This window comes from Neltuma alba, unplaced genomic scaffold, assembly GCF_004799145.2.
Source record: "Neltuma alba isolate B1F8T4 unplaced genomic scaffold, ASM479914v2 tig00010560_pilon, whole genome shotgun sequence".
NCBI classification, from domain to species: domain Eukaryota; kingdom Viridiplantae; phylum Streptophyta; class Magnoliopsida; order Fabales; family Fabaceae; genus Neltuma; species Neltuma alba.
This window is the reverse complement of record NW_021635427.1, coordinates 419,864-491,952: the sequence shown is the minus strand read 5'-3', so window position 1 is coordinate 491,952 and position 72,089 is coordinate 419,864. Positions and strand designations below refer to the sequence as shown.

General features: G+C 31.1%; 3 protein-coding genes and 1 pseudogene across 4 annotated transcripts; 3 read left to right on the top strand and 1 right to left on the bottom strand.

Annotated features, from left to right (window-relative positions):
- Positions 1-8,771: 8,771 nt before the first annotated feature.
- On the top strand, positions 8,772-12,792 carry LOC114757045 (TORTIFOLIA1-like protein 4). The gene is made up of 5 exons (XM_028946041.1): positions 8,772-9,639; positions 9,916-10,024; positions 10,563-11,143; positions 11,463-11,965; positions 12,495-12,792. Exons 1-4 carry the CDS (start codon positions 8,797-8,799, stop codon positions 11,955-11,957), a joined length of 2,028 nt encoding a protein of 675 aa, XP_028801874.1. The 5' UTR covers positions 8,772-8,796; the 3' UTR covers positions 11,958-11,965; positions 12,495-12,792.
- Positions 12,793-31,901: 19,109 nt separating this feature from the next.
- On the top strand, positions 31,902-34,272 carry LOC114757070 (glycosyltransferase family 92 protein RCOM_0530710-like; annotated as a pseudogene).
- LOC114757099 (transcription factor MYB1R1) lies at positions 31,946-57,477 on the top strand. Of its 2 annotated transcripts, XM_028946086.1 has the most exons (4): positions 31,946-31,963; positions 55,878-56,245; positions 56,356-56,564; positions 56,657-57,477. In XM_028946086.1, the coding sequence occupies exons 2-4, from the start codon at positions 55,975-55,977 to the stop codon at positions 57,020-57,022; spliced, it is 846 nt and encodes a 281-aa protein (XP_028801919.1). In that variant the 5' UTR covers positions 31,946-31,963; positions 55,878-55,974; the 3' UTR covers positions 57,023-57,477. The 2 variants fall into 2 exon arrangements, with proteins under 2 accessions (XP_028801919.1, XP_028801918.1); XM_028946085.1 differs by lacking the exon at positions 31,946-31,963 and having other exon boundaries at positions 55,848-56,245.
- On the bottom strand, positions 35,326-39,002 carry LOC114757069 (protein COFACTOR ASSEMBLY OF COMPLEX C SUBUNIT B CCB4, chloroplastic-like; the record flags this gene model as incomplete). Its single annotated transcript, XM_028946064.1, has 7 exons — positions 35,326-35,532; positions 35,965-36,048; positions 36,778-36,848; positions 36,979-37,163; positions 37,560-37,633; positions 37,742-37,841; positions 38,668-39,002. Coding segments are annotated over 7 exons (939 nt in total), but the record flags the coding sequence as incomplete, so codon positions are not given.
- Positions 57,478-72,089: the final 14,612 nt, after the last annotated feature.

Sequence of the window (72,089 nt, the reverse complement as noted above, 5' to 3'; positions counted from 1 at the left end):
TATACAATTTTTTATGCAAAATTTAATTTATTGAAATATACTCGTAAACAATAAAAATTTGCTATGGTGAGTGATATATATAAAAGAATATATAAACGATATTAAATTTTTAATACATAAATAATATACGATTTGATATATTAAAAAACGTAAATATTCTACGCATTTTCATGGGACAGCATGAGTGGGAAAAAAAGTAGTGAAAGTTTTAACTAAAAAATTTCAAAAAGTTAAAACTAAAAGTTAATCTCCCTGACTTTTTAAATGAACTTTCAGATTTGCGCAATAAACATCCAAACAAAGCTTTGGCAAATGTTGTCATAACAAAAGAACCTTTGGAGCGTTAGAATATATAAACACACACACACACACACACACACACACACACACACACACACACACACACATATTTAGACAGACAGACAGACACACAGATGTAACAGCTTAAGTTAAAATTTGAGTTAAATACTCCAGTTACTTTTTTTTCCCGCTTCAATTATAAAAATTTCTTCTTTATTTTGAAAACATATATAAATATTTCTTCAAATTAAAATATATATTACACAAACCCCTACTTATATCTAATATTTTATTTCCATCTACCTAAACTGTTAATTCACCATTAAATTTGACTTTTAAACCTTGTTTTGACCAAAATGCCCATTTTTAACATAATTTTTCAAACATTTATATTTTTCAAAAAATATTTTTTATAAAAACAAAAATCATTCTAATATATATTTTAAATATTTATAATATGTTATCAAATTTATTATTTTGATTTAAATTATAAAATCTTATAACTTTAATTTTCCATTACATTCTTTGAAAATTATTTATATTCATTACTTGTAAATTGCTAAAAATATTTCAAATACATAGTTTTTTTTTATCATAAAATACAGATGATAAAAGTTTAAAAGATTATATAAATATTTAAATTTATAATTCAAAATTTTTGAACACATCCATTTAACGGTAAAAATAATAATAATAATTTAGGTTACTTCTGGTCCTTTTTTTTGTTTTTCTTTGAATTAAATTCTTGTAACTGTAAAAACAATAATTATTTAGGTATTTATTAGAATGAGGGGTAGAATTATAAATAAATTTTATTTCAATTATTTCAATATAAATTTCAGGTAAAAATAATTTTAGAATATTTTTGACGGTATTAAATAATTAGACTAAATGTATGTTTTTGAAATAGAAGGAAGGTTTTTGTAATTGATGTAAATTAGAAGGATAATCAAAATATTTTACTCTTAAAATAATAAATCTAATTTTTACTTTTTAATGTTTTAAGAGAGATTAGTCTTTATTATGCACGGGATATATTCGTTATGCCACACAAAATACTATCCCGGTCCTTAATTAATACAAGAGTTCTTTAACTAATATAAATATCTTAAGAAAATTAGTTAAATTAATTATTTGTGATGAATATGAGTTGATTTTTTTTTAAAATACCCTTTTTAATCTTCACTATCTTTAAATGAAAACATGTGTAATTAATAGGGATACTTTAAAAAATAAATCACAAATTTTTTTAAAAAAATAGATTGTAGTGTTATATTTAGGATCAAATTTAATTTTTTACTAGTTTTTATATTAAATAATAGTATGTGTATAACCACACAATTATTGTTACATTATAACTAATATAAGTGTCTTCATATATTGGTTAAAACTCTCTATATCGTTATGAGAGTACTCACAAAATCGTCAAAATATATTTGAAGATATGAAGAATATTATTGAGCAAATGTCTTTAAAGAATAAATGTTAGCGTGGAGATAAATGACTACTTCAATTTAAGAAATATTACCTCCAATTCTAATTATAAGATCCAGTTGACTAATTTAGAGAGATTAAAGAACTTAGTTAAGTTAGTTATTTATAATGAATAGGTGTTGTTTTTCCTAAAATATCCTTGCTAATCAAGTTTGTTATCTAGAATTACCATTGTTAGAAGGATTACTTTGGAGAAAAATTTATAAATATGAGAGATAAAGTGGATTGAGATCTTATATTTAGAACCAAAATAAAAATCAAATAAGGTCTTATATTAAGGACAAGATGTAGTAACAACTTTGCATATAATTAAAGTTGTTATTTCTTAAAGTTAATCAGTTGTTCATCTTAAGGCGCTTGGCTTTCAAATGGTAATTCTTTAGTCGTCAATGCAACGGGCAAGAGCTACGATGGCTGGCGCCAAAAGCCCGAAACTTTGACAGTCAATGGGAGGGATTTTTTTTTTCTTTGGGGTTTTACCATAAGATCAGTAAGATCATTCGGAAAAAAAAATTCTTGATTCTAAAAGAATACTGCAGGGAAAATAAAAATTTCATAGTTATAATATGAAATTCATATATTTCATAGAAATTTTTGTGTCATTATTCCATTAAAATATATGTAATTGGAGTATCATTTGTTTTGGGGGGGGACCTCCGCCTCCTTCTCCTCTATAGTATTGTTTTCTATTTTTTCTGTATAAGGTAGGGGTGTGCATGAAATCCAAATGCCTGCTGAACTTGCCGAGCCCGAAGAAAAATTACCCAGCCCAGCCAAAAAAAAAGAGCCAGAAAAAGAATAGGCATCTTTGGGTTGGACATTTCATGGGCAGGGCAGGGCTGGGCATCGGGCAGGACATGCTGCCCTGCCCATTTGGCCCTGCCCCGATTATATATGTATATTATATATATTATAATTTATGAAATAATATTAATATATTATATTTTTTTACCCAAAAAAAGTTATCTCCCTCCTCTTTACAATTTAATTTATTATTGTTACATGCCCGTTAATTTTCCATTTTAGAGGATTTAATTCTTCTAAAAAAGCAATAGTATCTTGCTTTCAACTTGTTCTTTTTGAGCTTTATTGGGTATATCTTATTGTGTGTTGCTGTTGTAATGTTGGCTATTTATAAGTTAGTATTCCTCTCTATGCCATTAACAACTTTTTTTGTTGGAGAATGGAGTTCATACATTACATATTTGTATAAATCAATAATTTTGAATATTTATACAAGATGGAAAACAAGATTGGGGTAGCAGCAGGGAAAGAAAATTGGGGTTTAATTATCTAAAATTCTGAATTACATGTTTTATTTTTATTTACTTTATATTTAGTTATTTTGTATTAATTTTTTATGAACAAGTCATATGATGGAAAGAAGTCTTTTAGTTGTATGAACTACTAACTGTATTGTATCGCATAATAAGTGTTTGCATATTAAAAGTGGTTATATTAAATTATTATAAGATTATAAGATTTTTTATTTTTCTTTTTACAATTATTTTCACCCTATTTTTATATGGTCTATATTATTCATGTTAGCCCATTGCTTCAGTTTTAATATCTTTTTATAATCCTTTAGGTAACATTTAATTTTTGCCACTTAAATGGATAATCAAGTTTCTATTACATCGACATCCCCGACTCTCAATGGAACATCTCAATGTGCTTCAATCCCTCTTAAATTTTTTTTAGATGTTTTATTCTTTTCTCAACATTCTGTAGATTGATGCAAACCGTTTGAATTTCAAGGCTTTAATTATAATCTTAAAAGTCTTTTTGTTCTAAATGGATTATGAATATTATTTATTTAGATATTTGCTAAGACTTGTTTTGAATTATTTCTGGATAATTCCAATGTGTGAAAATATAAAATTATGAAATGTAATTTTTAGGCATGGATGAAAGTTCTTTTACATGTGATATAGGCAGGTCATCACCATTTGGGCAGCAAAGCCCGCCTTGCCCAGCCCAAAATGGTTAGGGTTTCTATGAGTAGGGCCGGGCAGCGAGCTACAAAATACAGCCCGCTTATATTTCGGGCTGGGCATTAGACAGGGGTGCTATCCTACCTAGCGCTGCCCATGTGCACCCCTAGTATAAGGTTTGACCATTTCGTTTCACGATATATTTATTAACCTTTTATCTCTTTCACAAGCTCCACAATTAGTTTGGATGATTCGACTTATCACTATATTCCCTCATTATTAAGGTATAATTTTATTTAACAATTTGTTGGACTTATCTAGCTAGTTATCTCTTCCATTTAGGGGTTGATTATTTAGGAATAATTTATTCCTAATATTAATTGGTATTTAGAATTCATATTGAATCATCACTCAAGTATAAAATTTATATTTGTATTCAATTACATTGGAACAAATGGATTTTGAAACACCAATCATACTAATAATAAAATTTGTCAGAGAGTAAATTGTATGTATAAAATCCTATATGTCTTAATTTATTAAGTATGTAAAGCTAAATATATGAGTTTTAATTTGGAAAAGTTACACTTAGTCCTAAGTAAGAGATTTTATTACTGCAAGATTCATTGAAATTGAAATATTTAAATTAATCTTAAGTTTCAAGCAACCCATGGGTGAGATATTACAATTGTGAATTGAACATCTTACCTTCATTAATATATAAATTGTCACTCTCAGTACCCTCCCTTATCAATTCCAATTTCTTTACTTGTTAGTTGTCTATATAGATTGTCATTTTGTGCCATAGAATTGTCAAGTGAAAAAGCATGCCTTGACATTTATTGTGGCTCAATTAACAAATTACAGTGTTCTAAATGACTGCATATTATGACCTAATTAACAAGTCACAGTGCAATAAAGTAATAATATGTATAAGTACGATTGACAATAAAGGAGTTAACATTGATAAGGGAAGCTATTGAGGATAAGATGATTAGTTTACAATTACAATTTCTTATCCACAGATCTCTTAAGACTTGAGATTAATTTTAATAATTCAAGAGACCGTATAGTAATACAATCTCTTAATTAAAATCCAAGTGTAATTTTTCCTTTTATTTTTTTTTTGAAAAAACACTTTTTGTTCCCTGTTATTTTCACCTCTCATCACATGAAGCAAAACAAAAGCAAATCTTGATCTCTCACGGATTTCGCAAAACCAAAAAAAGAAATGAAGGGGTCAATATCTAATCATGTGAAGCTATTGTGTAAGACATTATATATAAATAATATAAAAGACATGAATTATTATAGAGTGTCTATTGTGCTTGTTGCCCAAGTCAATCCCTTCTTTGTTGGGAATTATTAGACAAGTAACCTCATGCATGTGATCTCCTCTTTATTCCTTTTTATATTATTTTGATTTGATGGATCCATGTGAACCTAGTTGATAATAATGAGGTTCAAATGATGAGAATTTTTGGACTCGTTCTTGAATTTTTTCCCCTAAACATTATTTGTAATTTTAAGAATAAATATGTTGATTTAGAAGTTAAAAAAAATGCCCCTTAATGACTGCAATGACTAGTTTATTCTAATTTTAATGCAAAAAATATTACTCATTCCATTCTACATATAAGAATTTTTTTCCGGACTGAATTTAATCCTAAATATAATATATTAATTCATTTTATTTTTACTATTTATTATTTTTCTTAAATTAATTTACCTCATTATAAATTGATATAATATAATGTTATACATGACTATCTTAGAAAAATCAGGTCACATTTATTGTAACTAAGTAATTTAGTTTTATTTCTTAATTTATTCAACATAATTAAGTAATTTTTGTATTAAAAATAATAATTGTATGATATTAAAAAAAAAATCACATAAAGCGATTTGTCCCTAGCTTATTTGCAGCTGTTGGATTGAGGATTCAAATTAAACCCATATTTAGTAAAAGGAAATTGGAGGGTAGAAGTGGGAAAAAATTTAAATAAGTTATATTTAAAAAATTTAAGAAGTGGAGCCGTAAGATTTTGATAAAGAGAAAATATAAAATAAAAAAGTAAGAAAAATTAATTAAAATTTTCTAACCCCATTACTTCAATTCTTTTCAATTAAACTCATTAAAATTTTTCTCTCCTCTTTTGTTTTTTTCCAGTCGATTTCCCCCGTGACAAAGGAATCCTGCAAGTGGGTAATACTAATAGCTAAAGCCTTAAAGCTAATAATTTTGAACAGGTTTTGAAAAAAGTACATGGATTTGTGCAAATTTTGGACATGTTGCTTCATGTGACCTTTTTATTCCTTTTGTATTACTATTTCTAATGTTTAATATAAGAGTTAGTCTGACTTTTAATTTAAATTTAAATATAGGATTTTAATTTACTTTATTTTTAATATTTATTTATTTTGCTTTCAAATAATCCTTATAGTAGCTGCATATATTAAGGATTTACTATCAATTTGTAATTTAAAAACACATGATTAATACTCCTCCGGTCCTAAATATAAGATCCATATACAGTGTATATAAGGGTCTTATATTTAGAACCGGAGGAGTAATAGTATTTTAGGAAAGAGAACATTTATTTACTTCAAATAACTAACTCAACTAACTTTCTTAATCTCTTCAAATTAGTCAACTAGGTCTTATACTACCTCTTATCCTTAATATAAGATCTTGTTTGACTTTTATTTTGGTCATAAATATAAAACCCCAATCCACTTTGTCTCTTATATTTATATATATATTTTTCAAAATAATTTTTCTAACAATGGTAGTTCTAGCCAATGCACTTGATTAGTAAGGATATTTTAGGAAAGACAATACCTATTTAGGACAAATAACTAACTCAACTTACTTTTTTAATCTCCTTAAATTAGTTAATTAGTTATTATAATTGAACTGGAGGTAGTATTAAAAACAGGAGTTAGTATTTTGATTTGATGCCAACCTACTTCATCAATCAAACTCCATCGGTTGGGATGCTTGGACAGAGTCTCATATATACTTCAAATTTTCCCAGTATTGCTTCTAATTTTTAAAAAAAGTTGATTTAAGACTTAAAGGACACAGTGCAAACTACAACGACTTCCCCCATGCAAAAATGTTAACATGATATTAAAAAAAAAAATTACATAAAACTATTTGTCACAGGTCCCAAGTTTATTTAGTGTTATTTTTACTTCTGTTAGCTTTCTTTTATTCTCACCTATATTTAATTCCTGTTTTTGCCTTTTATTATTGTAACTCTTTAACCCTGTATGTTTTCTCATTTTTAACACGAGCATAATTTCCCCCTTTTCTAAAAAAAAAAAAAAAAGGGTTAATGCTGGGCTGATTAATTCAAAATAGCTAATTTAGGCTGTTTTTTTTTTTCAGGTGGGTTATAGATGATAAGATTTTGAAAATATGATTGACGGCATTTTTGTGAATATTGGTAGACTTTTCAAATCAGTTCGCCATACATAAAGTCTAAAATAAAGGGACAACAAAGCATAAGTTGGATTATTAGAGATAAAAAATGTTAAGATCGATGTGTAATGATACTAAGATACTGTTTGGTACGAGGGTGGAAAGGAGAGAAGAGAAAGGAAAATTTTAATAAATTTTATTTAAAAAATTAAAAAAGCAGGTTTTAAAATTTTAATAAAGAGAAAAAGTAACATAAAAGAATAATAAAAATTAATTAAAATTTTTTAACCCCATCTTTTTAATTTTTTAAATTAAGTTTATTAAAATTTTTCTTCCCATTTCTTTCTCTCATATTAAACGGAACATGATGAATAGTTGGCATGAAAACTACTGGAAACAAGTGTGACCGTAAAGAGATGGCTCCTCATAGTTTGAAATTATAAGGAGAATTAAATCTACGACTTTCTTTTTATTAAAAAAACTTTCACAGTATTAAATTACAAGGCGATTAATATAGTAGTGATAATTTCAATTAATAATTTTGAACAAATGATGATGGTAGTAAATAGAATTATACAAATGGCAAATAATCCCCTTTCTTCTCTCCTTATTTCAAATTCTTCAAAGAATAATTTGGGAGTCTTTATTTATTTTATTACATTGGGAGAGTTTCTTAAACATTTAACTAAATGGAGACGGGCTTTTGAGTTTTTTTTTTTTTTGAATTTAGGATATTTCCCAATCACTTTAGGCAACTGAGACTAAAAAGAGTGTTTGGGTAAAACAAAATTTTTTTAAAAAAATAGTTTTATATTAATCGAGATAAAATTCTTCTCGTATATTAACTTCGTATATTATAAAATCACTTTTAAAATTATAATTTAGTTTTTATCTAAATACACCCTAATTCACATAAGGTCGGGAGCGTTTTAGATTGGAGCATCCTGATAAGTGCATTTCTCAAAATTTAAATATAAGCTATTCTAATAAATATGTTTTTCGAAATTCAAACTTATCTTTTTTCTATAAGATGAAATCGCTTATCATTTTAGCAAATAGCTCGTTAGTCTATCCATTTCTATTTTATTATTATACTAGATATAAACTGACATCACTATTACCAAACAAGACATGAACATATTAATACTACTTCTGGTTTTTAATATACGAAATTGTTTGACTTTTGTTTTAGTTCTAAATATGATATCTCACTTCATTTTATCTCTCATATTTATTTATTTTTTTTAATACAGTCCTTGTAATAATAGTAGTTTTAACAAATATATTTAATTAGTAAGAATATTTTTTAAAAAAATAATAGATACTTATTACAAATAACTAATTTAAATAATTGTTTAATATATTCAAATTAATTAATTAATTTTTATATTAAAAAATAGAGGTGGTATTATAAATTTTATCGCATCTCGCGGAAAAATACGCACCGCGCCGCTTGCTCTCATGATAATGATGCTCTATAAAGGACACTGAACAACCACCCGCCTTACACATTATTAACACCTCACCATGCTTCAATGCCGCCAAAATCACTAACTATCACAATCCGTAGAAACGGCCTAAAAACGATCCCCACCGAAGAGTTTCGAGAACGAATGCCAAGTCGCTGCCTCGCTTCCCACCATGGCAGTAGTTCCCGCCAAACGATTCTCGTTGAGTTCACCCCAACCCGCTTCCACTGCTGGGTCGACTCTTAATCTTAAGAAGCGGGTCATAGCTTGCCTCAACAAACTCTCCGACCGAGATACTCTCTCCGTCGCCGTCGCAGAGCTCGAGTCCATTGCTTGCACCTTGAGCCATGACACCTTCTCGACGTTCCTCTCCTGCATTCATAACACTGATTCCTCGTCCAAATCGCTGGTTCGGAAGCAATGCGTTCATCTGTTGACCGTTCTCTCTCACTTCCACGGCGACGCCCTGTCTCCATTTCTTTCTAAGATGATCTCCACCGTCCTCCGTCGCCTCCGTGACCCTGACTCCGCTGTTCGATCTGCCTGCGTCGATGCTATTGCTGCAATGTCGTCTCGGATCACCAAACCGCCGTTCTTGACGGGGTTTTTGAAGCCGTTCATGGAGACTCTCACGCAGGAGCAGGACGCCAACTCGCAGATGGGCGCGGCGCTGTGCCTTGCGGCAGCGATTGAGTCGGCGCCGGAACCTGACGTTGAGGCGCTGAAAAAGAGTGCTCTGCCTAGGCTGGGGAAGTTGCTGAAGAATGAGGTGTGCAAAGCGAAGGCGGCGTTGTTGGTGCTGATAGGGAGTGTTGTTGGTGTTGGTGGCGCGTCGAACCACGTAGTGTTGAATTGGCTGGTGCCGTGCCTTGTTGAGTTTCTGAGCAATGAGGATTGGACGGTCAGGAAGGCAGCGGCGGAGGCGTTGGGTAAGGTTGCTCTTGTGGAGAGGGATCTGGCATCTCAGCATAAGGAATTGTGTATGAGTTCGTTACAGAACCGAAGGTTTGATAAGGTATTGAACTTCGTTTTTTCTTATTGATGAATAAAACCTTGTGACTAACTCATATTACCTAGAAAATAGTGTAGGTAGAGAATCTATACTAAATCGCTTCGTTGCCTACTCGTTTTGAGGCTAAATAAATGTAAGGAGGGGATTTTTAACTTTTGTAGCAACTAAATTTCTTGAGCCCCTCCTTCTCCCAAAAAAACGAAAAGGTACATGGGAGATTGATCGATTTCCGTTGAAGTTTTTTCAAGTGTCTTGATCGGGACCGAAATGTTGTAACAGATCAAGGTAGTTCGGGACACTATGAATCGTGCCATGGAGATGTGGAAGGAGGTAACAGATTCAACCAAGGATGATTCTGCTCCTGCAACACCTGCACGTTACTCAGATGGTAAGGCTTTAATATTCAGAAAATGATCATGCTAATTGATTTGCTCTTCTTCATTTAAACTGTTCAGATAATCTCATTTCATCTTCTTTTCTTTTTCTGCTGGTTAACCTCCATGTCACACGGTTACTGGGACTTAGACATTATAAATCATCTGTGATTCAGATTTTTTCTGTTCCAAGTTGGCAGTCATGAGTGGAAGCGTTAAAAGGGGACGGATAAATTAGAACAGTAGAAGTAAGAATAACTTAATCTGTGGAAATTGTTTTAACAAGAAGTGGTAAGAATGTAAAGGAAAAAATCACACTAAAACAGTTTTTTCAACTTCAATTTTATTTTCTTTAGCTTCTTTTCCATCACCGCCGTCTTTTATTCGATCCATTTTGTTATTAAACGATAATTGAATTATGAAAAATATTATCATCAAGCGTAGAATTTGAAGTTAAGCTCTTTTTCATCTTAATTCCTGCACCTCTTGTTTAATGCAGACCATGCGAGAAGCAGTCTAATTCCTGTTTTCCGTTGTTGGCTTTATTCATAGGTCCAGATTATGGTAAGGAGCAGCGTTCCGTTAAAAGTTCAGTGGATAGCAGCCTGAAATCTGCTCAACCAAGGAAAATAATCTCCACCAACAAGCCCCTTCCATGTGAGGTTTCATTTGTATCAACGGCCAAAAGAAAGAGCTTTAGAAAGAGCAAGGACAAGAAGCTAAATTCGGTGATATCACGTGAGCTGGACCATGAATTGTTTGATAGGAAATTCGAAACTCCAGATTCAAATTCCTTCCCATTGAATATGAAGAGGGAAGATGACATTAAAAGGTGTGGTTTAGAAGTTTCTAAACCATGCCTGAGTCAGAACTGTGAGAATCCAAGAACAGAAGCCAGGCGCGCCCTCTTTAGCAAGAAATCTGATGAGAAAGTGCATAAATCTGGTGGTTTAAGATCAGGGTTTCGCGTGGTTCCATGTTGTGAAGACGACATCCCTCACTCACAATTCATGTTGGACAATAATGTAAATGAAGCTTGTGAGAACCCGCAAGATGTTGAGACTCTATCTTTGATCCGTGAACAGCTTAATCAAATTGAAAACCAGCAATCCAATCTATTAAATCTCGTCCAGGTACATTACAATGGCTGGATATGCATGTTTCTGAAAAAGCTACTCAAAACCTCTTCTGATAACCCTGTCCCCATTATAGCACCTATCTAGGTCAGTGCTGTTACTTTCTGTGTCAGCTCATTCCTCTGGGTTTGTCAAAAAGGCTCAACATGTATTTAGGTCTTGTGCTGATTCCTAAAAATTTTCCTGTGTATTTTTCGATGAACACTGTCTAAAACAAACTTTTTCTTGCATGCAAAGCATCATTGGCAATTCTTGTGGCTACAGTATTTGTTCTTACGCAACATTCAAGACTTATGTCTCTCCCTCTTGAAAACAGCGATTCATTGGAAGCTCCCAAAGTGGGATGAACTCTCTGGAGACACGTGTACGTGGCCTAGAGACGGCTCTGGATGAGATATCACATGATTTGGCAGTATCACGTGGCAGGCTTAGCAAGACTGATGCTGCAGAAGATATGTGCTGCAAGCTACCTGGTTCTGAATTTCTGAGTTCCAAATTCTGGAAGAAGACAGAAGGACGGTGTTCTACCCCAAGGCTCTATTCAAGAAACAAATTATCACCAGATGCCGTGCATGATATGGCTGACAAAGAAGGTGGTGTTGAAATGTTCACTCTAAAAGATAACAAATTTCGCCATCATGGGGTAGGACTGTATGTGAACCCACTGGCAGATGGTCGAAGTGATTCAAAGGATCATTTAAGGCAACGTTCGTGTAAAATGCCTAAGGACATTGTCCAGGGTACTGAGAGAACGCTAGGTTACAATACCAGCAAACATGATGGCATTTTACTAGCTGCATCAAGAAACTAGAATTGCAGGTACACAGTGTGTGTGTGGGAGAGGGAGAGATTTTAGAAGTAAATATATTTGATTTTAGCAGTAAATTGTTAATGTGGGGAACAAAACTTCTTGAAATTTTGAAGAGCTGAAACATTAAAGGTGAACAAGAAAGTGGAAGAAATACCTTCCTGGATTATGTTGGTGATGGGGAATCGAAACTTCGAAAACAGAGAATTAGTTTATATTTTCTTGGGTAATTTGTGGTAAGTATATTGTCAATCCGTAGGACACTAGTGTTTTTGGATCCTCTAACTTGACAATTTGCCTGCATATAATGCATTTGGGGAGAGGTAAAAGAGAAAGCAGAGGAAGAGTGGAACTTATAATATGGATTATGCAATGCACAACCACATTTATATTGTTCTTTATTAAGTCACGACTATTTAACTGCAGGGGATTCATTTTTCTAGTGTCTAGGCTGTAACTTGTGAGGGTTGTGTATTCTTTTGCTGATGCGGTTGTTCTAGATAGACGTTAACGATTATTTTTTTCTCTGTAAATTTTCAGATCTTTCAAAGACGTAAAGGCAGATATGTTGACGATGTTGAACATGAAACTATAATCTGCTTTGTTTTGAACACCCGAAAATGTTGTCTCCTCTGCCATTGTTCATAGAGGCAGTGACAGTGTGGATGAGACACAGACTCAGAAGGCCAGAAGTTCTTTTTGATGTGTAGTTTAGGAATTCAATTGATATGTACCATAGTTATATTATGTTGTACTTGTCATATAATAATATCTTGGGCCATCTTTAGTGTAAAGGGAAAAAAAACTTGATCGTATGATAGAGTTATGAACGCTCTAAGAAAAGATGAAATTAGCCCAAGTCTTTCTGTGTTCCCACTGGGGTATTGGGCCGGGTCTGGGGTTCACTGTAATAGAGTAGAGGCCCATGGAGATGTTTATGAGCGAATACATGCAACGTCTGTATTAAAACAAGTACTACCTCCGGTCCTAATTATAAGAGCTAGTTAGCTAATTTGAGAAGATTAAGAAAAAAGTTAAGTTAGTTATTTATCATAAATAAGTGTTGTCTTTCTTAAAATATCCTTGTTAATTGAGTGTATTGGTTAGAACTATCATTGTTAGCATGATTATCTTGGAAAAAAAAACATGAATATTAGAGACAAAATAGATTGGATTCTTATATTTAGAATTAAAATAAAAGTCCAACAAGGTCCTATATGAAGGATTGGAGCTAGTATTAGGAATCTACCCAAAAAAAAAAAAGTATTTACGGATAAACAACGGTAATGAAATTGAAAAATCTAATTCAACAGATTAACCAGCTTGGGTTCTATAGAAGATGTTATTTTCTTATAATATGGCAAACCAATACTGGAATTACTACCGAGAGACGTATTCATATTTAGTGGCTGAGTAAAATTGTATTCAATAGAAGAATACATGATCTTATAAAAAAATTCAATATCAATATATTAGAATGAGTAAGTTATTCTGTACTTGAAATAAAATACGAAAAACTCTCCAAACCATATATTATACTTAGAACAAAGACAGAAATAAATGGATCTTGAAATTATCCGATTAGAATATAAACGAGAAATGAACTAATTTACTTAGATAAATTACAAGAAGTAGTAGTTGGGTGCAGTTCATAGAACGTGGCCCAGTTTAGTATTATTTTTGGGACTGAATATTGGAGCCCAATTTAGTTGAAAGATGATATGCACATGAAATGATGGAATATTAAAAGTATGTGCCATGTCCTATTAAATTCATAAATAAGAATGATGCCACATGTGGTTACAGAATTGAAGTGACAAATGACAATTGCTGAATTATTGGCTTTAATCCGGTAAGTAGAGAATCACTGGGCTAATCTCCCTATCAAATTGATTTGCACAGTGATGTTATGAAAGCACGTTTGATGGCTGCCTTTCACCTTCCCAATTTTAATGGCCCCTTCATTTAGAAGATTTCATGATTCCTGTAACTATAGCCTTCCTTTAAAAAAAGAAAACAATTTTAACACTTCTCATAAGGAAAAAGATCCACACACTCATCTATCTATCTCATTTTTGTCACTTTAGAGTAAAGAAACGAAAATCCCCCATGAGAGATGTGGAATGCTATTGAATTAAAAAGTTCTTGATACCTTCATTAAGTTACTCTTCTTACAATATTTCTTAAGATGTTCGATTTAAAACTACACATATTCTTTACCCATGGTTCATCACTTGTGAATTATGCAATTTCCTATTAATTTTATTATATTTATTTATTGGTATATCCATACTATTTATATCTCATATATATTATAATTACATCAAAAAGCTTGAATCCTTAACTTTTATTCACCTCATCTTCTTCTTATCAATTGAGTTTGTCCAGTGGCTATATCTATATTTGAAAATATGAAATGTTTGTTGGAACTTGCAAGTTTTCTAATCTTGTTACATTAGAATCATTGTTTATTTCAACATTCCGTTTTTCATAGGATTGGAACTATTTAATCTCATATGACATTCCATTTTTGCTTTGATTTTGTTTTATAGTGTGATTTTTCATTGATTAATTCGCTTGGACAAAAATTGTGAAAATCCATATACCAGGCATGTTATGAAATTTAGTTATAGTGCTTAACCGATAGGATTAGAATCACCTTCAAAAAAAAAAAGTGCATGTTTGCAAGCAAAAATGAAGAACAAAAAAACCTAATGATGGAATATGGAATCATGGTTGATTAGGATTTTCAGACATTTAGGATATTTATCATTATTAGGAAATATTTAGCTTTAATTTTAATTTGATTGTGATCTTTTACTTGTTATTTGCATTCAAATTTAAGATTGTAGAGCTTTTTATCATTAAAATCTTGGGTTATCCTGAGATATATAAATAGCACTTCAAGTTATTTGCTTTGCATACCTTATGATTTGAATAAACATATTATTGAGTTTCTCTTTCTCTAAATTCTGTTCTCTCTTCATTCGTCTGATTTCTTCCTCTTTTTTTGCTATCCTCTCCCCTCTAGTCTCTCTCTTCCCCTTCTTATCCTCTCCTTTCTCCCTTCCTCTTCCTCGTCCTATATAAGTAATAATCAATTTTTGAAATAGGCTAGTGTCTCTTTATTTTGATAACAAAAGAACCTCAACTAAGCCTATTGTCTACTGCCGTGGCAGCATCTTGTCTCATGATGGTAGCCAAGTCGTCGGGAATACAATCAACCACGTTGAATCCATGCATCCCTCCAAGACCCATTTTTGCTAGGTAATCTGCAGCCGCATTTCCACGTCGATGAACATGTAGGAGTTTAACCTTCCAATCCCGCCTGCATAACTGGTGAGCCTCACTGATAATCTTATACTCATGGTGACTCTCATCGGGTTGATTTGACAGCAATTCGATGGCATTTGCTGAGTCAGATTCCAAAATAACCTTCTTGTATCCCGCGTCGCACGCCATCTTGAGCCCATGGAGACATCCCCAGATCTCAGCCGTCAGTTCGTCTCCTTCATCAAATCTGTAAATGAATCCTTTTAGGAAGTCCCCTGTAGCATTCCGTATAAGGCCCCCACAAGCAATTGCATGAGATGAATAGGAGTATGCTCCATCTATGTTTACTTTTACCCAACCTTCTCGAGGGGCTTGCCAACATTCTGCCGTCATGTAGCGAGGAGCTCCTGAAATGGTGGATCCTGTGAGACTTCGCTGAGCATGTCGGATACTGTATAGCTGTGCTTTAGAGTTACTTATCACTGTCTCATTGTCGACTCTTTTCCCTTCAAAGATGAAGAGGTTTCGTCTACGCCATAACCACCGGATGATTATCGCGAACTGCGCGTTCCAGCCTTCTCCATTCGTAGACCTCTGCCTTAGATTCCACCACAACCAGTCATAGAAGCCCAGAGAACAAAATCTCCTCCAGTGTGAAGGGTGCACCAGACGGCGCCAGAGAAGCTTTGTTTGTCTACATTCTCGAAGAACATGAATAATATCTTCTACCTCTCTATCACAAACCGAGCAACTTCCATTCTCAGTTAGCCCTCCATATTTCCGAGCAGCATTCGTTAGGAGACTCCTACGAGAAGCAAGCCAAAGGAAGGTTTTGTATCGTTGCGGAACCCGTAACCTCCACAGTCTCTCCCACGATGAATTAGGTTCAATATGTTCTTGAGACAATTTCATGTACACTGATCTAACAGAAAACTTACCATCTCTTTCCCATCTCCATTTGGCAGTGGTTCCTTCCTCATTAAGCTCAATACCACTCTTAACTCTTTCCCACGTTTTTTTAATCCCAGACCAGACAGTAGAGCCACATCTTGCAGGGTCAACCTTTGGAAGAATGTCATTACCACATCTATATTTGTCTCTCATAACCCTGACCCATAACGCGTCTCGACGTTTAACCATCTACTAGCCCATTTTCATCAAAAGTGACTGGTTTTGGTATTTTGCGTGCTTCAGCCCGAGACCACCGCGTCGTTTCTCCAAGCAGACCGTGTCCCATGCTACCAGAGGAATCTTATTGTGAGTGTCAGAACTCCCCCACAAGAAGCGCCTATTATTTCGATCCAAGGCCTCTTGCGAAGACGAGGGGAGTAGCGCCATTTGCATAACATGTCCTGGGATCGCTGAAGTGACTGATGAAATCAGAGTCGCCCTTCCTGCCAGCGATAGCGCGTTCACCTTCCATTGTGCTAGTCAGGTTTTGACTTTCTCAACAGTACCTTGAAATGAATCCTCATCGACACATTTATGCAAGAGGGGTACACCAAGATATTTTCCCAAGTCTACTGTTCGTGTGAACTCCAACAGAGAGCTTATCTCGCTACACCTATTATGATTCATGTTCGAGGAGAAGAGGACCCGAGTCTTTTGAGTGTTAACCTTCAGACCTGAATTTTCACAAAAGATATCTAAGCACCGTTTGATTAACTCAGCTTGACCCACCGTAGCATCTGCTAATAAAATAATATCATCAGCGAAAAATAAATGTGAGAGCGGGGTCCATGCTTTGTTAGCGTTATTGGTTTCCAATGTCCTGCTTCCATATGTTCCTGGATCAAATGAGCCAATCTCTCCATACAAATGACAAATAAATAAAGTGACATTGGATCTGCTTGCCTCACTCCTCTAGAAGATTAGAAATGATCCACCTTGCTGCCATTCCACAGAAGTTGTAGACTAGCTGAATTGACACAGCTCATGATTATCTCAATAAATTCCAGCGGCAGCTTTAATTCTTTTAAACACTCATTTAAAAAGTTCCAATTAACCCTATCATAAGCCTTTTCAAGATCAATTTTGATTGCCATGAAGCCTTTCTTCCCTTTCATAGTTCGCATAGAATGAACCACCTCTTGTGCTACTATGATGTTATATGAGCTATGGCGTCCAGGTACAAAGCCACATTGGTTGGAGGAAATAATGTGACAAAAAACTCTTTATTCTATTTGCAATAATCTTTGTAACAGCCTTATAAATGACGTTGCAAAGGCTAATAGGCCTAAGATCCTTAAAAGTCTCCAGAGGCTCTTTTTTTGGAATAAGAACAATGAGCGTACCGTTCACGTCTTTGATTGCAGAAGCATTGGCAAAAAGAAATCTGACAAATCGCACAATAGAGTTTCCTATATTATTCCATTGATTTTGGTAGAAAAGAGCATTAAAACCATCGGGACCGGCGACTTTAGCGAACCCATGCTAAAAATTGCAGCCTTTATTTCACTTTCACCAACCTCACGGGCACAACTTTGAATGTGGATGTCATCAAGTAAGGGGTAAGTGACTTTGCATCTCAACTTACTCCTCATGTAAGAGTCTTCGGTGAACAACGAGGCAAAAAAGGACGTTGCTTGGCATTTTATTTCTTCATAATCATAGCTCCACCTCCCATCCTCCAAACAGATTGCATCAATTCTGTTAGACTTCCTTCTCCCATTTGCACACGAATGAAAGAATCGAGAATTACGGTCTCCATATATACTCCAATTAATTCTAGCTTTTTGAGCCCATAATAGTGATTCTTGAACAAGGGCACCTTCCAATTCCTTCCATAGTTCTGATTGCAACTCTTCAAAGGTCTCAGCCCTTACACCCCTCTCAATGGCTCGGTTAATGCCATATAGTCGTCGTAACAACTTGCGTTTTCGGCCCTCAATATGACCGAAAGTAGATTTGTTCCAGTGACAGCAAGCCGCAGTGAATTGAGCAATATTGGTATTCCAATCAATAGATTCATTCCACTCCCTTTTCACAAAATCCTCAAAATCTTCATGTAAGACCCAATACGCAATAAAATGAAAAGGCCTTTGTGGCTTCATAGCCTCATCATGACTATCAAGTCGGAGCAAAATAGGTCGATGATCAGATTTAAAGAAAGGGAGATGAGTTACCGTGGCATTAGGAAAGAGGTGCTCCCAAGCTTCATTAGCAAACACACGGTCCAGGATTGCTTCCAAATTCCCCCGCCGCCAAGTAAATTTAGGTCCTACAAAGTCAAGGTTCCGGATATCCATTATTTCGAACCACTCGCAGAAGTCTCGGTCAGCAGTCAAGCGAAAAGTAGCACCAGACTGACGTTCTGAATCAAGAAGTGTAGCATTAAAGTCACCTCCAATCACCCAAGGACCCTGAGTATTCAGCCTCAAACGTGAAAGTTCTTGCCGTAACACTCTGCGAGCCGTGACGTTGGGACTAGCATACACAATGGTCATGGCCCAGTGTTCTCGTTTATTATTTTCAACAGCCAGGTGGATGAATTGGCGATGTCGTTCTAAAACTTCTACCCCTCTAAAGCCGGCGTTCCATAGACACCAAATACCTCCACTAAAACCCTCAGTGTCAATAAAAGTGAAATCCTGAAATCCAAGGCGAGAGATTCTATTTTCTGTCTTCTGTCTGTTCAACCTTGTCTCAAGTAATGCAAGAAAATTCAGATTATAATATTTTCTAATCTCTTGTACCATGCTTGGAAAGGACTTCGAGCCGGTACCTCTTGAATTCCATATCATGAAATTCATAGGGAAACAATGACTGAGATTGACGAGTCTTTATTGTCCCTCATCTGGACATCATCCATAATTTTCAAACCCAACTCAGCTTCATTAGAAATACCGTTTCCTGTTTGTAGATGATTCTTGCTATGCTCACGTGCCCCGGTTGGACTTTCCTCATTCAGCTTTCCATACCCACCCCCGACGTCCGGGTGCATGCATGTTGCTTTCTCATCGTCGCCCATGTTGGTTACACTGTTGTGTTCGTGCTTGTGCAGTGGGTTGTCTGTTGTATCCACTTGAAGGATTGAAAAGGAATTGGGACCTAAAGTAGATCTATTCCCTTTATTAATATTTTCCTTCCTCTTAAACTTCACTTTATTACTGGGCCTGTTCTCTTTCCCACGCAGCACGAGCTTATCCACATCTTTCTCTCTGAGCCCACGGTGACCCACATGCCTTCTTTGTTTATTTCCTTTCCAAAATTCCTATTATTATAATTAGATTCTGACCCTTCCCGAATCTCCTTCCTATCCTTTTTTGACCCTGTTGACCTCTTTATTTCCTTTTCATCAGCCCTCCTTGATATCCCTTGCTGCTTTTTCGGTATCTTCCCTTTATCTCCTCCCTTCATATCCTCCTCCATAACTACCCTGCGGAAATCTCGCCTGATCAACATTTGTGGTCCCAGATGCGATTTGTTGTTTGGTGACGTAGCTCTGGCAGTCGGAATCTTGGAAGGGATAGGACTCTGAGTTTGAGACGGCGGAGCAGTCATCTTTACTATCATCAATTCTTTATCCTTTATATTCTTCTCCACTTCTACTTCACCGAGCTTTATCCGAGTCGAGCAATTTTCCTTAATATGGCCATACATGCCACATTCAAAGCATACTTGATGCAAACCTTCATATGCTATCTGTCTATCTTCTCCCCATGTTGTGAACGCCGGTAATAGAGGCTGTTGTAAATCAATCTCTACACATATCCGTGCGAAGCCACCCTTATCATAAATCAACGTAGATCTGTCTACCTTGAGAGTCTTTCCTATCATGTTCCCAATCATCCATAGAGACTCGACATTGTAAAATTCTACAGGCAAATCTGGAATCAGACCCAAGCTGCTATCCGTCTCTGTGTGTCTGCCTTCCATGGGTTGAAGTTGGGTCTCCAACGCTGAATTAATAAGTAGTGGTCGTCCATCATCCATGGCCCTTCCTGATATGGATAGTCTCAATCCTCTCTATTGGTGAATGACACTATGTAGTAGCCATTATTTAACGGTGTAACTTTTATTGGTTGTTGAGGCTTCCACATCCTTCTTACTCTGTCAATCAGAATATATTTCGGCACATCAACACCCAACAATTTAATAATGAGTGAATTCATCCAAGGCTGACACCATGCTGAATATTGCTCTGCTAATACCTTCATAACAGGGTATTTACCACTCCCGTTCGTTCTACCAATATCCTCCTCATCCGACCCCTCTCTCTCTCTAGCCTCCCCTTCGTCGGCGTTCTTTTTGGCAAAGAAGGTCTTCCATCCATTTGCAATGTCCTCTTCCTGACCATGTTTCATCAGGTAGCCTGAGCACCCCAACGACAAGAGTTTGTCTTTATAAGTCACAGGGGAAGACCTGCGGCTTGCCCACGAGTTAGCCTTGTGATATGGTTTCTCCATATCCTTCTCCCCAGCTGTCCCTTCGAACACGAACGTCAAAGGGGTATTAATCTCCACACCTTTGTCCCTCTCTCTGCCGCCGCCCTCATCGCCATCACTCCCCCCTCTATCTCCTCGCTCGTCTCTCGTCTCTCTCCATTCTTCCTTTTAGGCTAGTGTCTCTTTAGTTTTTAACTTCCCACAATGTTTCATGTTGGTCCCTTAGTATTATAAAGTGCGTTTTTCAACCCTTTGACTTTAACAAGAAACGCTAACATTGAAATTTTAAATGTTAACAAAACATTTTAAAATGTTGACATATTTAGTTTTTAAAATAATAATAATCATTATAAAAAATATCATTTGAGATAAATGATGTTCGGTTTTGGAAATTAAGAAGATGCTCTATAAAATTAAAAAAACACTAAAACTTTGTATAATATTACTCTTCGGTCCTTAATATATGACCCAATTATTGAGTTGGTCTTGGTTCTAAATATAAGACATATTTCTCATATTATTAATTTTCTCTAAATTACCCCTATGGATACTCCTTCAACTATAATCAAGTAGAAAAGGAAGATGAGTTATTAAGAAAGATGATTATAGTATTTCAGGAAAAACGTGTCACATTTCTTAGAATTAACTAACTTACCTAACTTTTTTAATCTAATCAAATTAGTTAAATAGGTATTATATTAAGGACTGGAAGAGTAAAAGGTTAAAGGTGCACTTCTGTCTTGAAAATATGACAATCTTAAAAAGTCACCTCTTCATTGTAGGAGTGCGTAAAAATCTGGTCAACCATTCAAACCCACTCCAACTCAAAATGGTTCGGTTTGGTCCATACAAGCTGTTCGATAAAATCATACCGGACCGAATTAAACTGGTTGGTTGAGTTAAACCGGTTTCTAAACGAATTGACCAGACTACATGGGCTGGTCCAATCCAAACATTTTTTGTATTTTGTAAATTGGATGTTGATTTTTATTGTTATTAAACGTTGTTAGGGGTTCCTATGACCTTATAATTAAATTTTAATGCTTTGCTATAAGTTTTATATAATTATAAGTATTTTTTATTGACATAATTGTCTTTATCAAGTTAAAAGTTTGCCTCTCACAAAAAGGGGAAAAAAAGCAACAACAAAAAACAAAAAATAGTGAGGTCTTGGACTACCTACCTCGATTGGTCTAAGCCTGGTCCAACCTAACTTTGGGTTGGAACTAAACTAAACCACACCATAAGCTATCTCTTTTGGTTTGAAATCTTATTTAAACTAGATTTGTAGTTGATACCTAACTTGATCTAGTCTGGTATCTACACTCCTACTTTATTGTAAACTACTTCTTTAAACTCACTCAACATGTATAATTAGGGAAAAAATACTATTAGTATTGCTCATATGATATAATTGGCATTAGGCGGACCAGCATTACACCCTTACATATGAATAGTGAGACAAAAAGATAATGAAATTTATTATTAGTTGTATGCTTTACCTTTTATAAACTTTCCAACTATTATCATGGGGGCATGAGTCAGCCACACCATACTTTCAATAAACGGTGACATTTTCTTTATTATATATGTGTCTATCGATAGAATATGTTTGATATACGTTGGCAAAAAAAAATATATGTTTGATATACGTTGGCAAAACATCTTAATATTCATATTTTGTCTTTTAAATTTATAAATTTTTTTCAAAATATTCTTTTTGATTAGATGTATTAAGAGGGTTTTTATTGATGAGAGTAATAATTAAATATGATATTGTAGGAAAGCTGATAGTCTGACACATATTTATTACAAAAAAACAAATTAACTAATTTTTTTAATATTTATAAATTAATTAATCAAGTTCTATACTTAGGATTAGGGGGAATAGTTTTTATTTTCCCGGGTATCTTTTTGATAATATAACCATTTATAATATACTCCTCTAATTTTTAATATAGGAATGAATTGTTAAGTTAATTTTGATACAAAATGTAAGACCCATTTCTCATATTTATAATTTTTTCTAAATTATTCCTATAAATACTTCATCAATCATAATCAAGTAGGAGAATGAGGGAGGATATTAGAAAGATAATTATAGTATTTTAAAAATATATCATATTTTTATAATAAACTAACTTATCTAATATTTTTAATTTAATTAAATTAGTTAAATAAGTCTTATATTAATTATAAAAATAAGCTTACATGAGATATTAGCACACACAAGGGCCGCTAATAGAAAAGCTAACAAGGCATAACATAACAAATGCCAAGGCCCCTATTGCAACAATCCAAATAGATGGCCCAATCAAAACAGTCAACACACTGACGGATCCAAAAAAAAAACTGTAATATGACCAACAAGCTGTTAATTGAGATAGTAAATAATTTCATCTCATAAAGAAGAGAGTACAAATTTGAATTCTGAAAAGCGTATTTGTTAGAAAGGTTTTAATCTGAACTCTTCCAACCCAACAAAGATTAGTTTTAAGTACAAAGTAGTTTGAGGTTGCTTTGAGTTATACCAAAAAAATACTACAATATAATGCTGTTGTCTTTAATAAAAATATATTTTTATTTTAAAAAAAAGAAAAACCTCTAGCAGCATAGGTAGGACGAAGGTTGCGAACCAAGAAAAGATGATGATACTGTAGATGCGAGCTCCAAGAAGGGGAAAGATGAAACATATCACCCAAACTATACTGGCTTGTTAGTTCTTTTGTATATTTGATAAGATGAAACAATATTAAAAAAAAATTAAAAGTGGGGCAAGAATGCTGGTCAAAAAAAAAAGTGGGGCAAGAATGTGAGTTTAATTGACAAGTGTACAATATGTGTTATAAGTATATTTGTGATTACTTTGAAGGCACTAATTCCATTATTGGTTTGTGAAGCAAAGCATCTCTCTTTTTATAAAAGCAATCCGCTCCAATATCCGACACCAAACCACCCTGTAAATCCATACTAACTATAAGACCCTGTTTGGTTTCACTTCCATAGAACGTTTCTTGATAATAGACAAAAAATAAGATTGAATCTTTAGTATATTCCGTATGTCAAAAAAAAAATGTTAATAAAATCCCCATATGATGTTTTTTGTTTGGTGTGTTTCTCTTTCTATATAAGTGTGTATGGATGTGTGTATAAATTAATTCGGCAAAATATAGATATAAATTAATTATTTAATTTATGTGATTTTGATTTTATTATAGTCTGATATATTTTTGGGGACAAATCCACAGGGGTATCTGGCACTAACAACAATCGAGTTAGGGCCCATTTAAATTGACAGTGAAAAAAACAACTTATATCTAATATGATTTTTAGAAAAATAAGATTAAATAAAAGTTAAATTGAATAAAATGAATTGTGTTTGGATTGGAGTTAAAAAAGTTAGTTTATAAAAGTAAAATTAATAAAAAGTTGTTTGGATTATGATTAAGTAAAAATAAATTTATTTGAGTACAAAAAATGGAACCCACATTTTGTTTTTCTCTCTCCACTTTTCCAACTCTAAAGCTGCAATTTTTAGCTTTTGGCTTAATTATATAATTTTAGCATAAGCTCTTAATTTTTTAAGCTCTTGCAAACACATTCAAATATATTAAAAGCCAAATGTTACTTAAAAGCCACTTAAACGTGGCTCCAAACATGCACTTTTTTGTTTTACAAGAAAACCACCGGTTAAGCTAGCATGACTCATAACCAGCCAATCCAAACACCAAGTACAACTTATTTTTAAATTTTGAACTATTTAATGTGATGCTTTTATGTTTTACGAGTTACAACTCAGTTATAATCCAAGGGCTCAATATTGTAATAAATTAGAGGAATTTAAAGAATTTGGAGATTAAAAAGATTAAAATATTATAATATCTAAATGGTTGAATATCAATTAAAAAAATTTAAAAAGGCGTTTTAACACAGAATGATGCCAAGCTGAGATCCAATAAGGACCTGATTTATACCATACTTCCTCCAACTAAACTTTTAATCCCCTTATAAAGGACAGTTCTTTTTAAGAAAATCATTTAGTCTGAAGTCAAATAGCTTAAAAAAGTGTTATTGAAATCACACTAAACTGAATGATCGGACCAGTCAGATCGTTAACCAATATAAATCCATGTGAAATGGCTTGTTATTGTTTTAAACCATAGATGAGTCTGCATTTGTATTATTGTACGTGCTTTGGGTATTATTTATAGTTTTGTGACTCAAATGACACTAAACATTTTTATCTTTTTTTTTTCAATTATGAAATTATGAGTTTGAATTATCTGTGTGAGCTTCATTATATTGAGCCTGTAATGGTTAGATGATGTTTGTACCGTTTTAGTTTTACAATAATATCCTCTCTCCATTGGGGACGGGAAAATAATATAAATATAGTTAATAATTGAAGAAAAATAATATTACCAGTAAAAAAATAACTGATTGATGCAAACATAATCATAGGAAATAAACCACTTTAACGTGTTGCGTTGAGCCACCTAAAATTCCAATGACGCTGTCAATTGCTCAATTTACCAAAGGGATCGATGGATTTAAGCCAAAGCCATAGAAATCAATTTTTTTTTAAAAAAAAAGAAGACTAATATTAGGAATCAGGAACCTTTTTGGATCCTAACCTAAATTTAAAAAAGGAAACCCTAAAAAAAAAATGCAATGATGCTTTTTCTTGGACAATAAGTTCAATGATGCGTCTTAAAATAATCTTATAATGATATGCCAGCACATGGTTTGACGTATGTGCTATTAAAGATGGCAATTAAAAAATTATACTGAAAAATTTTATCTTCTTTTAATCCCATTTGCACACATTGTGTTTTTGCATGTATATACTACCTTCCATTCTTAATATAAAACATCATTTTATTTTTATTTTTATTTTAAATATAAGACTCTAATTTAGTTTGTCTCTTATATTTATTTTTTTAAGATAGTTCTTATTATAATGGTAATTCTAGCCAATATACTTAATTAGTAAGGATATTTTAGGAAAAACAATACCTATTTGTTACAAATAACTAACTTAACTAATTTTTTTTAATATATTTAAATTAATCAATTAACTCTTATATTAAGGAACAAAGCTAGTATTACATGACGAAAAAGTTATAAATACTCATAATGATTGAAAGAAAATAAAGTGTATGGGCGGCATGTCTCAAAAAAAAAAAAATTAAGAAAATGGAATGAGAGAGAGTGCACTTGTTGATATCATGCGTGTTTATATTAAAATGTTGGCAAATTTTTTGTATTAATATATATATATCCTTTATTTAGGGATTATAATATCATATAATTGTATTCATAAGGGAAGAAATTAATGACAACTAATTTCACAAAACAATTTGTTTTTGTATTGAAAAATATTACTCATCTCATCTAGTCCTTAATATAAGACACAATTAAGTAATTTAATTAAATTAAAGATATTAGTTAAATTTCTTAACATAATATGTTTCTTCTAAAACACTCTAAGTATCTTTTTTAATTCCTTTCCTCCCTCTCATATTTGATTATTGTTGATAAAATATTAATTAATTTGAAAAAAATTAATACATATGAATTAGATTTTATATATATGACTCATATCAACTCTATAATTACGTTTTATATTAAGAATCGAAGGAGGAGGAGTAGTAGTGATTGGGCTACAAAATTTAATCTAACTTATTCTCTTTAGAGACTTTATAATATTTATCTGATGTCCGGATTTTGAACTCGTATTTTAGATTTGGGGTATTTTGTGTCTTTCTCCCATGATAATTTAATTTATTTATTTAAAAAAACTGCTGGTAAATAAAAAAAAGGAATAAATATCATGTCCAAGAGATCATAGCCCCAAAAAAGCACATTATTAACATTAATAATGATAAATTATGTTGCAATCCAACTCATGTTAGGCATTCCACCTTGCGTGTCTCCTCAACGTGACAACCATGCATAACACAATTATAAGTTTTGAATTTATAATATTTAATTAATTAAATTTGGACCAATGATATCGTAATTGTCTCCCTGAATTCTGACCCGAATTATAAATGAGAATCAAGTCAATAAAAACTATTCTGGCACAATGGAAACTAAATATAAATAAATAAATCATAATCCTGAATTTCTGACTCGTAATAGCCCTTGGTGCTCCATAATTGGCAAAGTAATAATTGAAATCCTATTGTTTATTATCAGCTTATTCATGCGGTGAGAAGATAGAACACACACACATATATAATTATACTGCCTCATGTTCTTAATATAAAATCTTATTTGATTTTATTTTGGTCTTAAATATAAGACCCCATTTTATTTTGTTTCTCGTATTTATACATTTTTTCCCGAAATAATCTTTCTAACAATGGTAGTTCTAACCAATACACTTAATTAGTAAGGATATTTTAGGAAAGATAATACTTATTTGTTACAAATAATTAACTCAACTTCTTTCCTTAATTTTTTCAAATTAGTCGACTAGCTCTTATAATTAAGACCGGAGGTAGTATAAAAAAAGTTAGTTATTCTAAAGACGTTTTCATGAAACTGTATTAAAGAAAAAGTTTTTAAGGTTGTTTTAGAAAGTTTTTGGAATGTTGCGAAAAAGATATATATCTTTAAATATATTTCAATTCGATAGGAGTCAATCTCATATTTGAATCCCCTTAATTGAGGCTAAATTGTGGGATATTAGCTATTAAATTGTGAATCTAATGGTATTGAAGGAGGAGTTAAGATTAAAATCTGCATTTATTTATTTGTAAATTAAATTTGTAATTACTCTTCAACACTATTAAATCGCAATATCTAATAACTCATCCCTCATTTCCGGTGTGGGAAAAAAAAAAACTCATCTCCCATTGAATAAGCCTCAATTAAAGGGATTCAAATATGTTTATCTCAATCATCCATTTACAGCTCATAATTAATCTCAATCATATATTCATCCGGTCTTAAATATAAAACCCTTATACTAGTGTGTATAAGGGTTTTATATTTAGGATCGGAGGAGTACATCGTGTACACACACTCTCTTAATCAATTTATAAGGTAGGGAGAAAATATTCTCATCATTGGCCACATTTATAAATCACAAATGTGTAAAAAAATTTTGCAAACACTATTATGCATAATAGATTGTTACTTTCTCAAAAAGTGCATGTATAAACATGAAGACACTGAACATTTGTTAAGTTTTAAAGCAAGGTTAAATGAATTTTATGTTTTTTTCTTAATTGTAATAAAATATGTTAAATATAACTTATAAATAGAATTAGAAAAAGGGGAAAGAGACGCCATATTGTATTATACACCCACTTTCACTATCTCTCACACAAGATCCCTAATGACACGTGTAGATATCTATGCACCATCTACCCTCGGATGCTCCTAACAATGAAGCTAATCTTTAGAAAAATAAAACTGCCAAAACCATATTATATTACATTTGTCTGTTAATGATCAGGAATTTTTTATGGGAGAATCACAAATAAAGACCCTCGAATTAGCAAAATCACTCTATGGTCACCTGAATATGCCAAATTACCATGAGGGACCCGGTCTCAAATTGTAATTATGAAATCATAGCCAAATTACCAAAATACCCCTCTTTAATTTTTTTTTTTTTTTAAAGAAAGCCACTGCCTCACCGGAATCCGGCCACCGGCGCCGGAGCTCCGGCGGCCGCTTCCGGCCACTGTTGAAAACCGTCGGAGCTCCGGCGCTAGCAGCTGCTTCCGGCGACCTTCCTTTGTTTTTTTTTTTGCAACTATTTTTTTAAATAGTGGGGGAAGTTGAGGTTGGGGGGATTGATCCCCCAACCTAATGCTTCCCAAAGTAAGGAATGACCATTGAGCCAACAAATTTTTGTTAACATTATGATGCAAAAAAAAATATAAGTTAACTCATTTACTCTTGTTCCAGGTGATAACAACAATACATTTGGAAATAACAAGTTCTGATTGTAAAATAACACGTTTGGAATAAAAATTTAACAATATGTTTTTTTTATAACAATAAATTTTGTTGCAGGTAATAACAACAATACATTTAAAAATAACAAGTTCTGATTATAAAATAACAAGTTTGGGATTAAAATTTAACAACACGTTTTTTTTATAACAATACGCTTTGTTTCAAGTGATAACAACAATACATTTAAAAATAAAAAGTTTTGATTATAAGATAATAAGTCTGAGATTAAAATTTAACAACACGTTTTTTTATAACAATTAATTATTTTATACTTTTAAAAAATAAATTATTTATAACTTATAAAAAATATTTTAATATATTATTTCTCTAAAAAATATTTTTTAATCTGTATATCTATACAACTCATTATAAATCAAACTACTTCTTATAAATTATAAAGTATTTATAATAAGGCATTTTTAATCTATTAATCATAGTATAAATTTTATATTATTTCATTCTTTAATATTAAAAATATTTTTATATTTAAAGAATAAAATAGTATTTTAATTATAAATTAGAGATAAATTTCATTTATAAATTTAAGCAGTCAAAAAGTATTTTTAATCCACAATAAATTGTACTATTTATAATTATAAGAAGTAGTTTGATTTATAATAAGTTGTATAGATATATAGATTAAAAATTTTAAAAAAAATAAAAAAGTGTGTTGCCATTTTCCCTAAATTTTATTTATAAATTTGAACAATAAAAAAGTATTTTAATCTATAAAAATTATACTTCAAGTTCTGATTATAAATTGGAGATAAAAATTATTTTTTTAGCAAATAAAATAGATTACAAGTGCTTTTTATAAGTTATAAATAATTTATTTTCCAAAAGTATAAAATAATTAATTGTTATAAAAAAAGGTGCTGTTGAATTTTAATTCCAGACTTGTTATTTTATAATCAGAACTTGTTATTTCCAAATGTATTGTTGTTATCACTTGAAACAAAGTGTGTTGTTATAAAAAAAACATGTTGTTAAATTTTTAATCCCAGACTTATTATCTTATAATCAGAACTTGTTATTTTTAAATGTATTGTTGTTATCACTTGAAACAAAGCGTATTGTTATAAAAAAAATGTGTTGTTAAATTTTAATCCCAAACTTGTTATTTTATAATCAGAACTTGTTATTTTTAAATGTATTGTTGTTATTGCCTGCAACAAAATTTATTGTTATAAAAAAAACATATTGTTAAATTTTTATTCCAGACGTGTATTTTACAATCAGAACTTGTTATTTCCAAATGTATTGTTGTTATCACCTGGAACAAGAGTAAATGAGTTAACTTATATTTTTTGCATCATAATGTTAATAAAAATTTGTTGGCTCAATGGTCATTCCTTGTTTTGGGAAGCATTAGGTTGGGGGATCAAATCCCCCAACCTCAACTTCCCCCACTATTTAAAAAAACAGTTGCAAAAAAAAAAAACAAAGGAAGGCCGCCGGAACGGCCGCCGTCGCCGGGAGCTCCGGCGGCCGGACCCCGGCGTCCGGCAGCCGACAGTGGCAGGAAGCGGTCGTCGGAGCTCCGGCGCCGGAGGCCGGATTCCGGTGAGGCAGTGGCTTTCTTTAAAAAAAAAAAATTAAAGAGGGATATTTTGGTAATTTGCCATGATTTCATAATTACAATTTGAGACCGGGTCCCTCATGGTAATTTGCATATTCAGGTGACTATAGAGTGATTTTGCCAATTCGAGGGTCTTTATTGTGATTTCCCCATTTTTATTGATAAAAAGATAAAATATACTTCTTCAATCCTTAATATATAAACCTAATTATTGAGTTAATTTTGGTCTTAAATATAAGATCCATTTCTCATAATTATCAATTTTTCTAAATTATCTTTATAGATACTCCCTAAACCATAATTACGTAGAAGGAAGAAGAGGAAAAATATTAAGAAAGATGATATAGTGTTTTAAAAAAATGAAAAACGGTTATATTTTTATCTAAATAACTTACCTTACTAACTCTCTTAATCTAATCAAATTAGTTAAATAGGTCTTATATTAAAAGACAAATAAAAGTTCACATAATAGCAGTACATGCTGGCCTATATAATGATCAGGAAAGTTAAACAAACAGAAAGGAAACAGACAAATTATGGTTATTACAGGCTTACCAATGTAGATAGCAAGAAAAGCAAAAAATATTATGATCAACTTTATTTATGGTCTGAAACTCAGATGGGAGCTATCAAAACATGATCATACACGCATGTATGAACTTACGAAATCTTTATAAAATGTTTAATTTGAGTCAAATTAAGAACAAATGTCGTCATTATTAAAAAACAAATATTCCTTTCTGATAATAAAAAATAAAATAAAAAAAAAAGAGAAGAAGATTGGTTATCATGGGTAATTTTACAAAAATGAAGAAATGAAGTCTGGGTCTCGTCACAGCACGCGAGTTTTGAACTTTGAATCCCCAAGTTTGACGGACTTTGTCCAGTCGGCTACTCGGTAAGACCACCTTCTCATTTCTCAAAGTAATATTTATATATTTTTATTTTTAGGAAATAAAACGACAAATTCTAAAGGATTCTAAATATGTTGCGACCAATCCAAAATACCCGAAAAGACCTTCAAGTCAAAGAGTGTCTCCTCCGACTTTTTTTTCTTTGGTGGAAAACCACCCGGTATCCAACCGTGCTTTTTCTGGGCCCCGGTTCATGGACGGATGTACCCGCTAAACGATCAACTAGTCCGGATTCGAGGGTTCGGAATGCCGCCCTGCCAACAGGGGGGGTTGTCCCTCTCCCAACGAAAGCGCTTCCCGGGAATCAAACAAAGGTTCTCATCCTTACGGGGGGCGAGCCAACTTACCAGCTCGACCAACTGCTCGTTCGTCTCCGACCTTTTTTACCTGCTCCCAGACAGACGCATCCCCAAAATGGTTGAAAGTGAAAAAAACTTGAAAATTAAAAAATTACACGTCATAAGATAAATGGCTTCAGTATTTGTAAAGCAAGTCACAGGGTGGGACCCACTAGTCGAGAGAATTTCCCTTCGACAAGCAAAGCTATAATATTGTTCTCATGGCAAACTGGCAAAATTCCATGGGAGCCCTATCCTCCCCATCTCCCAATCCCATCCAGGCCGCACAATCCAAACTTTCCTTTTTTACGATTCCTCTCTCCCCCACCCCCCTCTCCTCTTCCTTTAATTTAATGCCTCTTTTTTTTTTTTTACCATATCATCCCAACTATTTCTGCAAAATAATACCAAAAAAGCAACCCAGAAAAAAATAATAAAAGAATTTGTCACCGTCACGCGCGCTGTAACCAGCGAATACGATGCCAACAGCAATATACTACTTCCCCAGTCCCCACTCCAAGCGTCTCTCTCTCTCTCTCTCTCTTGATTCTGTGGACATTCCACCGCACTTTCTTTATCTCTTCCTTTCAGCTTTTGGTCTTTGCGGGGCTCAACTATCTTACGCGTCCACCACGCTCCTTGCCTTCTTTATTTCTCCAGAACTTGTTGCCCTCTCTTCTTCTTCTTCTCAGCCTTGTCGTCCTCCCAGATCTGTGTATTTCGCGTCTTGCCCAATCCTTCTTCTTCTTCTACTACTGCTACTTAAAGCTTGGATTTTTAACTCTCTCTGTGACTCGGAGAAGATTCAGAAAATGATGGACCCTGGGCAACGCCGGAAGAGGAAGCGTGTAGGTACTGGCGCGCTTTCTCCCTGACCAACTACTTCTCCTTGAGGTCCTCTTTTTCTCTGCTCCTCCTTCTTCGTCTTCCTCTTCTTCTTATCCTCCGATCGCTTCTCTATTTCTTCGTCACCTTTCGCCCCCCCATTATCACATCTCCCTTATCACTTTTGTCCTCTTCTGCGAGTCGCTCGGTTCTAGCCTCTTCTGACCCCAGATTGCTCCCCTTGAGAGTTGAAGATCGGATTGTTTTCCCTGACCATGTGGTTTTGATGGTAAGCAACAAAATTCTCCGGCGGAGCCAAGATTTGGAGTGTATATACTACAAGCTCTTCAACGGTTCCTCTGACGAAGGCCAGTAACCAGCTCGCCGATATTCAAACTCAGTCCGTGCTGTCCACCGACGACTACGATGAGTTCAGATCCATTGTGAGGTGCCCAATTCCCCAGATGAACTATTCAGCCGCCGCCGTGGATTTGCGCCAGCGTGGCGAGGTGGGTCGCCGGGATTGGGACTCGCTGGTGAACCAGACTGCTCAGTCATGGGACAAGGTGGCGTATGAAGCGATTTTGGATGGGAACACCACCGTTGTATTTGTTAAAGGATTGAATCTTCGACCCCACAAGATATCAGATCCGACCAACTTCCTCTGCCACTTTGGTTGAAGAATTTGGGCAAAGAAAACAACTTTCTGCTCACAACCAAAGCAGTTTCAGTTGCTCAAGAAGTGGTGAGATGTTTATTGCCCGGGGTATCAGAAACAGCCCAGATAAGGCTCAGGGAATTCGGGTTACCGTCAGCCATTTGAGCGGCCACATAAGGCGCCCGGTTCGCGAGTTTATGCCTTCTGTGGCAAGAGTTCGAAGCTCAAGTCCTCAAGCTCAGAAGAGAAAAGGAAAGACAAAGAAACATGAGCTTTGTGCTTGCACTATGGTGTGGAACCAGGCATCTGCGCTAAGAGAATGGATTATGTACCATTCCTGGCTTGGAGTTGAACGATGGTTCATCTACGACAACAACAGTGATGATGATATAGAGAAGGTGATTCATGAACTTGACCTGCAAGGGTATAACGTTAGTAGGCAAACCTGGCCATGGATTAAGACTCAGGAAGCAGGCTTTTCTCACTGTGCTTTGAGAGCAAGAGATGAGTGCAAATGGGTCGGATTCTTCGATGTTGATGAGTTCTTTTACTTCCCCAATGAATTTCATCACCAGTTCGGGCATGATGTTGCTGGTGAGAACTCACTCAAATCTGTGGTAGCAAACTTGTCATCCTCAAGAATTGCAGAGATAAGAACAGCTTGTCATAGCTTTGGTCCTTCTGGGTTGCGCTCGCCACCTAAAAGAGGAGTGACTATAGGGTACACATGCAGGCTTCAGAGCCCTGAGAGACACAAGTCAATAGTGAGGCCAGATTTGCTTGACACTAGTCTTCTGAATGTGGTGCACCATTTTCAGCTGAGGAATGGATACAAATATCAGAACATGCCTGAGAGTACTGCTATAATAAACCACTACAAGTATCAGGTGTGGGATACCTTCAAGGCCAAGTTCTTCAGAAGGGTTGCTACCTATGTGGTTGACTGGCAAGAAGACCAAAACAAAGGATCAAAAGATAGAGCACCAGGGCTGGGAACAGAAGCCATTGAACCACCTAACTGGAGGCTGCAGTTTTGTGAGGTTTGGGATACTGGCTTGAAGGACTTCCTTTTGTCACGTTTTGCTGAGCCTGTAACGGGGGTTCTACCCTGGGAAAGGTCATTCCTATAAATATGGGGATATTATTCTATCAGGGTCACCAGGCACCCTTGTAAAGCACAATACCATAGCCGTAGGCATTCATTCTTTTCATTGTTTTTGGGGGGGATTCTAGGTAACAGAAATTTTGTTTTCTTCTTTCCCCTCTCTTGTTTAATGATTTCTATAAACATGAAAACATACTTCACAGGGCTCACACGGCTGTATATTAGCAGCAATATGAATGGATTCCTTTTTTTTCACTTTTAATTCATTCTTCTCCAGTTGAATGATCCCTGTTTGTTTCCTGTCATGTCATCCATTAGCTGTGACATTTTCAAGCCGGCAAAAACATGATTATTATCAATGATTGAACGAACATAATTACGATAATGCTCTGAAGCAAAACAAGATTGGTACTCAGTCAAAGTTCTTTCCTGCGCATCTCGAGGATTTCTATCATTTGACAAACCTAGAGGTGTCGAAAGACATGTCCAGAAAACAACGAAAACACAAGTTTTCACGTTAATTCACTCATGCACGGAACTTGTCGAGATTAGTATTTTTTAGAGAGAATAATAGGCGGATGGCCAGCGAAGAAAACCAAAAGCCGAAGAGCAACAGGTGCTACAACATTTCTAGAAAGTGTATATTATCCCCTTTAATTTCGGAACTTGGAATGCGGATGCTCTTCAAGGTAGTTTGGTTGAAGGTATATTATTGGTAAATATGCTATTTAACAACCTAAAACATTCAATCCCAACTTCATTATATTGCAAACTGCAAGGAAAAGACTGACAGAACATGATAAAGTTCTAAATTTTCAGTATACTGAGCAACCGTAACATAATGGATTAGATGTAGACATAACGGTTTCTAGAAACCACAAACCTTGGATGTCACTGTATTACCTCTAGTTCTTAATATAAAACTTAATTAACTAATTTAGAGAGATTAAAAAATTAAATTAATTATTTATAATAAATAAATATTTTTTTTCTTAAATACCGTTGCTAATCATGTTTATTGATTAAAACTATCAGTTGATATAACTTTTAACATGTACAACTACTACAATGATTATTTCAAAAAATAAATAAGTATTAAAAACAAAATGGTAGAATATTATGAATTAAAAATCAAATTAACTCTTGTACTAAAGATCGTAGTATTATATATGAATACTACGAATGATTACAAATCATAGTAGAACTGCCTTGTGTTTTTGTGTGCGCGCGCGCACCAGAGAGTAGTGGTTTTTTTTTTTTTTTTTTTGAGGGATCTGTTAGGGATGATGTGTATGGGTCAATTTGACCCTCCCAATGGCAACGAAATCAACTGAAATATTTACGATAGATGGACGCTAAAATCTAATATAATCAAAATATCATAGGTTACATCGCATGCTTTTCCCCCTAAATTCAATACCTTTTAACGTCTTCAAATTGAATCTTGTAAAGTAAGTTGAAGCTGCCTCGCATGTTTTGCAAGGGTAGAATCCAGCTTTTCTCCAATAAGAGTAATCCATGCCTGTAATCAATTTAATATTTACGTCACCAACCCACATAGTATGCATGCAAGTTACTGAGTTTGATCACTGGGGTATATGTTATGGGCATTAATTATGTGCAAAACCTAAAAATTGTACTGATAGCATTGTCATGTCTTGGAGACGGAGAATTTGAACCTTGACATCCTCAAGAACCATAATTCTATAATCCTAAATTTTTTGGATTTCAAGCATTAAGACGTTAAATTTAACACCATAGCATGTCGCATTTTGACAAATGTTAAATTTAACACCAACACAAAGATGAGAGCAATTTGACAAATTTATATCACCTCCTGGTCAATTTATTTAAAAAAATTTGTAGTTAAATTTTAAATATAAGTTGTTTCTTATAAAACAATCCGGAGGCATTATATCCTAAAAATGAGGACATAAATGTTATGCAACTATACCTGGTCAGAAGTAGTGAAACCCCGTATTGTGTCACCACCAATAATTGCAATTCCTTTGTCTCCAAGTGGTTGCAAAATTACTGCCTAGAAACATAATAATTGTGTTGGTAAAAAATTGTAAAAAAGTTACTATATAATTTTAAATAAAAATAAAATATTATGAGATGAAAAATATTTGCAGTGTGTATATATTTATCATCCAGTTGCCCACTGGCATCCTCTTCCTAATGCTTATGCATAAATCATAGCTTAGAAACAAGACTTGATTTAAAAAAATGAAAAATTTTTGAAAACCATGACTCGTTTGAACTATTTAGGCTATCAATTTTATGGGTTTTGACTAGTTCATGATTGACTACACTGATACATTTTTGTTCGTTTTTCTTTGCTTGTTTCTTCCTCGGGCATCCATACTAATGACAAGTGTGACATTTTTTTTCTTCTTTTGGTGTTTCGAAGGTGGGTGGGGAATTTTTGACAACCAAAGAATTTTCTAATGCCAAAGTATAGCTGAAGCCATTGAACTCGACATTTTCTCCACATCGCCTAGTCAAATTCAATTAAAGGGATCAGCTCCCAGAAAATCAAGTACACTTCTTGTCAAACTGTTGAGAGACAAGTGATTATATATACTGATTCCTAAATCATCTACTATTTTTTAATTTTTTTTAAAAAAAAAGTTCATGTTCGAGAAATACCTTGAATATCTGTTTAACATTTAGACAGACACAATTTAAAAGGACTCGCATGGAAATCTCTCAGGTTAAGAGAAAAGGCAGTGGAGTGGCAGATGTTAATATATAAACATGATACCTGAGTGTTTGAAGGCAAAAATGGCAGCTCAGACTTCCCAGGATAAAGAGATAGGTTAGCCAAGTAACTCTCTGCACATTTAGATAAGACTTGGTTAAAATTCACATTAACATGCATCTCCCTGAATTACGATTGACTTGTCTAGCGGTCAACTATTATATAAAATAAAGAGTTAACGAAGGCTCAGTGTTTTAAACATACGAGCCCCAGATTTTATAACACCCTGATATAATGTTCCTCGCATTAATTTATCGGCATCCACATTAACGGCCTCCCCCTTCCTAGAAGAAGCTTCTGCTGCGCAACCAATTTGAAGCACACAAACGTTTTCATAAACAATAACAAGTGATCTGCAGCGTGTGACATCTGATAGAGATTCCCACACCCTAAGAATAGAGGACCAAATAAACCATTAGTAAAGGAAGCAGTAAAGCAATAAATCCTTGCTTGTACATGAATTTTTACCCTAGTGCATAAATCAAGATGATTTTTTTGGCTTCAAGTCATATCGACACTGTTATCATCACATGTAGAAGACCTTGCTATAATTTCTAATGACATGAATACAAAGTATGTAAAAGCATCACACATCATTGCATAAGCTACAGTTTTTTTTTTTTACTCATTCATCATCATATCCAAATTGGAAGTTCAAATTATAAGAGATATGAAGTCTAAGAGACAATGTTGGATTTAACTTCTAGAGATGAAGAATGCACTGGAGTCAACAGGAGGAAGGATGAATGCAAATAAAGTTGACAGGCGAATATAATGTACATTACCAGAGCAGCTCAGTAACTGCATAGTCAGGGAGAGGACTACACACCCTCTTACATTCAACTCCTTGGGGATCTACCTATATAAGAATAATAGGAAGAAAAGTTTTGAATAAAAACTAAGAAATATAAGAATTTAGTCAAGAAGAGGGAAGGGAGCGCTTCAACTTAAGATGCAAGGAGCTCACCGTAGCAATAGATTTTGGTCTTATAGACAGCCACACCAGACCAGTTAAGACATTGGTGACAGCCAATGCTACAGTCAAGAGGTCCGCTCTAGATTGTGAACTGCAGCAGAGTATCAATTTCTTAAGTGTTAATTAGAACAAGCAACTCAAAGATCTCACTATGTACATGATCTGTTACAATACTTCCACCAAGGTAGTTAAGCCTTTCAACCTTCGGTAACAGAACATCCCACAACTCGTTATATCACGCAATCAAAGATTAGCAGCTTTTCCAATATTACATGCCATTGCGACTCACCTTACATTAGCAACATTAGGAAATAACTTACCTAAGTACAGTTATTCCATTTTAATCCTTAAAGATTAATAGGCTACAATGCTGAATTTTAAATTCCAAGCATGGATGGATGAGGATGTAAATGGTGGTCTGGTTTTGAATTATGAGATTTCAACATTGTAGTTTAAAGGCAGAGGCGGCAATAGGCCGTCGATAGTTAAATATCAAGTGACAAAATGAAGATGGAGTTAATTTAATATGTACTTTCACTGTATGATGAAGAATGCAAAAAAGGAAGAAAAATGGATTTGCTTGTAGAAAGTGGGAATCACGTTTTACAGTTTATCAATGCAAATTTTGTCTCCATTAATCCGAATTATCCAATGCTATATTTTGTTTTCTTCTCAAAGGAAAACACGTGGTGTAACTCCCAGCAAACTAATTCAAGCAATACAACTTTAGCATACCAATATAGATTGCGGCAATCTTACATGACAACGCAAACTACAAAGCCCCAATAGAAATTAAACTGAATCGTAAACGAAAAACATTAAGCTAGAGCTCAACAATCTACTTGGTCGAAATTCCAAAATATAAATATATATATATATATATGTAAATGTGTGTGTGTGTGTGTGTGTATGGGAACCTGCTAGCATCAGCAACAGGAGCGATGCCATAAAGGGCGCGATTAAAGAGAACGACCAAGAGGGAAGCGGCGCCAATGTAGATGGGTAAAGTACGAACAGTGTCGTCGTTCTGGGAGACCCAATCGGCGATCCAGTCTCGTTTGGGCTTGGGCACTCTGTAATTAGGTTTGGAATTCGTGATTGGAGAATGGAAGAAGAAGACGACGAGGATGAAACCCGAAGTGGAACGAGAAAATTGGAGGACGAGAAGGAAATGATGAGGATTTTGCGGCGGGTCGAAACGAAGTGCGAGTAAGGAATCGACAGTTGAGGAGACTTCCCGCTTCCATCGAAGTCATGAGCTTCGCATTTCCAAATGCTGGCAGCAAACGGATAAACCGCCCTTTTGCCTTCTCTGCTTTGAGGGAGAAAATGAACTGAAAATCATTAATATTAAGAATCAATGCCGCATGCCATATTTTTAATATAAAAACTAATTAAATAATTTGAATAAATTAAAAAAAATTAATTAAGTTAATTATTTATAACAAATAAGTATTTTCCTCTAAAATACCGTTATTAATTAAATGTATTAAGTAAAATTATTATTTAATGAAACTTTTAATACATATGATTACTACACGAACTACTTTAAAAAAAAAAAATAAATATGATAGACAAAGTGGATTGAAACCTTATATTTACCATCAAATTGAAGATCAGACTAGCTCTTATATTAAGGACTGGAGGTAATATAATAGGTAGAAATTAACTTGTTAAAATTTAAAAGGAAAAAAATTAAGCTTTTGATTCATATTTTTTTTAATTTTGTTGTGACTCAATCTCTAAACCATAAACTAATAAAATTATGACTCTATACAACTCAATTCTTATAATTTTAATTATTTAAAGTTTTAGTTGATATATTTAGAAAAATAAATATATATTTTATGAAATTTACGAATTAAAATTTTAAATTGTTTAAACTACAAGAATTAAATTACATCAAGTCAAAATTAAAGAACTATGTTACATAAGTTTTCTTAAAGCACTAAGTTATACTAAGTTAAAGTTTATGAATTATGTTACAAAAAAGTCAAAATTATAGAATAAAAAAATAATTTTCCCAAATTCAAAAACAGTTTAAGTGCACAAATTTTACTTGTTATCTTTTAGGGTAACTTTAAATGGGACTAAAGATTCGGACGCATAATTATACTTTCATTTTTTAAACAGCAACTTTCACAAATCAAGCATATTTTAAGCAATATCGGTTATAAAGCATTTGAATTAGCACGCTAAGCATTGATTGATGTACATCTTTTTTTTTGGACAACAATTGATGTACATCCATTCTTATTAAACTCTTCTCTAAATATTTTAGAAACCAAAAGACTCTTTAACATAAAATTCATTTGAAGTTAAAGGTAATCTGTTCGGCAAAAAGTAATATTGTAACAATTTTGATATTTGAAGGCAGGATTTAAATAATTCAGGATACACAATATTTAGAGCTCATTGCCTTGCAAAGGAGTTAAAAGGCAAAAATGTCAGTTTATCGTTCAAGATCAGTTTTTTTGGTGGAGTGAGACAAAATGATACTAAGAAAACAAGAGATTTACGACCTATGGTAATTAAAAAGTACAAATAGAATTAAAAAAAAAAGTATAACAAAAGACGATAATATTACTGTTGATAGAGATGTATTATAAAAATTAAAAATTAAAAATCGTGTAGCAAAGAGAAAGGGCCTGTTTGTTTTGTTCTTTTTTTTCTTATTTTCAAAACAATTTTATAAAATTGTTTTTAAGAACAGTTTTGGAAACAAAAAACAAAAAAATTTGTTTGGAAAATAATTTTAAAAAATTACACTTTGACAAGTGGTAGTTATTACCGGTAGTGATAAGTAGTAGGTAATAGAGGAGAAGAAAAAGATTTCTCTAATTTTTCAAAACAAAAAAAATAAAAAACACAAAAACAAAAACAAGAAAACATGTAAAAGTTGTTTTGGTTTTTCAGTTTTTAAAAAAATTTTTATTTTTTTGTTTTTTTAAAACAATCAACTAAAAACAAATTGCCAAACAAATTTTTTTGTTTTTCTATTTTTAAAAACAAAAAATTGTTTTCAAAACAAGAAACCAAACAAGTCCTAAATCTCTTGCCAGGTCATGAAAGACATTTGAGCAAGAATCAACGAGAATACGGATAAAAGACTTCTAAACACAGTAAATAGTAAGTGTTACCGATAACTAGCCGTTGACAACATCTTTGTACTTATATTTTGTATCAAATAGGTTAAAGTTGTGCTAAGTTTAAATTTGAAATTTCATCTAACGTGACGGGTAGCATTGCCACTAGGATAATTATTAGCCATTGACAACATCATTTATACCTATGTCTTAGCCATAAAACAGAGGACCTTGCCACCATCATCAAACATGTGGCACAAGCTGAGGAAGCTGCTGCTTTGTCTACTAATTTTAGTTATATTTAATTAAATTTGAATGCTAACTTGAACAAAGTTAATCACAATGCATTGCATTTAGGTGCTAGTTTGCAGGTTGGAAATGTGTATGGTTGAACTATTTAGAAGAAACATACTTGATTGGAGGTGGGTTACAACAATGAGTTTTCAGTATAAATTAAAACAAATCATATGAAAATGAGAACGAAACAATCATATAATTTCCCACAATACAGAGCAAGCAGCGAAAAGACATAAATCGAATTACTTCTTTACCGGTTAAATGATTTGAAACTGTAATCAATAAATCTCTCAATTTGAAATTAGGAATAACATCACTGGGAAAAGGTCGCAAGGGACTTTCATGACTTGGGTCAATTAAATTTTCTTAGAGCCCGTTTAAAATGATTTATGAGAAGTTTTTCAATCATAGTTTACAAAATATGAGATAAATATATGAGAAAAATTTTATCTCAACTTACATAAAACATGCTTATAAGTTCGTGATTCCAAACGAGGACTTCTATGTCACCCTTATTCAGTCTGTCATTATATTAGGAATACTACTCTGTCCTTTATTATAAGATCTTTTTAACTAAATTATGTGATTTAAGAAAACAGTTAAAATTAGTTAAAAGCAATTAATATGTAGCAAATGCAATTTTTTTTAAATATACCCCTATATATAAATGGGTAGATGTGAGAGAGTAATAGTGAGATAAATGAAGAAAAAGAATGCATTAAATGCATTAAACTAGGGATAAAATACGTAATAATACATTAAATGTTCAGACAAACTCAAAAAAAATCTTATAAAAAGGAACAAACCTATTTAAAAAATTAGACCTTATAATAAAGACGGGGAGAGTAACTTATTAAGATCATTAACTAACTCATTAATTACTTTAACAATGACTAAGCAAATATTGAAACCTAAATTAGGCCCAGATTGACTAATAGACTGCCCCAAAGCATTTAGATTATATTACTAATAATATAATATAATAATTAAAATAGCTAACATTCAATACTTGGAATTGAACGAAAACGCTAGTTTTGAGTTATAATGAATGCTCATCCAACTTTTGTCCCTCCCTGTCATCCCAAACACAAGTATAAACTGAGTTTGAGTTATAATAATAATTATTTAAGTCATAGTCTTTAATCTTTGTAAATTAGAAGTTTTAGGCATTTTTGGTTTATACTTATAGTTTTGTTGAATTATTATATTAGTATTATACCTATTTATTATAAATTATTAATTATCCTTACGGACCCTCATAATAATTATTCTAAAGCAACTGCATATTTATCTAAACATGTGCTTTTCTAGATTTTAGGAATAAATTAGTTAATTTTTATTTTCTCTAGACAATCTTATTTTTCTCTTCTTTATATCTCATTAGAAGTAAATTCCTTTGTTTTTTTAGTTACAAAGATGTCATGTTTCATTTGTTTCATATCTATTATTAGGGAAGAACCAACACAATTTTTCTTAGAGAAAATTAGAGAGAAGAACACATAGAGAATAATATTTACTGAATAGAACCATAAAAATTGTAATTATTTATGAAGACCAAATATCAAAATATAAAATTAAACATACTAAATTGCCCCTCACTAAACCTCCAACATTCTAGCCTCCAGTCTCTCCCACATCTTATTTTGAAAATAATATGAAATTTATTTTCCCCCAAAATTAAAAATGTTAATCATCCACCACAGGATTTTTTTTAACTTTTATTTTCCATTAAGATTCACATAATTATATCATCAATATATCATGTAATTATCAACATATATGTATTTATCTCTTTATATCATTAAGTTATTTTTCTTGATTTATATCATCTAACATAAAATAAACAAAAAATTAAGCACATTTTATATCTTATCAAAACAAGTTGTGTACGTTCAAATGAAGAAAATAAAATGTTGCACAGATGATGTCAAAAATTGAAACATCATAATATATTAATAAAAAATTGAAATAATCTCAATATCAATTTAAGATTTATAAAATGTAAAATTATGAACAAATTAATGTAAATCTGATGAGATTATGAGAAATGAGTCTTATTATTTATAATATATAGTTTTATAAATAGATAGATGGTGTGCTTTGTTAGAATTTTATATTATATATATGTATTATGAGACTCACTCCTAAAAATCATCATTTAACAAAACTAAACCATCCTCTTTTTAAATTTTTGAAAAACAAAAGCCATCTAATTCCCACACACAAAAAATATTATGTTTAAATAAAAAATAAATTATAAAAATTCCTTTAAATTGTTTGAAATTGTATGTTTTTTAATTATATATATATATATATAACCTTCTTTAATAATACACACACATCTATATACTAAATTATAAAAGATTTCAATTTTTCTTAAAATTATATCATTTTTATTTTCAATTAAAGTTTGCATCGATTTGAAAAATAAAATTGTAATTTTGACAAAATTGAACAATGTTTGTGTTATTATTCCAACTAGTATAGTACCCGTGCATTGCACAAGTATGAATTGGTGATCTTTTATGTGGTATAAAAAGTTGAATCATGGCAAAATAATCAGTTGAATATCACATTTCTACTTCAAGTCATAATTTCAACTTAATTTTAAAAATAAAGTATTCATAAATTTTCAAAACATGCAATACATATAGATTTATTATCAACATTTTTTAGAATATGTGATGTACGTGTGTAAATGTATGTTCCTTTAAAAAGATTGAATTAAAAGAGACAAAAAGGATAATGAGTTGAAACTCATACATTTGATTAATTATGTAGGATAATGCCATAGTCAATAATTACATATCAGACAAATATGGTACCTTATTCTATATTATGAAAGTAGGGTATGTAATATAAGAAAAATTATCAGAGATAAAATGGTTAGCGAAATAAAACTCACATATTTGATTCAACAATTACACAGCCTAATTTTATAATCAATAATTACATAGGATACATATAACGGCTACCTAATCAATTACTTGTTTCAAAAGGTCACCTTTAATGCAAACATGAAGAATAAATTTTTTTTTAGCCCAAGCTTCTGTTAGGATTGATGATTCAACCATCATTGTGGGATGGGATGTTCAGAAGAACTTGAGTTCTCTCAACTGTAAAGTCACTATTGCTACCCGTGCATCACTATATTGGTTAAATAATAATTGGTTGTTTCTTATTCCTCAAGTCCCACCTATATAAACATTGAATAAAGAAATAAAACAAAGAAAATTAGTCAAATTTAGTTTAGTGCTGAAGGACTAGCAAAAGGCCTTGAAATCAAACCCTCGCTGTAGTATTTTTTTTTAAAAAAATCTTGCTAGATAAGTTGAAAATTTTCAAAAACCATGTAAAGATCTATCCTCATTAGCTAAAAGTGGTTGAGATGAGCAGTAACTTCAGACTTGGTCACCGGTCTAAGGAGTATTTATCTCTATATCATGCATAACATCCCACGCTCCTTTCTCTAAATAGACCTGTGCGTGAATCCTACTCGATGATTAAGCCATCTTCCAAAAAAAAAATTTAAATCATTTGCTAAATTTTCTAAACAAAATAAAATCTAATCAACGTCAAAATATCAACATTCAAGAGGGGTTTTGATCTAATGGATTGACGAACGCAACAAAACCATAATCATAAAAATCAACAGCAGATTTTAAATCAAGAACCGACTATATGAAACTTCAAACAATATAAAACCAAAACAATATCAAAATATCCAGATTGAAGGAATATTATATGAAGACAAAAGAATTATTGATCAAATTGTATGCTAAATTCAATCATGGCATATTGAAGAAAATATGGGAAATATGCATTAACTCACCCCGTAACATCAACACTAGTGAGACTAAACTTCTCAAAGATTTATGTAAGTTCTTCATCTAAACCCTCACTTGGCTTTACCTTTCTTGGAACAATAAAAATAGAGCAAGTACCAAGAAAACTCTACAATAGATGGAGATGCTCGATAGTATTCTGTGCGTCAGAAACTTGATAGTACTCGTGCCTCTCTCCTTCTATCGATTGCCATCAATTTCTCCTCCACCCCTTTGGCTGCCTAGAAAGGAGTAGAATGCAACTTCGAAGAAATATGGATAATACATTGTAAGAGTCATGAACCGATTATTGCAATCGAGAAGAAATATGAAACAACACTTGCGACAAAGAAATATGATTAAACCTCATATTCGCAACCAAACCTCAGGATGGAATAGCCGTAAAGTGCAACAATAGGATTTGCTAACACCATAAGAACAACTCCTGCCAAGCCCACGATTTTCAAGTCCTCCATGTTTAGCATCGTAGATTAAAATCATGGGAGAGAGAAATAAGATGTAGGAAGTTGAGAGACCAAGGCGGAAGAATTACAAAATAAGTGAAGACCAAAAAAAAAAAATTATCATACCAAGAAGAATACCCTGCAGTTGAAGGAGCCGCTAGAAACTTCCTTTGGATGATGCACGGTTTATGGCACGCATGCAATGGACGTAAAATTAAAATCACAACAATAACATCAAATCTAAATCGAAAATTTTGGCAAAAAAATCCAAATAAAAAATAAATGAGAATAAATTTTGAAATAACCCTCATTTTGTAGTGTAAAATATTTGAATTAAAATAATTCCAAATTCCAAATTTAAAACAACTTTAATAAATTTATTGAGAAATTAAAAATGATTTTTTATTTTATATTCCCCACAAAAATAGCAAGTGAGTAACTGCAACAGAAATTCATATGGCAATCTTTTTTTTTTTTGGCCGGCGAAGTTCATAAGAAATACATCTGAATTATTAGATTGTAAATTCATATGATAGCTATCAAAGCTGCAAAACATTATTTATTAAATTGTAAATACCATGATTTACTTTATTTAGGAAAAGAGGCTGATTATATAATTTGATATTATGAGATATAATTAACTTTTTGCTTAATTATTAACTATGCATTGAAATTACGGTGGTGGTTATATCATTTTAGGCCGAAATGCCATGATTTTCATAATGAAGAAGTTATATCATTTTGTTTTAAATCTAAAATGTAAAATGCCATCCATTATTTACCTAAAATTTATTAAATAAGAATTTAATAAACAAATAAAAACGTTAAATATCTTCAATTAAAAAATAAAAACAATATTAAGCAAAAAAATTTTAAAAACAAAGAAAATATTTTGAATTTAAATTTCTCTTGATAAGCAACTACCAAACAAATACTATTAAATATTTTTCAGTAGTTATACAATGCATTTTAATATTAAGCATTTTTCTCAAACATTTTTCCGAGTATTTTAAATATTAAGCATTTTTCCTAAACATTTTTCTTGATATGCATCATGGCCGGAAAATATGGAAAAATAAGACTTGAAGTAATTATACAATAATTATTTTAAATTGTGACTTGAAGTAGTTGCACGATGCATGTTATAAGAAGCATTTTTCCTGTGAATAATTTAAAAAGGAAAAAATAGATAGAAACATGGCTTTTACAAAAATTAAAAAATAAACACAATTTATCCATACATTATTGATGTCACGTGACAACCTGCCAGCAACTCCTGCTTTGTACCCTTACTTTTAAACAATAAATATAGATATTTATGTAATTATAAAAATTGAGAGAAATTCCATTTATTTTAGTGAAATTTAAAAATTTGTACTACTTTTAAAATAGAATGTGGGAGACAATATAGGAAGTTTGGTTAGAGATAATTTAGTATTTTAAAATTTATATTTTAATATTTGGTCTTTATAAATAACTTTAATTTTCACTGTTATACCAAACACCTTAAAACACCGATTCTACTTCTACTTCTACTTTCAATTCTCCAAACTCAATTCCACCGTATCAAACGGGTATAAAAGTTCTTAATCCTTGCCCCTATTATACCTTAGAAGTAAGTTTCATTAGGTAATTCATTGAAAATTTCTTATTCTTTGTAGTTTGTATATCTTAAAATCAACTTTCATCAAATTTAATTAAAGAATTTTGTTTTTGATAGTTTTGAAATAAAGATAATACCTGTAAAATTGAAATTAGTGCCATCTTAGTGAAGCAGAATTTAATAATTTCCACTAGAACCAACAGATTTTATTACCTTTTATATATAATAAATATCTATTAGAATCATCCATTTGCCATATTTTCTTGCATCCACTTGTCATTTCTTCTGGCATTCACATGGTATTATTTATGAAAAACCAAGTGTTGTGATTATCCTCTTAATATCAATATATATATATATATATATATAATTCAAAGGAAAACATGAAGTTATAATTATATATATAATTTTTAATTTTTTTTTACGCCACCAATTTGCTTTTAATTAATCAAACCATGTATTTGTAATTAACTTTGTACAATCTTCGGTTTTTGGCTTTTTTTTAAATCAATTAAATTAGTAAAAGTCTCAAACTTTTTACTTTTAATTTCCAAAATTTGAACGATTAATTGTTCATAATTTTACTTTTTTCAAAATCATAAATTCCTCGTTAGTTAGTCCTTGTATTTTTGAGGATGGGAAAGAATTCTTCTTAAAATTATCTTATTTTTTCTAACTCATATTAAGAAAAATCGACTAAGAGGATGCAATCAACAAGTTACATGTTCCCTAGTAATCATTTGTTACTCGTTTATCTAAGAAGACTCCATATTGTGAAAATCTTGAGTAGATTCCACTAATACCTCATGTATATTTAGAGTATAGACCTCATGTATATTTAGAGCATAGTGATGCTCTTAACCGCTACTAAAAAAGTTTTTTTTTTTACCAGAATACTTAAAAAGTTAAAGTAGGTCACATATATTTAGATTGATTTAGTATAAATTGTTGCATTCATTTGTTCTCCTCCTTAGTAATCTTACTCGGAATACTAGATGTCAGCACTTTACTCAACGAAAATTTAAACCTTAATTTATCATGTTATGAGTGAGTGACTAATTCTTTCTTTTAGATCTTATTCCCAGATGAAACTTGAAGTTGAAGAGTTTAAAGATGGCATGGAATTGATGTGATCAATGTATGAGCTTAAAGAAGAAGCTAAAGTGGCGTGCTCACAGGCCTTAGTGGGCTTAAAGTGGTGTTCCATATGTTTCTTTTTGTACTAGATTGACCCCTGCACAGCCCATGTTAGTTTGTTTTTCATTTAGTCTTTTGTCTAGTTATAAAGCGTACCTATTGTAATTGCCGGGGCATAAAAACTTACAAGTGACTCTTTCCGGTCTATATATAAGGAAAAATTGTCAAGAATGATATTTTCCTTTTTTCTCTCTTTGTCTTTTTTCTTTTTTGGCCAAGGGTTATGTTTCAATTTACAAGAGATACTAATAATCTCGCTGGAAAAAAAAAAGATACTAAATTACTAATAATCTAAAATTTTTAGTACATTATTTGTCTACTGTCTGTCTTATTTCTTCTTCCTCTCTCTCTTCATAAATAATAGTTTTTTTAAAAAATAAATTACATTTTTACATATCTATTATTCCCTTCAATTCATAATATAAGGGTTAATTAAAAAATTAGATAAATTAATTATAATAAATATGACGTGATCTTTTTAAGATATCCCTATGCAATATTAGATTACGGTATATCAATTTATATTATAATTGAAGTAAATCGGATTGGGAAAAAAAATATAAATATAGAAGACAAAGAAGATTAATGTTTTGTGTTCATGACCAAATTTAAGCCGGAAGTAATTTTTATATTAGAAATTGGATATAAATCTTTAATCAATTTCAACCATTCTTATCTATATAATTTAATTATTTATAACGTATAAAAAGGAACAAGGTGAGTATCTTTTCTTTAGTTGGTACATCAATTAGGATTACTTAAGTCTTTGTTACTTTTAGTTGCTTGAGGATTAAGGTTTTCTTTCTCAATTTAAGCCTTATGAGGCGCCATTGTAGAGAGCTTTTGGCAGCAACAAAATTTGAGGTTTTTTCTGCTGGGAATTAAGCACAGAGCCTAATGGATCCATGTCATTTTACTTTTTCTTTAAAATAAAAAAGCAAATTTCATATTACTACTCTTTCCATCTGATCCTACACGTAAATGTTAGACAATCAATTTATAAATTTTTTTAAAAATTTAATTAAGTTAATTATATTAAATTTGTCTGTTATTTTTTAAAAATATTTATTCTAATCATTTGCATGGAAAATATTCTCTCAATTGAAAACCTTCATAATGCATGCAATTAATAAAGAGAATTTAGAGGAAAAGTTATAAATTTAAAAAATAAAATGAATTAAGATCCCGTAATTAGAATAAATATAAACTCTTATACTAACTCTTATTTTTAACCAATAGGACTTGGATCTAACGGAAGGGACTAGTCTCTCACAATTTAGTAAACCAGTGTTTGAATCATCACTTAAAGAGGTGTCATATTTAGTATTTAACAATGCTTTTCCTCTAATAAAAAAAATACTTACTTATTATATTAGCAAATAAAAACTCTTATTCTAATATTTAGCCAAGCCCATCCAAATCCAACTGGAATGAGTTGGGGAAATGGCTTTGTAATAACCAATCATTCCCAAAAGCTTATTCCCATTATGGAACACGTGCTCTCAACCACCAACGTTCTTGTCATCCTCTCTCTTTCTCACCTTTATTTTACTATTTCCTCGTCAAAATCATTTTTCTTTGCATGCCACATTATTACGCATCAACAATGATTTGGTATCTGTTTCCCCATTTAAAAAAAAAAAAAGTATGATATCTTTATTTTCTTTTATGTATGTATATATCTTTTTATTATAGCTTTTCAATTAAGTTAATAAATATATTTTTAGAAGTAAAATCCAAACACTATTTTAAAAGAGAATTCTTATGAAGTCCTAATTAAAAAAAATAATTACTGAAAAGTCCTAGAACATCGTAACAAGTTCTAAAATAGTAAATAACAAATACTTATTTGTCGTTGTGACTTACTGATAATTATTTTTTTTTCTTAAGATATCATTGTTTTAAACGAGCATTTCAAATCACATGAACTGAGGTTCATTGAGTTGACATAGATCTCACACTTTGAAAAGTAGTGCAAACTATACCTCCTAAATTTAAGTGATAAGAGTGAGGAGGAGTATTATTAAATAGAAGTTGAGGGTTCTAATATTCTTTAAAGCACAGCAAAATTGTACCGATCTTCCGATATGTCAATTGGAATATGGCCTGGTTGTAATTATGATTTATGATTTATAAATAATTTAATTTTGGATTAATACCATTTTTAATTTTCAAAATTTAACTTCATTTGGTTTTTTTTTTTGAAATTTAAAACCAATAGTTTTAATTCCTAAAATTTGACTTCATTTTATTTTTGGTACCTAAAATTCTAAATCAGTGGTTTTAGCCCTTAAAATTTGATTTTATTTTGTTCCCAGCTTAAGATTTTTGGTCTTTGAAACAAGGATGAAACAAAAAAAAGTTAAATTTTAAGGACTAAAACCAAAATGAAATCAAATTTTAAGCATCAAAATCATTGGTTTCGAATTTTAGAAACTAAAACCAAAATCAAATCAAAATTCAAATACTAAAAACTGTATTCACTCTGTAATTTTCTGATAATTGTATGTTATACTCATTTGGTCCTATTTAGAAGGCATTTTCAGTATGTTTTACATAGACCAAGAAAAACCTTAAACTTCATTAACTCTCATTGAAAATTTAATAACATTTCAACTTTATTCCTATTTAATATACATTATACCTTATGTAAATAAAGTCAACACAATAATAAATGAGGATAAAATTATACATCCATATAAAAAATTTCTCCCAGTATCCTATAAATAGGATAAAAAAATGTCTTCTCTCTCTACCTTATAAATAAGACCAGAGGAGTATGTTATTGCATGGAGGAAATAAAACTGCTCACAAGTCACAAATAATACAAATCATCCTAAATTATATACGATAAAAAATATATAACTTTCAATTGTTGAATTTTTTCTCAATTATTAATTCAAAGCCTAAACTATGACTTAAAGATTTTAAAAGTAATTTATGGTATCCGAAATAAATACTACCTCTGATCCTTAATATAAGACCCCGTTTGACTTTTTGTTTGGTTCTAATTATAAAACCCCAATCTATTTTGTCTCTTATATTTATGTATTTTTTTTCTAAGATAGCCCTTCTAATAATGATAGTTCTAGCCAATACACTTAATTAGCAAGGATATTTTAGGAATGACAACACTTATTTATTACAAATAACTAACTTAACTTACTTCCTTAATCTCTTCAAATAAGTCAACTGGGTCTTATAATTAGGACCGGAGGTATTATATAAGAAGAGTTTTGTCTCGACTTGCATGAAAGTATTTTTTTTTTAAGTGTTTTCAGGGGTTATCAAACACCTCCTTGGACAAATTCTAAGTGAGGTCAAAAAAAAGTCATTTTCACACTAAGTGTAATAAAAACGAGATTTTGAGTTCAAGTGCATATGAATGGGAAAAAAAAAAAGGCTTTGACGGAGCCACCCGTAAATTTAATAATGCCCAATAGGTTTGAATCCCTGCTGAGAAAGGTGTCCACATTTAGTACTCGACAGTGCCTCGAATAGGATTGCTTATAATAAAAGAATATCTATACTTTGAGGGGAAAAAAAACAATGTTCAGATTTGACCTAATGAGATAGGTATATCTAAAATTCAAATGATTATATAATCTGAGTTGTTTCAAGTTAAAAGTTTATAATTGAATCATAAAAGCATGCCTACAATAATCGTTTTTTTTTACCAGCATGCCTACAATAATCTTGCACTCTTAAAATCTTGATATTATAATGAAATAAGTGGAGGGGAAATGTAATATATTTGGAGCAATGAAATCCGAATAAAACTATCCACCATATGAAAATGGAAAGTGATGCATATATGTTTTTTTGTTTGGATGTGACTCTAATTGACTTTTGGGCTCTGAACCTCACAGAAACAAACAAACACAGAAGCTTTCAACGCCGCTGATTGCCCTTTCCAAAGTTCTCAGCTTTTTCCCTCCCACCTCTCCACAGCCACACGTCTACGCTGCGTTGTGTGTGCTTTGGGTGATCAGTGGGTCCCACATTTCTTATCCTGCTCGCTCTCGCCCACAACTTTTAGATCACTCAATAAAGGCCCCGGTTTATTTTAAACATTTTTCATATATTGGCCCTTTCTTTAATCCTTTTTTTTGGGGGATTAAATATTAATAACAGTCTAATAAATAATACTACTTCCAGTTTTTAATATAAGATATTTTTTAATTTTTATTTTAATTCTAAATATAATATCATAATTCACTTTATCTCTCATATTTATATATTTTTTTAAGATATTCCTTCTAATAATGGTAGTTCTAACCAATACATTTAATTAGTAAGAATATTTTAGGAAAGACACCACATATTTATTACAAATAACTAACTTAACTTTTTTCTTTAATCTTATCAAATTAGTCAACTAAATGTTATAATTAGAACTAGAGGTAGTAATAATTAGGGAGAATTGTTCTAAGTAGGAAACATAGTTACTAAAAAAACCTTAATAATTAAAGAATAACATACAATAATAAGTTTCAATGAGTAAATGACAACTGCTTATTTGTTATTAGGATTACTGATAATTATCTTCTTTATTAGGATCTCATTGTAATTTTCCTTAATAATTAAAATGATAATAATTAATTTTGTCAAAGATAAATAGGTCATTTTGCAAAAATTTTAACTTCAAAAATAATCTATGATTTTTTTTTGACCAGCCAAAACTAATCTATGAATTAAATCATGTGGAAAGACTATTTTAATATTCACATGTTTTGGTGGTCCTATGATGTGTCTTGTTCTCTCTCAAATTTCCTTTTCCTTTGGGCAATTTTGGGAATAAAAACAAAATCGAGTTCTGATATATTTCAGAGACAGCCAAATCTTTATCCATGGGCCCCGCTGGACCAATTTACGGTGCACAAACATCCTCCTTCTCCACCATCGACTTTTTCTTTCTTTTATTGCTTATCTTTTAGATATTTTAATTTAATATTATGGTCATTTCCTTCCATAGTTCTTTTTTTTTTTTTTTTTCTCCAACAATTTCCTTATTTCATACTTTTAATTTTCAAATTATTTTTACGGGTTGATTTCACATTTTCACCAGAAATTCAATTGTTTTGGAAAAATCACGACTTTATTAGAAGGTTAATTACAATTTTCTAATTACTAACCATTTTTAAGGCTTATTTAATACTACCTCCGGTTTTTAATATAAGACTTTGTTTGACTTTTATTTTGATCCTAAATATAAGACCCTAATCCACTTTGTCTTTTATATTTATGTATTTTTTCCTAAGATAATCCTTCTAATAATGGTAGTTCTAAACAATATATTTGATTAGCAAGGATATTTTAGGAAATACAACACCTATTTATTACAAATAACTAACTTAATTTATTTTTTTAATTTTTTCAAATTAGTCAACTACCTCTTATAATTAGGATAGGAGGTAGTATAATTAAGTTATTTTTTGAGATTTTTTTTGCCAACATTTAAGAAAGGCCAAAATATATGTTTGGTGCTCTAAGCATCTTTTCAATTTCAGTTTAATCCCTTAAAGTTATTAAATGTACTTTCAGTCCCTAATTTTAACATTGTTAGTGTCATTTAAAAAAAAAATTTGTCTTGATAAATTTAAATGGTACCTAAGTAATTCAGTCATTAAATATTGATAGAGCATATTGTAAATTTTAATTATTTAATATACTCCTCCGATTCTTAATATAAGATCCATTTAACTAATTTGATTAGATTAAGAAAGTTAAGTAAGTTAGTTAATTATAAGAAAAGTGAAACATTTTTCCTAAAACACCATAATCATCTTTCTTAATACCTCATCTCCCTCTTCTACTTGATTATAGTTGAGGGAGCATCCATAGGGGTAATTTAGAGAAAATTGATAAATATAAGAAATGGGTCTTATATTTAGGATTAAAACTAATCAAGAATTGGGTTCTATATTAAGGACCGGATGAGTAACATTTTTTATATTTTAAGCATATTATATAACAATGACTACGTTAGATATGTGTCTGGCTAGCTAACATTCCTGATCGTAGGATATTGCAAAGTGCATGCCTAATTGCATTTGGTAGGTTTTGTAGCCTTACTATTATTAGCACATGGCTCCCTCGTTATAGGATGGACTCTTACCAAACACGTCCTTATAACTTTTTAAATTTTATTTTTTAAATTAAATTCCTTTTTCATAAGTTATATAAATATTTTATTAGCTGTAAATAATGTAACATGATATAGATTTTATATTATATATATTAATTATCTTTTTTTGAATGGAAATAAGAGTCACATCCCATAGAATTTCTAGAGAGATACAAAGATAAAGATTGAGCTTAATCTTAAAAAATTGATGTTAAGGAATATTGTTTTCATAAAAATAATTTTTAATTTTAATTTTACTGAGATTTATGTGACTATTGGATCAAATTGTCCCAATAAATGAGACGGAATATGATAGTTTAAATTATCAATATATTTCTGACAACAGAAAAATTATTAATATATTTATATCAACCAATATTGCTGACCTAATGACCTTCCATTCTTTTGGGACAAAATTTTTGAATGCTTAAATTGTTTTTTGTTTTGGGCCAACCCTGAATTGAGTATATAACTATATACTTTTCTGGTCCTTAATGTATAATCTAATTTGGGAGTTGATATTGGTCATATATGTAATACCTATTTTATCTGTTTATAAATTTTTTTTTAAATTAATCCTATTGATATTCTCTCAATAATAATCAAATAGGAAAGGATGAAGGAAACTAAGAAAGATAATTAAGGTGTTTTAGGAAAAACATATCATATTAACTAATATCTTTAATTCGTTTAAACTAATTAATTAGGTCTTACATTAAGGATAGGGAAAGTATATCTTTAAATTTCAGTTTCAATACAATGTACAAGGGATATAACATTTAATAGTTTCTTTAAAAAAAATAAATCTTCGTTTCGCACTTAAACCCTATTTGAATACTTTAGGCACAAAAAACCCTTTTAAAAATTAATTGTTCCAACCTTATAAAAAGGGCGGAAAAAGAGAGCAATCCCTGTTCGAACCTACAAAATATTTAAATCTATCTATTAACAGTATTAAATATCATATAATTAGAAAATTAGTAACAGTTTATATTAATATAGATATTGCTTACAAGATTATAAGTTGATATAAAATCAGTAACAAAAGAAATTATATTAAAATGTACGGACTTCATTTAAAAATCATGTGTTACGCCTCAAATCATTTATCAACACACGTAACTAGGAACATATGGCATTATTTTAAAACATGGCATGCCTAAAATATTATCACCATTTTTGTTTCCATAAATATTATCGGACATTAATTAAAATTAGTGTATGTAATATTTATAATACGTCGTTGGCGTGCAGACCAAGGAAGAAAATGTTTTGCCCAAAAAAAAAAGGAAGAAAATATTGAGGAAATACTGGACGGTTCTCATTGACTTTGCCACAAAGAAATAGGAATAATAGTTGATCAGATCGGAATTATCGGTTGTTGTATAATAAATGATGAACGGCGTGATACACTGAATCTTTCCCCTTCGTATCTCCCTCCTTGTGGCACCAATCATCACGCAACTCTATATATGACTCAAACTGGCCTTCCTCTCTCCTTTTACTACCAGAAATCCCTCTCTCTCTTTTCTCTGTGCGCGTTTCTTCTTTCTCTCTGTGTGGAATGAGAATAACACAGACGAAACTGTGAGAGGCTCTCCTTTATCGTACGATTCCTTTTCCACTATGTCTCGCTCTTGCTCGCAGTGTGGCAACAACGGCCATAACTCGCGAACATGCATCCACGGCGGCAGCGGCGGCGGCGATTCGTCGAAGGAGAACGGGATTATGCTGTTTGGCGTGCGACTTACTCAAGGGAACTCGTTCAGGAAGAGCGCTAGTATGACGAATCTGTCGCAGTTTGAGGCTCAGCCTCAGGATTCCAACGCCGTCGATGCTGGTTACGCTTCCGATGACGTCGTTCACGCCTCTGGACGGACTCGTGAGCGTAAGAGAGGTAATATAATCGCGAGCTTTTTTTTTTGTGGTGGTTAGAGTTGAAAACGAAAGGTTTGTTTGGATTTGGAGATTGAGTATTCTGTGCTTGGATTTGATTGATTTTTGAAGGTGTTCCCTGGACGGAGGAAGAGCATAGGTTATTCCTATTGGGATTACAGAAAGTCGGAAAAGGAGATTGGAGAGGGATTTCTAAGAACTTCGTCAAAACTCGGACGCCGACTCAGGTGGCTAGTCATGCTCAGAAGTACTTCCTTCGTCGCCACAACCAGAATCGGAGACGCCGCAGATCTAGTCTCTTTGACATCACCACCGATACGGTATTGATTATTAATTAATTCTATTCATTTCAATCGTTATCGGGTTAGCTGTGTGGGGATCTAACTTGATTTCACTTGATTTGAATGTTAAGGTGATGGAATCCTCTTTAATGGAAGAAGAACAAGTTCACCAAGAAGCGGCGATCCCGCCCACACATCCACAGTTATATTACGGAGGCTTTCCCAGTTCAACTTTTCCGACGAAGGTGATGGCGGGAGAGAGACCAGCAAAACCTATTAGGCCGATACCAGTCCCTCCATCATCGAAAATGGCCACTCTAAATTTGAAAGAGAAAGCTCCAATAGACCCCCTACCATTATCTCTGAAGCTGCCAACGTCGCCGTCAACATCAAATGAGCAGTCACCGGCAAGCAGCCAATCGTCGCCGTCAACAGATTTTCAGGCTATGTCTGGCAACTTCAGCGGCGGTGGAGATAGCATAATCAGCGTGGCTTGAAAGAAGGGGAATATAATACTGACGAATGAAGCAGTAGACATGGGTAATTAAGGGAATTTGCACAAGGGTAAAGATGGGAATGCAAGGAAAAAAGAAGGAGAAGGATTAGATATATTAGTTGGAAAAGTGTTAGGTGTTTAGGTTAATTTAGGTGATTAGGCAATTAATATTTGCGATTTGTACAGGTTAGAGAGAGAGAGAGATGATGATGATGAAGAAGAAGATGGTTTGTCATATTCAGTATTGGGTACTGGGGGGAATTTTTTGATGCCTTAGGTTTGTCCATTTTGCTTTTAAAGCTGGGAGATGAAGATGGACGGGACGCAAGGTACTCTATTTCTATGGCTATTGCATATTTGGTCGGTGTATTTATTCCTCTTATGGAGGATTTGAGTAATATTTATGTAATGACCTAATCTATTCTTAGTGTCTTACCTATGTAGTATTATTTGTTAGCTTTGTGCTTGGATTTTCTTAATACGTGTTACTTTTTTCTGATCCTAGACATGTATGATTTTTTAAAACTATATCTTGCGGAATAAGGAAGATATTCTTAAAATAGTTAACAATAATCTTGATATGTTTTAAAATCATGTCATGTTTCCTCGCTTAAATAGTTCTATATATAAAGACCAAATAGAACTATGGGAAAAGATCCTTTATAGTACTCATTGTTATTTGTTATAGATTATTACTCGTTTGATTTTAATTGTAAGACTTATTTTTTAAATTAAAAGAGTATTTAATTTGAATATTTGTAGGAGTAATTTAAAAAATAGATATTAAATTTATCAGGATGTTTGATCCCAAAAAGAAAAGGCTCATGGGGTCAAAATATACCTTACAAGCTGAAAGAATGGTTGTGAAAGTGGAAATTATTTATCAATAAGATGTTTACATGAACATGCACGGAATTATGAGGTATACATTAAATCCTTACATTTGGGATTGATCGCCTAGTTTCATATATGTTATTTTTTGACGTATTCTAGTTTGTTTCCAAGTTATCATTATTGTTTTACAAATCCAATGCATGATTATTTTTTTCTTAGCTATTAACTCCATTTATAAATTAAACTCCATTTGTCCTTTTCTCTTTTTTACTGTAACTTCCTCTCATCATTTCATATGCTATCAAACAAAGTCGTTGATACATTGCTGGAAAAGCAGCATATACAGTGTTTCTTTTTGTTGAGGTGAAAAAAGGATTCAAATCTTTGATAAGATTCTACATATCCTTTTCGCGAGTCCGCTAGTACCCCAGATACATGAACAATAATGCATTGACCTAATTATTATTTTAAAGAATTGATATCTTTTGCTTGATCTAAATTCATGGGTGGGTTTAGGTTAGTGATCGAGGGCTAATTTCATGCCTCTAAATGGAGTCTCACTAAGCTTTGTCTGTGCAAAAAAAAAAAAAATAGAAAGGCAAAAAACCAATCTGTTTAAAATGAAAGGAAAAGATTAATTTACCAATAAGGATTGTGTTTAGCGAAAGAAGCTATTTACTCGTAATATGACGAACTAAAATTATAATTCATGTTATGAGTCATACCACATTCAGTACTTGACAATATTTAAATATAATTACCTTTAATAAGAATATACTTGTGCTTATAAAAATTAATTTTAGTTAAATTCAACATTTAAGTTGTTAGCAAAAAAAAAGGCTAATAATGAATTTTTGTTGAAACAAATTTATTTTTTTAAGCTTTTTTTATAAACCATTCGAAACAACGTATTACAATAAGCTTTTTTTTTTTTTTGAAAAATACATACCTAACGCGTTTAATTGAAATTCTCCTAACAAAATTTTCCTATTTAGCCTGAGTTAAATCATCCTGTTATCTAACTTGAATTCCGATGGAGCATTGAATAATATTAGGTTATTTGTAAAAGGAAAAAAAAAAAGAGTTTAATGTAATAAAGAATGCCAGGGAACTAGTTGGAGTGATTGGAGAGGTACCAGTATGCAATAATACATGTGCAAACACAACTTTTCGGCCTCTTTTTTGACTTTTCCTCTCTCTAACTTGATCTTCCAATACTATGAGTCTTCTTTGTGATGATGACATGCTTACTTAAATTCATTATGTATTATTCCCTCATGGTTGGTTGTTTAGATATCAGTTTGAAAACAATCTTTTAATTATTTGACCATGCTGTCCATAAATAATTTAATTCTTCAAATTTCAAAGTCTTAATCTATTGCTTTTATTCGGTTCCTCCTGTACCTAGCAGGATGCTAATTACATATTTGTCATGATTACCTATTTATTATCTCATTAATTGTAATCTCTACTATGACTCATCGAATGTCCCTTTTTTATTTTATTTTATTTTATATATAAGTCACTTTTAATAATTTTTTATGAGAATAAAAAAAAACATTAAAGCCTATTAACTCTGTATTAAAGAATTCTCAACTTTACTTTTATTTAATACTTCATCCGATCTTTTTTTATAAGATCCTATTAACTAAATTACGCGATTTAAGAAAATATTTAAAATTTGTTAAAAGCAATAAATATGTAAAACTTAAATCTCTTTTTTTTTTTTTCAAAGTATGTCCTTATTTAATGAGAAAGCAAATAAGAGAGAAAAATATTACTTAATGAAATAAAGGGTAAAAGAGAATGAAATATAAGAAAAAGATAAGAAGAGATAATAGAAAATTAAGGGTTAATTAATCTGCAAATCCTTATAGTTTCACTCAATTTTGAATTAGGTCCCTATAGTTTTTTTTTTCTTTTTATCAGGTCCTTATACTTTTACCTGTTTTTAATTAGGTCATTGTATTTATTTTTCTTTTAATTAACTCCTTATAATTTCACTAAATTTTTAATCAGGTCCATGTAGTTTTAATTTGTATTTATTAATTAAATATAATTTTAATGAAATAGATTAATACTGAAATATAAAATATTAACATAATAAAAATTAATAGAATTAATTAATTCAGGAAATTTTTTTAGAACAATTAAATTTTTTTTGCTGAAAAAAATAAAATCATTATAATAATTCAATAGTTTTAGAATATTATTGTTTATAAACTAATATTAAATAATATATATTATTTTATGTTTATAGAATAGTACTATTAGAATTTATAAAATAAAGAATAAAAAATTCAGGGACTTAATTAAAAATAAGGTGAACTTATAAGGACTTGATAAAAAGAAAAATAAATACAAGGACCTAATTAAAAACAAGTGAAAGTATAAGGACCTGATAAAAAGAAAAAAACTATAAGGACCTAATTCAAAATTGGTTGAAACTATAAGGAGCTGTGGATTAATTATCCCGAAAATTAATTAAAGACAAAATTAGTAAAAATGTATTTAATATTCAAATAATCATTGGTAGGATCTTATATAAAGGATGAAACCAATTTAAATTTTCAAATCTTATAAATGGTACTGGAGATAGTATAGGGTTAAGGTGTGTCCAACACCCTGAAATATTTTATTGGGTGCGTCTAACATTTTAAAATATCTTGAGATAGATCTAGCAAATTGAAGTATTTTTTTAGATATATCCAGCATCTTAAAATATTTTGTAGTATAATTTTGCTTTTAAAGTATTACTTTTTTAAGGAGCTATTGTACTTTTTAGGTATTAATTCATGAGCAATTTTAGTTTTATCGCTAACTTCTCAAAAGGCCTCTTAAATTAATATATATATATATATATATATCAAGTACTATAAAATATTTTTTCATAATTTGTAGGGCAAACACACCTGGGTGTTGAATAAACTACATGACACTCTAGAGAGTTTTTGGATACATTTGAAAAAATATTCAAAATATTAGACGCACTACAAAATATTTTAAAATACAGTATGTATCTAACAAAATATTTTAAGGTGTTGCCTTTTCATATGTATACTTCCCAACAAAATAGCAATCCACATGAAAGGTGGGTAAAAATTTTTTCATAAAAAATAAAATAATATGTTTATATTAAAAGGTTAATAATGTGATTTATAAATAAAACTAAAAAATTCTCTAGTTGGGAGTAATTCACGAGGTTAAATATGAGTAAGTTTAATTTTTTATTTCGGCTAAAGTTATTAACTTAATTAATTTTGATGAAATGATTATAGGTATCTTATAATAATAATAATAATAATAATAATAATAAAGAGGGTTTAAGTATGGTTTGTTGAAAGGTGGACGATTTGTTTTGAAGATCATTATTGATCATAATTTAAGAATGCATTTATTAGTTCCATCCTTTATCGGTGGGGACTGGGGATGAGCCTCCGTACGATGTGCTTGAACCCGCGTGCGCCTGATATTTATTTATTTTTAGCTTCTTAAATTGTGGACCATAATTAATTGTCCCTCGGATTCTTCCAAAATACTAATATTATTTATAAGGCACTTCTAGCATATTTTGTACAGATCAAGAAAAATCTTAAACCTCATTAACTCTCATTTAAAATTTAATAACTTTATAACTTTATCTCTATTTAATATATATTATACCTCACGTAAATAAAGTCAACATAATAATAAATGAGGGGTAAAATTGTATATTCATACAAAAAATTTTTCTCAATACCCTATAAATAGGATAGAAGAAAATCTTCTCTCTCTGTCATATAAATAGGACCAGAGGAGTATATTATGAAATTTATGTGGCCATAAGTGATCAAAGTAATTTTATTTACTCTCTGGTAAAAAAAAAAAGTAATTTTATTTACTGCCCATGCCCATCAATATGGTTATTTGCTCCTTTCCCATACCTGCAACCAGAAATTAAGAGGGGACTTGGAAAATTTATGAAAAAGTTTTCTTTCTTAAAAAGTGGTTTAAATAATTTGAAAGTCAATTTCAGGAGTTAAAAGAAACTAGTTTCTATTTGAGCTAAAAATTTTAGGATAATTATTATATGAGGTAGAGAAGCTAATTGAAGCAAAAATCCTCAAAATGAGTTAAGTATTAATTTATAAAATTAAGGGCTATTTTTTGGAATTCTTAGAATCTGACCCCCTTTTTTTTTTTATGACACACAACAAAAACAAGTGGTTTGAAGGACAAGAGTGTGGTGCCTCTAGGGAATTGAGAAGGTCGAACCAAAAAGTGATCTGTATAGTTGGTCATCAATTTATGCTTTTGTAATTTGAACTTATAATTTTTTATTAGCCGAGGTGCATATAAATATATAGATATGTAATTATATGAGCTTATAAAATGTAAATTCCTCTATAATGAGAAAGTTACGGCTCTTGAAGTCGACAGATGAGTGCTATTTGCTTTAAGGGTTGTGTTATTAATTTGCCATATTATCAAACGAGTTAGTAGTTCTTTCCTATCTTATAATTGTATTGTGATTACTGTGTGTTTGTATGTGTCATATTGCTATCTTAAAGTATGAGAAGATGTAATTCTAATCTCTTTACATGGATTATTTTAGCCATGGCCATGAGCATAGTTGATAAACATGGGACAGTCTTTACCAAATTTTTTAGGTAATAAAATTAAACATAAATAACTTCCTCAAATTTTATTTAAATTGGCACAATATATCCTGAGAGATTTAATATTTTGAAAAAAAAAGAGGTTTAATATTTATAACTTAAATTTTCATATTTACAAGTCAAATTTTTATATCTTACACATGGAATTATGTCATAAATTTGCAAATTAATATTTATAAGTCAAATTTTTATATTTACTTAAATTAATAGGGACAACATCCATAAAATACACCGCTCTCCATAATTAACATAGAGCATGTTTGGTAATCACAAAAAGCTTTTTTAAAAAGTGGTTCTCCACTTATATATTTATTTCGTACACTTAAAATTATACTTAAAATCATGATTTGATTTTTTTTTTAAACACTTACAAAATAAATATGTGAATTCTCGGCTTACATAAAAATATATTTTTGCTTTGAGGCAGCCAAACACCCCAATAATTAGAACCCTTTTTACTCGCACACACTTTTATCACATAAATCTGAAAAATAAAAAGTATTTCTTGGTGATATACAGTTAACTTTCTAACACACAAACATAGATAAAATTATTACATTATTTATTATTTTCACGCATTAGCTTGCCTCTTGTATTAAAGAAAAAAGATAAAATTATTATATTTGGCATGAAAACTTTCCCTAAAAATTTATTTTAGACGTCTATTATCAAGCAATAAAATTAAACGTTTACATCGAAAACATAATGCTACCTTTAATCTTAAATATTATCTCTGGTTCTAATTATAAGACCTCGTTTGTAGGTCTTAATTATAAAATCTCATTTACAAATTATAAACAAGATCTTATAATTAAGACTAAAAGTAGTATAAAATTTAATTTATAGCATAATTTTATACTATAAACTCAATCTCATATTTAGAGCAAGTAGTAATATATAACACACAGTCATAGTATAGATACAAGATGACAATTATGGCCTCTCCGTAGATTCATAGGTGTCCTTAAATCATTTGAAGTACAGAACATATGGTATCTCTTTTTGGGTCAGAAAAACACATGGTAAATTGGTAATTATGGGGAGATATACTTACAAAATGAACTATCATAAAAGAATATGATAGGAAATGAAATGTTTTCAGAAGAAAAAAATATTTTTATTTAAAATCATATCTTTGTGTGTATTTTTTAAAAGTAGGATAAATGATCTTAAATAAATGGATTTTTGATTAAATGAATTAAACAGAACATAAAAAATTATATCAAAAGATAACCTTAAAAGAAAAAGGAGGATGATCACTATTACTCACTCTACGGGTCGCTCTCTATTCATATTATCGTTGTCGATTTGTTTTGTTTTAAACCATTAATTTTAGTTTTTTTCCAATATAAATTGGCTTTGATTAAAAAAAAAAAGCCATCAATATCTTTTCTTTAAAAAAAATCGGTGTGATTTACTCAAAATAATAAAATTCCAACTACAATCCAAATGAAAAAAAAGAAAGAGAGAGAGAGAGAGAAGAGATTCCCTTAATTTTTGGGAATTAAATGGCAGCGTTTGCACCACCAAGTGTCAACATCAGATCAAATTGTCAATCATTTTTATATTTCATCATTTTTTGCGTTGATATTATTTGAAATGCCGAAAAGATAAATTGACAAAACAAGATTCTTCATCTTACAGCTTTTCGTACCCACACAAATAGATTGGACCCCTCCCCCATCCCTCTGCCGCCCTTCCATGGGGACCAACTTGGCGTGCCCTTCTTGCGTTTACATCCTCAGCAGTCAGCACCGTCGTTCCCAGCATTGCATCTGAGCCGTCCATATGATCTGAGTGTTTATAAAGCGCCACATCATCTCCATCAAACCGCGTTTCCGCCATTTTTAAGGGGGTGCTTGGATGGAAACCAAAGTATGGTTTTAAAAGTGCTTTTACAGTTTACGAAGTAAATATGTGGAGGAGTTTGTCTCGTTTTGTGAAAAAATACTTCTGAGAAGCATTTTTTAGGGTGTGTTTGGATGAAACCAAACCATGGTTTGGAGAATAACTTCTGAAAAAAATAGATTTTCGGAAGAATAAATTTTCTGAAAAAGTGATTTTGAGAAGTGTGAGTGTTTGGATAGTTGTTATTAGAAGTACTTTTTATATATACAAATTGGCATAAATTAATATGATAATTATAGAAAAAATATATTTTATGATATATTTTAATTTGAAGGAATAAAATTGTTAATAATATATTTTTTATTAACATATATTAATAATATATAAGATAATATAATTAATAAATAATTAATATGTATATATATTTATAAGATATAAGATTAAATATGTTTATAAAAAATATGTTTATAAAAAAAACAACAAGATACATATCCTATAGGCTCTCACACTCTCCCTTTTTTCTCCAAAAGTAAAAAATTTCTGCTTTTCCCAAAACCATGGTTTTGGAGTCAAAACCATGGTTTTGAACCCAAACCATGGTTTTGATTTTTTTAAGGGTATTTGGCTAACATTTTTCCCAAATCATGGTTTGAGTCCCAAAACCATGATTTGGGGTGCTTGCCGAACACACCCTTAATGTTGCCAAACACCCCCTGAGGCTTATATTAATATACTCCATTTAATTCTAAATATAAGATCTAATTTATAATATAATTAAGTTTTATATTATTTTTAAGTCTTTAATATAATATTCAATTGACTATTTTAGAGAAATTAACACAAACCTAGGAACATTTCTAAGCAGTGGGCTTGGACATGTGACACCAATATCATCTTATATGAACCATTGTGTGCTTCCCGTACCAAGAAATTGGCACATCTGATAATATGCAAGAATTTAGTCCACAAACTTTAACTCATTCAATTACATCGCTCAATTTTTAATTGTTTAATCTATTCGTTCATACTTTTGGAACAATCATTTAGTCCTTTAAGAATTGAGTTAAATGTGAGAACCAATAAATAAAATGATGATTAAAATGTGAGGATGAGTTGCATCGGATCAAATTTTTAGAATTGAGTTGTAACTGAATCAAAATTATAAAAATTAAATAATTAGTTTTGCTTATTTTTCATATAAGGTCCTATCAAACCAAAACTCACATCTTATAGAGCTGGGAATAGGGATTAATAGGAAGATTAGTCATTTCGCTCTTATAAATTGGATTCAATTTGAATTCACCTGCAAGTTAGTTTTATAGTTTTGACTTAGTTGAAATTTAATTTTTAATTTTTAACTCATTGCAATTTAATTCTTATAATTTTAATTATATAAAACTTTGGTCTCTAAGTTTCAGAAAATAATTTTATTTTATTTTATTTATTTTTTGCCAAAAATATAATTTTATTTCCTAAAGAATATATGTTAATATTTTAAATAGTTTAAATTATAGGGATTAAATCAAAATTATAAGCATTAAATTGTACTGAGTTAAAATTTAGAAATTGAATTTAAGTTGAAATCCTTCTAATAATTGTGTTTTTTGAAATTTAAAATTTTTTTAAAATAAAATGAGACTACTTTCTATCTTAATTAACAACTTGTTCGTTTAAATTAACATACTAGTATTTAAAAATTAAAGTGAGTGAACTTGTTGATTTGGGCAAATCACCTTTTGATTTTTTGGAATTGTCAAGGCCCAACCCACCAAGGGCATGTTCATGAGATGTGCAAGCCCAGTAGAGAACCTGATTATGGCCCATTTTATTTTTTAAAATACTTTTATAAAACTAATATTATATATTATATTTTCAAAACTAATATTTTCTGTTATAAAAGTATTGGTGAAGCATTCATCGGTATTTACAAATTTTTTTGGCCAAAACCTTAAAATTATATTATTTTTTCAAAACTAATAAAAAGGTTGCAAGATCAAATCTCAGAGTGGACATTTTTTTTTTTTGGTTACAAAGGCAGGCCGTAGCTTAAGAGAATGCTATCTATATAACCTATAAGCTTTGTGGCTGTTTTGTGATTTGTCCACGTAGTTTTCATCTACTGGCCCATCTCATTTAATTGTTGGTGCCTGTATTTGCACTTTCAATCATTATTAAAATATTAAAACACTAAAATGTTATATATTATAGAGTAACCACTTATTTATTTGGCTTAGGTTTCCAGAATAGTATTCATAATTGTAAGATAAAACTACCAATACAAGTTCATGCACCAAGATTGAAAAAAGAAGCTCACATCAACAACCAAGAGCCAATTAGAGCAAGGAAAACGGGCTGAACTTATCAGGCCGACCCGTTTAAGCTCGTTTAAGTTGACGGCCAGGCTTGTATTTTAGAGCCTTGAAAAGGAAGTTTGGCTTAAAAGGGCCAGTATTGGAGGGCTGAAAAATAAACGGGCCAGCCCGTTTAAGTCTGCCAACCTTTTTTTTTGAAAAAATTTCTATATTTTTTCTCAACTTAAAAAAGAAAACTTTAACATTTTACACATGACACACTATTAGTTTTACTCACCCTAATAGCTCACATAGACAGCATTCACCAAAAAAAAAATCACTATAGTTGTTGGAAAAATAACAAAAAAAAAGGTAAAAATTACAAAATTTAAAACTAGGTATATTCACAAAAATGTGTTGTTATTTATAAGCTATCAAAACCTGTTAAAATATAGTATGTGTAATTTTTATGGACTTTATTTGTCATTCTATCATATTTTTTTATGCTTAAAACAGAATCAATTAAAGAATCTTTTCAATTAAAGTAAAGATCTATATTATTTTTATAGTTAGAAACGAATTTAGAACTAGGGATGATGGGATTTTTTTCTTTTTTGCTGGCAGGACAAATGATTATGCTTTATGTATACTATGTTTGTTAGTTAAACTTTTTTGTTAATTATTTATAATTAAACCAGATCATCTGTATTGTAATTATTTAATGAACTTAGTGCTTATTTAGTTGTCTATGTCTCTTTCATTTAGTTTGTTTATTCAATAGACTCTATTACACTGTGATAGATGTTTAGACATGATGATGTTTATATTTGTGACTTAATTTTATTTATATTTATACCTTTTATTAGTAATTTTATCGTTTTATTTTTATTATTTTGATAAAATATAAAAAAAAATATTTTAGTTAAACGGGCCAAAAATTATATAACGTAACTTTCTTTTTTCTGATTTTTCTTGGTTGCAATATGTTCATTAATAAGGTAACCTCTGCTTGTTTTAAGATATCTTATATTTGCTCATTTTGATCTTTGGATCTTCCATGTCTGAATGCACGTAATCATCCCTTTCAAAGTTTTCACCTTTCGATTTCTCTTCCCATTTTTTCCAGTTATGGAGATTATGTTGATCGTGTCACAGCAGGTTTGACGTTTCTGCTCTTTGCTTTTTTTTTTTTAACCCTCTTTCGGAGTCTTCTTCCTTCTCGATCTCTCTCATCTCTCTGTCTCAATCTTCACTCTTATTGTGCTAAAAAAGGGGGGGGGCCTACAAAAGTATGGTAATATTGGAAACATTGGAATGTACAGGGATGAGAAGGAAGCAAACAAGGGGGGAGCGTGCCTGATACTTACATGAAATGAAATTTGTGTTATGAAGTTCTTCAGCCAATTAGGTGATTGGTGGCAGAAAAGAAGGAAGAGGAAGAGATACTCACAAGCCAACTAAATCCTTCGGAAAGATGGGCAAAATAGATGAATTAAAAATGAGTCCTAAACGTCATTTAACACATGATCATTTTGTTTTGTTTTCCTATTCATTAATTAATAATTATTTAAAATTATCAATGGTATAATAACTATTAGTTTTTCTTCCAGACAAAATAAAAGAAAGATGGTGACTACTCAGGCTTTTTAACTATTAAGGTTCAATTTTTAAAATCTTAAATCACTCAACTAAGTTCTGGTAGGAAAAAAAATCACTCAATTAAGAAATTTATTCATTTATTAAATATATTAGCTTTGCTTTCTGTTATTTTCTTGCCACTAAGGAAATGGAATCACAAGGGGTGAAAGTTTGTGTAATTATAAAGTTCTTTGAATTATTTCGTAAAATTTAAAAAAACAGAATTATTCCACTAAGTGATTTAATTTAGAATCTCTTCATTTTCATTGTTCTAAAAAGTTATTTATGGTCTGTTCATTTTTCGAAGACATTGAAGAGAATGCAAGTTGTATAATTCAAGGTCTTTTCGTTTTCATCATGCTACTAAAAAATGATTTTTGCCTGTTTTTACTTTGTAATCTCTCGTTTTACCTGTACCCTTGTAAGCTCATTTTTTAATAAATCTTTTTCATTAAAAAAATGATTTGTGCCCTCTTCATTTTTCAAGATATTAAAAAGGGTGCAAGTCTTTATAATTATATAGTTTTCTGAATTAGTCCATAAAGTGATTCAAGATATCTTCTTTTTATTATTCTAGAAAGTGATTCACAATCACTTCATCTTTCAACATAGTTTTTTTAAAGATGACTAATTTTAGATTTTAAGAATAAATATTAGTCCCTACATCCTTTTTTATTAAAAAAAAAACAACTCTGTCTCTAAATATACAAAAACGAAGAGTATATGTGAAAAAAAAAGAAGTAATGTTCTGCATGATCTAATAATGTTCCCCCAAACAACAAGTATATGTGCAAAAAAAAAAAGGACTTCAAATGAAATACACGGTATTTCATATTAACAATTATTACAGTGAAGCACTCCTCCGGTCCTTAATATAAAATTTAATTGTTGAGTTGATTTTGTTTTTAAATATAAGACCTATTTCTCATATTATTTTTCATAAATTATTCCTGTGGATACTCTCTCAACCATAATCAAATAAAAGAGAGAGAAAGGATATTAAATAAGAAAATTATGGTGTTTTAGGAAAAACATGTCATATTTCTTATACTTAACTAACATACCTAACTTCTTTAATCTAATCAAATTAGTTAAATATGTCTTATATTAAAGATTGGAGGAGTACATTTCAATATACTTTGTGAATCTTAACAATTTATTCTGATCAATAAATGATACAAATATATTTTTTAACATACATTGTAACAAACGAATTTTATTTGTGCAGACTGAACGTATAAATGAATAGTTTTTAGGGATGAAATTTTCTTTTTGGAGGGGGGACTTTCTTTCTTTGGCAAATTATTATGAAACTCAAGTCTTTGGTAGGATAAGTGCCCCTGCATTTGAAGAAATTGTGTCTAACTTCCCCCCCTAATTCCATATCAATGCTTTATTTCGTAAATTCATAAAATACTACCTCCGGTCCTAATTATAATATCAAATACATGAGGATTAATTAGTATTTCTCTCATATATTTTAATATTTTATAGTTACAAAGACTATTGAACTCTTAGAAACTAATGTGAGGCACTAATTTTGTGCGAACAAATAAAAGACTTCACAATGCCATTTTTTCAAAAAAAATATATTTTACATAGCATTCATAATCACTTACTTTTCAATTATGTTGTATTGATTAACTTATTTTGCATGAGTTTTTTCGTTAAAAGGAAGTCACAATTGGAGGCCAACAAATATTTTATATATATATATATATATAGGAGTAAACTTAGATCAAGTTAGTTAGTTTATGAAACCAATAAGAGTGTGCTACCTGTACTAATTTTTCATCCCAGCAATTACCTTCAACACACACTGTTAGTCGGTCCTGTTAAGTGTTTTTTTTTTAAAAAAAAATAAAAAACAGAACCAGAACCCAGGGCAACACTAGACTGTAGTTGGAGACAGAAGAGAGATCGGATATGGCGGCCAAGGACGGCGATAGAGGGGCTGCAATGGGATCGCTTATGGTGGGTAAGTGATATTTATGTGCAGGAGAGTAGTGAATCAACGTAATAAAAAAACACGTGTGGGAAAAAGAAAGAATTTTTATAATGGAATATATTATGGGCAATGGCAAGTTCTTTAAGCAATCAAGAAAGCAATACAAGAGAATGAGATATTTTTGTAATATTGCATTTAGAAACCAAAGAAGAGGATTAGTTTAAAGAGGAACATGCGGCTGCAATTTTTTATCTTCCTTCTGTCTCCGCCAACAATCACCCTAGGTTCTGGTTCTTTACCCCAAAAAAAAGAAGTTTAAAAACTAATTTTAATTTTATTATTATAATATCATAAATTTCTATAACTTTGCTCTGCATTAGACAATGTACAAAAACTAATGCTATGTTTGGATGGACAGAAAATAAGAGAGGAAGGAAAATTAGGGAGGAAAATGAGAAGATAAGTGGTTTTTTCTCTGTTTGGATAATGGAAGAAAAGTGAGAAGAAAGAAAAGTTAGAAAGAAAATGAGGTGGGTTCCATAACCCATTTTCCTTTCAAGTTTTCTCTCCATATATGAAGAGAAAATAAGAAGAAAACATATTTTTCTTCTTTATCCTTACATATGTTTTTTTAATAAAATAATACCTATTTTTTTATTTTTTCACTTTATTTATTATTATCAAGTCTTTCTTTTGTGTTTGCTTGATTGAAAAATAAAATAACTAAAATTGCACAAATCCTTTTAAAATGAACTGAAAGGAAAAACAAGTATAATTATTGTTATGGTTTTTTTAGTAGAACCGGGAAAATTGGCAGAGCCCGTCGGGCTGCCCTGTTTAGGCCCTGAAATTATGAGGGCTGGGCATAAAATTTTTTCTCTTAAATAGGAAACAAGCCCTGGAGGGCTGGCCCTGAAGGGCTGAGGGCCGACCCGTTTAGGCATTTTTATAATTTTTTTGTTTTTAAAATTTTTTATGTAATTCTAATATTATTAATTTTTTACATTATTAATAATATTTCAAATATTTAGTTATTATTATCATTTTAAAATTAAATTTTACAGAATGATTTGATTTATTTAGTTTTAGACAATAATTTATCCAATTAAATTTTTAAAAATGGGTTAATTTGGATTTTAATAATGATTTGATTTATATTATATGCGTTGATATTTTTAAATTATATATATTTGATAATAGAGTATTTTTATACTTATATAACTTGTGATTCTATAATTTGAATTAGAAATTCATGAGTTTCAACAACAATGTTTCTCACATTAAAGTAAAATAATAGTTAGATTGCAAAATTTAAAAGTAAAATTCCTATAAAGAAGAAAAACTTGATATTTTTGTTATGAAAGAAAAGCATACTTATGAAGAAGAGTAATTGATTATAGTGATGATGAAATTTCAAAAGATTAATGATAGTGTTTATTTATTACAAAATTGCACTATAGATAAAACTTTTGAATGTTGTTATCTTGTTAATGAATATTTTAAATGTTCTTGGATGTTGATAGATATTTATATATAATGATATTTTGTATTTGTAACTTAATGTTATTCATATTTATGTCTTTTATTAACAATTTAATTGGTTTACTCTCATTTTTTTGATAAAAAATATGAGAAATATAAAAAATAGTATTTTTTCTTAAACGGGCCAAAAGCCCGCGGGCCAGCCCTGAGCCTGTTAGTTTAAGGGCCGGGTCTAGCAAATTGGAGTATTTTTTAAATTTCGACTCTCGAGGGCCAGTCCTTTTAAACCCGTCAACCCTAGAAGGCCAGGCCGATCATGATTCCCACCTCTATTTTTTAGCATTACATTACTCAAAACGTTATTTTTTT

Coding starts and splice junctions, on each gene's coding strand:
- LOC114757045 (XM_028946041.1), top strand. CDS start 8,797: ATGGCAGTAGTTCCCGCCAAACGATTCTCGTTGAGTTCACCCCAACCC. Junction 9,640..9,915: donor AGAACCGAAGGTTTGATAAG/GTATTGAACTTC, acceptor ATGTTGTAACAG/ATCAAGGTAGTTCGGGACAC. Junction 11,144..11,462: donor ATCTATTAAATCTCGTCCAG/GTACATTACAAT, acceptor TCTTGAAAACAG/CGATTCATTGGAAGCTCCCA.
- LOC114757099 (XM_028946086.1), top strand. CDS start 55,975: ATGTCTCGCTCTTGCTCGCAGTGTGGCAACAACGGCCATAACTCGCGA. Junction 56,246..56,355: donor GACTCGTGAGCGTAAGAGAG/GTAATATAATCG, acceptor TGATTTTTGAAG/GTGTTCCCTGGACGGAGGAA. Junction 56,565..56,656: donor TTGACATCACCACCGATACG/GTATTGATTATT, acceptor TTGAATGTTAAG/GTGATGGAATCCTCTTTAAT.